General features: G+C 31.2%; 7 protein-coding genes and 1 non-coding gene across 15 annotated transcripts; 3 read left to right on the forward strand and 5 right to left on the reverse strand.

Moving 5' to 3' along the window:
• Nucleotides 1–718: 718 nt before the first annotated feature.
• On the reverse strand, nt 719–4,427 carry LOC123218326. Its single transcript, XM_044639745.1, has 4 exons — nt 4,270–4,427; nt 3,950–4,052; nt 2,250–2,433; nt 719–1,281 (listed from the first exon to the last, which is right to left on the reverse strand). The coding sequence occupies exons 1-4, from the start codon at nt 4,354–4,356 to the stop codon at nt 1,233–1,235; spliced, it is 423 nt and encodes a 140-aa protein (XP_044495680.1). The 5' UTR covers nt 4,357–4,427; the 3' UTR covers nt 719–1,232.
• Nucleotides 4,428–6,387: 1,960 nt separating this feature from the next.
• Nucleotides 6,388–12,398, reverse strand: LOC123219716 (probable phospholipid-transporting ATPase 5). Its single transcript, XM_044641704.1, has 13 exons — nt 12,201–12,398; nt 12,034–12,100; nt 10,977–11,383; nt 9,435–10,888; nt 9,230–9,340; nt 8,861–9,137; nt 8,608–8,696; nt 8,386–8,470; nt 8,075–8,284; nt 7,898–7,963; nt 7,479–7,577; nt 7,206–7,397; nt 6,388–7,089 (listed from the first exon to the last, which is right to left on the reverse strand). The coding sequence occupies exons 1-13, from the start codon at nt 12,396–12,398 to the stop codon at nt 6,388–6,390; spliced, it is 3,957 nt and encodes a 1,318-aa protein (XP_044497639.1).
• LOC123218282 lies at nt 12,174–16,028 on the reverse strand. 5 transcript variants are annotated; one of them, XM_044639629.1, is made up of 7 exons: nt 15,736–16,028; nt 14,851–14,993; nt 13,913–14,023; nt 13,691–13,841; nt 13,213–13,484; nt 12,861–13,135; nt 12,174–12,481 (listed from the first exon to the last, which is right to left on the reverse strand). In XM_044639629.1, the coding sequence occupies exons 1-6, from the start codon at nt 15,997–15,999 to the stop codon at nt 12,895–12,897; spliced, it is 1,182 nt and encodes a 393-aa protein (XP_044495564.1). In that variant the 5' UTR covers nt 16,000–16,028; the 3' UTR covers nt 12,174–12,481; nt 12,861–12,894. The 5 variants fall into 5 exon arrangements, with proteins under 5 accessions (XP_044495564.1, XP_044495567.1, XP_044495566.1 ...); XM_044639632.1 differs by lacking the exon at nt 12,174–12,481 and having other exon boundaries at nt 12,586–13,135; nt 14,851–14,970; XM_044639631.1 differs by lacking the exon at nt 12,174–12,481 and having other exon boundaries at nt 12,586–13,126.
• A 3,152-nt stretch (nt 16,029–19,180) lies between these two features.
• On the reverse strand, nt 19,181–21,253 carry LOC123219718 (transcription factor JUNGBRUNNEN 1-like). Its single transcript, XM_044641705.1, has 3 exons — nt 21,037–21,253; nt 19,650–19,984; nt 19,181–19,558 (listed from the first exon to the last, which is right to left on the reverse strand). The coding sequence occupies exons 1-3, from the start codon at nt 21,248–21,250 to the stop codon at nt 19,181–19,183; spliced, it is 927 nt and encodes a 308-aa protein (XP_044497640.1). The 5' UTR covers nt 21,251–21,253.
• A 4,830-nt stretch (nt 21,254–26,083) lies between these two features.
• TRNAK-UUU lies at nt 26,084–26,155 on the forward strand. Its single transcript has one exon. It is a non-coding gene; the product is annotated as a tRNA-Lys (tRNA).
• Nucleotides 26,156–28,169: 2,014 nt separating this feature from the next.
• On the forward strand, nt 28,170–31,472 carry LOC123218295 (peptidyl-prolyl cis-trans isomerase FKBP17-1, chloroplastic). 4 transcript variants are annotated; one of them, XM_044639668.1, is made up of 5 exons: nt 28,170–28,550; nt 29,077–29,199; nt 30,256–30,294; nt 30,624–30,805; nt 30,890–31,152. In XM_044639668.1, exons 1-4 carry the CDS (start codon nt 28,233–28,235, stop codon nt 30,741–30,743), a joined length of 600 nt encoding a protein of 199 aa, XP_044495603.1. In that variant the 5' UTR covers nt 28,170–28,232; the 3' UTR covers nt 30,744–30,805; nt 30,890–31,152. The 4 variants fall into 4 exon arrangements, with proteins under 4 accessions (XP_044495603.1, XP_044495602.1, XP_044495601.1 ...); XM_044639667.1 differs by lacking the exon at nt 30,890–31,152 and adding an exon at nt 31,159–31,472 and having other exon boundaries at nt 28,184–28,550; nt 30,256–30,372; XM_044639666.1 differs by lacking the exon at nt 30,890–31,152 and adding an exon at nt 31,241–31,472 and having other exon boundaries at nt 28,184–28,550; nt 30,256–30,372.
• A 1,143-nt stretch (nt 31,473–32,615) lies between these two features.
• Nucleotides 32,616–38,382, forward strand: LOC123219234 (vesicle-associated membrane protein 722-like). The gene is made up of 6 exons (XM_044641063.1): nt 32,616–32,743; nt 32,848–33,118; nt 36,942–37,083; nt 37,169–37,289; nt 37,717–37,779; nt 38,034–38,382. Exons 2-6 carry the CDS (start codon nt 32,929–32,931, stop codon nt 38,181–38,183), a joined length of 666 nt encoding a protein of 221 aa, XP_044496998.1. The 5' UTR covers nt 32,616–32,743; nt 32,848–32,928; the 3' UTR covers nt 38,184–38,382.
• An 831-nt stretch (nt 38,383–39,213) lies between these two features.
• Nucleotides 39,214–39,993, reverse strand: LOC123219719 (transcription initiation factor TFIID subunit 8-like). The gene has a single exon (XM_044641706.1). The coding sequence runs from the start codon at nt 39,991–39,993 to the stop codon at nt 39,214–39,216; it is 780 nt and encodes a 259-aa protein (XP_044497641.1).
• Nucleotides 39,994–71,546: the final 31,553 nt, after the last annotated feature.

Consider the following 71,546-nt stretch of genomic DNA (forward strand, 5'->3'; position numbering starts at 1 on the left):
TTCCACAGCTAACTTTTGAGGTATAATTCTCTCAGAGTTTACTATCACATCTTTCAGTAGCAATCATACAACATAGATGATGACGTTGACATTATAATGTTCAACTGACACTAACAGAGAGCTAACATACAACTAGTTTACGTGAGTGTCAAGGCTACAAAGCACGGTGATATATTATAATTCCAAATACAAGGTATGAAACTTAAATTTCACGTTCCCAAATGTAATCATGCAATGTGGGCATTGCACCATTCGTCCAAGACTAGCAAACATTTCATGACTAGCACATGCATCTGACTAGAACAAAACTCACCATGTGGAAAGCAGCCTAACCACGCATGAAATAAGCTTTTAAGCGTGCGCCCAGCAGGCGGCGCAGCAACTGCAGTGTGCGCCCATAATTTTCATATGAACATAAAGATGGTGCAAGCACATTACAACGTGAAGAACCTGGAAGGGTGCAACCTTTTGACATTCGGCCTGCTTTCACATGCGAAAAGAAAAGAAAAAATATACACGACATATATGCTAATTTCAAGCTGCCAAATGTGTTTGAATGTACTTATCATGTTAAAATAAACACAACATATGACTTCCAAATCGTTGAGATAGGGATGTGACTAATGCACTTGCACTTGCTTTAAGCTCGCTGGCTTTGAACGAGGAGCATCTTCTGAGATCATGAACAAAATCCAACAATTTATCATAAATTACCATATACCTCCAAAGGTATCTATAAAATCAATGGCATCCAAATAACATAGGAAAAATATTTTTAGCTTTGAAGCTTTCAAATTCAAGGTTCAAGAAACATTATCATCCTTCGATACTAGCCAATGCAATGAAGAAAAATTTTATCATATGGTAAAAAAAGGCAATATTGCCTCCTGGGAAGAATAAACTTTGCTTCTCATACTTGACATTAGCCGACATCAATTCAAATGTCTTTGTTTCAATAGAATCTACAACCCCAGCAAAGAATTTATATTCACAAAAGTTGCAAATTGCCACAGGGGAACCAAAATTTTTTTGTGGAACAAGTGTTTGTGCATCCGTCAAATCACAATGTGCCACAATAGCACGACATTACATCCCACAGAAGATTCTCTTGGGGAAAACAACCTGGCAAGGCAAAGAAGTGGTGAACTATCCATCTAAGTGAGATTAATGACCTTTGACATTTTACTTGACATGCTGGTTCTAGTTTTCCATTCCTCGGTCATGATCTTCTTTCAGCTTTTCTGTTTCTTCCGGTTGAGAGCAGCAGCCTCTTCATGCAGTCTTTACAGTTAAAAAAAAAAAAGAAAAACATAAGGATAATTGTAAAATATTCTTGAGCATATATAAAATCATCAAATTATATAAAAAAAATATAAAGTCACCAAATCATACAAAAATAAAGCAAAATAAAATAAAATAACCAGCTCACAACAAGAAATTACTGCTTCTTTCTAGTCAGATGATGCCCACAGGTGGTTTGACCCACAAGAAACTATCACATAATCTTGTTGACTTATACACATAAAATTGGATTCAAAGTGTACCTTAAATAAGGATTTAGGGCCTTATGGGTTCCCAAAATGAAGAACATCAACTTTCTATTAAAATATTTCTTTTATACTGTCAAATTAAGCAATTTAGGTCATGACTTATTTTATAAATCATGATTTTACCTTATTTGGAATCAAATTTATTATAAAATTATAATTAAAAATTCAATATTATTTTACATCTTTTTTTCATGATTTGTTTTAACAGTTTTTGTAGTAGACTTATTAAATTTTGAATATATATAACTTTTATATTAGCAAGTTAAAATTATTATTTATCATTTTGATTATTTTATTTTAATAAGTAGTTAGTATATGGCGTTAGGTTTAATTTTATATATATATAGTGGGTCAAATGGGGTAACCCAAGTTTTTCCACTAAAAACATACCCAACTCAAGTGCCATCCATTTTTACAAATGGGAAATGGGGTGGACTTGGGTTTTCATAAAGGAGATCAGCATGGACATAGAGTTCTTAGTATCCAACCCAACTTGCCCTATTGACATCCCTACCAATGAGCCATATGATGAGCAAAAAATGCTTAAAATTTAAGAATTCAATGGAAAATAACAAAGGGACTGTGTTCAAGATTTTAAAATTTTGAAAAAAATATATAAAAAGTCTAACTATCCAACAATAATCAAACCACAAACAAAAGAAAAGTACTAATCAAGTGAGCCTTGCAGCTTCAATGTACCTTTTTGGTGGTCTCCTTCTTGAATCGATGTTAATACATGAAGCTAGCTCTTCAATGCTCATAATATCAGAGTGATTTAATTTCAATAAATTGCAACCATCGATATATGATGAAGGCTCAGCTGAGCCTGGAATAAGTGACAAATTCTTAAACTTCCGCTTAGAATATTCCATCAAAATGAGCCCTACGTGAAATTTGAAAAAAGAGATTAACAATCAGAGATATTGCAAACTGATAGTCAAACTCAACCATCCAAGAAATTAGAGAAGTTTTCGGCAACAGAACTAATAGCAGCTATGTGATTTCTGAATCATAAACTTGATCAAATTAACTGGTGTTCAGATATATGAACTATCAACAAATTCACAATTGAGTTCTTCATTCAGTCAAAAGTATAATTATACTTTGGTTTTATATAAAGAGACTCGTGGGAGTACAGGATGAGCCAGACTTAGAGCTAGGATCTAATAGAGAAGGATAGTGAGGCTGTAGAACACCAACGTCTACATACTGTAGGTGATAGGGCAAAATAACCTTTCAACAGAGCGAAAATGAATTTTCACATTCGATGCAATTTATTGCTTAGAATGGCTATTTGTACTATGGTTCAGCTAGTAATTTTTTTTTATGGTTCCATAAGAGAAGTATAAAAACTAGAAATATGAGGACAATAGACTCTTTCTAATGCTTTACCAAAATGGTCACAAGCTTCTTTGGAACAAGTCTGGAAAGTAACAAGCACCTCTAAAACTGCTTTAGTCCTCAGGAGGTTTGGAAATCCTTCTCAGGGAATTGCTAGATTACTCCTATAGAAATATCAAGGCAGCTCTAAAAACTTCAAAAAAAAGGACTAAAAAAAGGTGAAGGGGTATATTCAAGATTTTCTGCATAAACTCTTCATCCACTAAACGCCACTTGACCATAAGAAGGCATATAAAGCCTGCAAAATGACCTAAACCGTCCTTATATACACAATAGGGAACCCAGAGAAATCAGTTTTCACTCACCTATACTTCTCTAAGAGAGAGCTTACTCCCCAAATACATTGTATTCTTCTTTTATTGTGATGAAGAAGAACAAGATATATCAACTAGAATTTACTTAAAATGTATTTAAACACCATTCCCATGGTTGCATTCCACATTATGTTTTTATTGAAAGTTGGTCCACCTGTTTCCTCTCCTCTTGACATCTAGTGGATTATGCCAAAGACAGTGATATAACAACTGGCATGTTGGAGAAGTGAGGTTTTACAGAAAGGAGAATACATACATTACAGATCTTTCTTTTATTTTGAACGTGGGTCAAGCCCCCTCTACTATTATTGAGTGAGTCATACATCTGAAGTTCAAGCACTAAAAATGATCATAAGAGAAACAAGATGACTAGTAATTTGGAGTTTTCCTATCAACGCAGTCAACATGTATCTTTTCTACACAATGATATGTGGAACAAATAATGGACACCAAAAACACATTAAAAAAAAATTCAAATCACATATAATAAATGCATAACTTGTGAAAAAATAATAATACACTATTAATTAGCACAACCAGTAAACCCTAAAAAGCAACAGTAGCATAAAATCAGTGCATAACTTATAAAAAGTAATTACTCAATTAATTTGCAGAACCATAAAACCCTAAAAAGCAAAAAAAAAAAAAAAAAAAAAAAGCAACATACGAGAAGGGTAAACTTACCGAGAGCCCGAAGCATCTTCAAATCAAATTTCTCAGCCAATTCTTCATGGCCAATTATTTTCGCCCGTTGCAAAACCAACAGTTTCAAGCTAATTAACATATCCTGTCAAAACACGTTAACAAGTTTCACGAAACTTACGCAAGTTTGCAGAAGAATCAGAAAATAACCAGATAGAAATTACAATAATATTCCAGTATGGGGCTCTAAACGAAACATTCACCATCTTATATAAATCATATGACCATTAAAGGCGTAAGGAAGACCCTTTTGAATATTTAAAAAAATAAAAGAAGAAACTGAAAGTTATTTAAGAACTTACAAGCTCAGATTCAGAGAGGGAACAAAGCCAAGAGACATCTTCGATCCTATTCTTACTCAAAACTTCCTTTATCTCGTTCAAGTCCATTCCTCTTCTGTGCCTTGGCTGCGCGCGCTCTGGCGTTTGAGTTACAAATTTAGGTTACGGTGTTTACTCTCAGAAAACCCCTCTAATAGATACTGTAGTTAATACATCCTAAACTTTTAAAATTTTAAAGACCCCCCTCCCAAGGGTTCTTTTGTAATTTTATAAGGAAACTTTATACAAATAATTTTCTGCATAGAATTTTCAAATTTATAGGGGTTTTCTCAGTTACCAAAAATATTTATTTATTTATTTATTAAAGGCCAAAGGACTATTTCCCACCTAAAGTATCCTCTAATGTCAAGTTTCTACTCTTTAACTTTGAAAATCTCATTTACCCACTTAATTCCTTAAAATTTTATTTCTTTTTCCCCCTAAACCCTTAAAATTAACAATTTTTCCCATAATCCAAGTTTTAAAAAATAACATTTTCCCCATAGGGTTTGGTTTTCAAAATTCGACACCATCTCTGATGCTTTTCCAATGACATCTCTTTTATCTTTCACTAATAGTTGCTCCCTCACCATCTTCCCCTTCAGTCCAAGGTCTTAATCCTAGCAGGAGACTCCCCTACGAAGATGATAAATCTCATCTTCATTGAAACTTGTCTTTGTCTTCCCCAACGAATACGAGACTCTCATCTTCATCAAGGAAAATGAAGTCAACTTCGTCTTCTTGACGAAGCTGAGTTATTTCCAATGTCAATCGACACCGTCCAAACTTTCAAATGAGAGAAGTTTGGTTGTCCGAGGGAAATGAGGCATCGGGAGATATTCGTCACTATAACGACATCAAATTTTACGTTAAAGATCTAGAAAACTAAACCTTAAGAGGGAACTATTATTTTTTAAAATTTAGATTAGAGAAAAACTTTTAGTTTTTAAAGTTTAAAAAAGAAAAAAGAGATTAAATTTTAGTTTATTTTTAATATTACTGATAAAATAATGATTTTATCTTTAAAACTATTAATTTTAACTACTCATATTAAAACTATTAATTTTAACTACTCATGAGTAAGTATTTAAAATTTTTAAAATTAATTGATAAAAACTTGATATAAGAGGATACTATGGGTAGAAAATAGTTCTTTGGCCTTTGTTAAATAAAGATAACTATATCGAATCCCCATAAAAGAATGTCATAAGTAACAACTTAAATTTAAATCCAATACTATTGCTAATAAGATTTCCATTTTTTCTTGTTGTAATCTAGAAATCCTGTAACTAATACCAGTTGTCTCAATGTCAATATAGTAATGTTTTAAGTCACAGTTTTCATATCCAAACTAGATGTTTAGCTAGTAAAGAGGCCAAATCCGAGCATCGATTAATAAATAATCAGACTAATAAACTATTTAAATAAATATTAAAAATAATATTTAAAATTATTTTAAGTATTTAATTATTAAATATAAAATGTGGATTACATTTACATAAAAAAAAAATTGATCTAAAGCCCCAATCGAGCTTTAAACACTGTTAAAATAAAGTAGGTCTTAATTATCGATCAAACTAATTAATTCTGTTTCTAAGCTCTTATAATTCAAGGAAGGATAAAAAGATCGGAGAACAAGACAAAAAAAAAATTACCATATTTAATTATTTATCTTTACAAACTAATATGTTTTAACGTGACTAGATAATTTTAAATTAGAGATGATATAAACAATTTGATCACTTAGAAATGATTTGAAAGTAAGAAAACTCTTGGTTCACAGAGATTATATTGTTTTATTAAAGATTGATGGATTCCAGAGAGCTCAACTCTGCATATGAAAAATGAATTAAAGATTAAGAAATATTATACGTATTCGTTTTTGAATATACAAATGAGTATATATATGATGTGTCATCATCATGTGATTAGGTGTTATTTTATCTTTAATTCAAAATCACTTAATTATCTGATAACACATATCAAATATGCACATATCTTTGTATTTTAATTGAGTACGTATAGTTTTATTGTTAAAACATATTGAAGCTAAACAACAAACTGTTGTCCTCAAGAAAAGCAAAAACATGTAAAACACTTTCAAAACAAGCTTCTATTTGCTAGTGATCTATATATGGGGCTGTTTGTAACAGATTTTTGTATCAATAATTTTCTTTGAATCAACTGTTCTCTGAATGCTTGAACTCTTGCATCTACTCTTGCAGAAAACCCAATTTGAGTCATTTTTTTAGCATTGTGTTGTTCCCTTAACCACATTTGGTTTTCGGTCACATCTTTCCGGTAATATTTCATTTCTTGTATGATGTGATCATCCATAGGAAAAAACACTCGTTGAATGGTGATGTGCAGGAAGTAAGGCAGTAGCGAAAGGATCACTACAAGCAGTGTGACCGTCCAATATAGAGGTGCAGGTCCAATGGCCTCCACGAGGAGCTGAAATGCACGGTGGGAGTGGTCGAGTGGGAGTGTGCCATAGACGAAGAGGAAAACGTACCACAACAAGATGCTACCCCAGATTAAAAGATGTTGAATCCAGGTGAAGTGAGCGATGACAAGGGCAATTTGGCAGTTGACAGTCCAGATTATGCAGGTATATGTGATTGCACCAAGATGTGCAACATCAGCAACCTGCCCATTGTCCTGGAATGCAGTGGGGGAAAGAATGTATATATTGAATAGGAAGATCACCAGAGAAGCAAACGCGCCATTCAATATCCAGCCAATGATCCGGCTCCAGCTGAAGCATAAATTCTTTTGGCCTTGTCGGTAAAGGGCTGCAAACTGTTGCATTGTAGAATGATATAAAATTGCAGTAAGAAGATAGAGTTATCATGATCTTGCGAATTGTGTCCAGAAAATTGGAGTGTGTGTGCGTGCAGATCATCAAATTTAGTTACCTGGAGGCATACATCGGAGGAAGCATCCTGCTCAAAAACTCCTAATGATATAACTGGTAAGGATGTTAGCATTACATTGAACATTACCATATACCAATCATCATATAAGTTCTCGCCACGGAAACTTGTGTATAATTCATAGTAGAATAAGGTGAGGCCAAATGCAATATTCTTGTACACAAAATAGAGAACCTACATCGAGAGGCAAGTGATCAAATTGTGAAGTCAAGTTCCAAGATTGTTCTTATGCATATCAGGTATGTAAAAATTTACCATCTTGGAGATTCTCTTGTAACACCAATGTCCATGAACTATAAGTAGTCTTTCTAAAAATCGGAACTGTGGTAATGAGAAGTCGCTAGCCATGACTGCCTGCAAGTAATATTCCACAAAAGCTATAACACCAGCATTCTTAGGTCAAGAAAGCTATCAAATGAAAGCTAAAAGTGGTCTTCTATGTATTGGTTGAGGCTCAAATTTTGCTGCAGAAGTACCCAAAGGGCTTAGCCCTTTGGCACCTTTTGTGCAAAGAGTTGAAGCATTTTTCATGAATTTTGTTTTCCTTTTCAGCTTAAAGGAAATCAAAAAGGACTTTCAAAGACGAAGTTAGAAGCCAATTACTATGAGGTTACCTGCATTCCCTCCATGCCACTGATCCCAACTCCAATATCAGCTTCTTGAATCATGCCAACATCATTTGCTCCATCTCCTATTGCCAAAGTTGTTTTGCCAGTATATTCCTTCACCAATCGCGTGATCTGAAAGTATTGATTTGGTGTGACTAAATCATACTTGAAAAATGATAAAAGAGTTTTATACTTGAAAGCCAACCAGACGAAATCATCTTGTTCTTCCAAAGAAGTGATTACCAGAGCTTTCTGTTTAGGGGACACACGGCAGCATATGACAGAAACACAATTAACAGCCAACTGAAAGAACTGGTCCTTCACATCACTTCTCAAAGCAATTTCAAGAGCTTTTCCTTCTATCACCAAGGCAAAAGGTGCATTTTTATTGCTTTCTTCACACATCAGCTGGTAAGAGCTTCCAATTTTTTCTAAAACTTCTGCTTTCATATCCTGAAAAAAAAAAGGAGAAAAAGTCAATTGTTTAGCCAAAATGAAACAAAAACATCCTAAAAAGGCTTAAGTTATCATAGCTTCTTAAAGTTGGTTTTCACCTGCAACTGCTTGTTAGACTCCACTTCTTTGCTCATACTTATGTCAAATTGTTTCATATCCTGCTGAAGCAAGCTGCACGCGAATCTGCCAAATCCAAAAAAAATATATAAGAGAAACTGATACAGGTTTTCAGTTAAAGATCATAGTCTATCCTAACTTTCTCCCATTTGATTATCTCAATAGAACTATAAGCATAAACTTCAAAGACTTATAAGCCTCACCCAATATTTATCGCAGTTTCCCTCTTGTCACCAGTGAGCAGCCATATTTTCAACCCAGCTTGAGCAAGCTTATCAATGCACTCTGGAACCTGATACATATTTCAAGGAAGCCCCATCAAATGTAGGAAACATATCCTTCTGATTATGAAATTGATTAGAATGTGAATTTATATGTTGGTTTATCAGCCTATGAACTAAATGTGAGGATACATGAATTCACACAGAGAGAAGAGAGAGATATATCTATACAAACCCCTTTCTGTAACTTGTCTTCAACAGCAGCTACTCCTAGCAAAATTAGATCCTTTTCAATCATTTCTGATGCTTTTTCTAGTAACTCCTCTCTTTCAGGACCTATTGTAGTTTTAGCCTTTGTGATTATCAAGTTCCAATTTTGGTACTCTCCCACCTCAAGTTTTCGATAGGCGAAAGCTAGAGTTCGTAAACCATCTTCTGCATAACTCGAAAGGTGAGAAGTTGTTTCCTGCTGGTATGATCTGCCATGTTCTCCAAGCCTGCTAAAGATAATGCTGTAAAACGATTGGAAGGTAAACAAAAATGAGATTAGGAAATCAGAAAGAGCACAAGCTTGACAACTAGGAATATGGTTTGGATGACATACCTATCAGCTCCTTTGCAAAGGAGAAAGATCTGTCCATCTTCATCACTTACTATTACTGACATCCTTTTCCGAGAACTACTGAACTCTAACAGATTCAAAAGCTTGTATTCCTGTAATGTCCATGATATTGTCAAACAGAACAAGCGGCTCTAATTAAAGAAGAAACAAATACCCAAAAGGAAGAAAAAGCCATTGGATGATTTACCTCTCTATTTCCTTTCCGGATGAAGGATCAACCTCCATAAGAACCATTGTGGATTGAGCTCTACGACAAAATTGGAACCCAAACTCTTGTGAAGCAATCAAGAAAGCAACTTCTTCTGGAGATTCTGCTTCATATTTTAGCTTATCAGTATGATCATCTTCCACAGGTATGCCTGTGTGACATAGAGCCATGACTCTGAAGAACATTGTCATATCATTTGCATTTGACTTGTGAATCCAGTTCTTGTTCAGTAACCTGTCATCCCTGAAGTTGAAACCCTTGATACATTTGTCTTTTGTCATACTAGAAATCCTGGAGTTTTCAGGAATTTGAATATTTATGTCTTCATGGCCCCCTTGAGCAGCCATTTCAGCATTAACATCAGCCACTGAGAACTCAAACATCTCATAGCTTTGGCTTGTTGTATCAGAATCATCGACACTAAATTGATAAGCCTCCACATCAGCATTCATTCTTCTTGATGCTGCAAGATCAACTTCATTTATGTCACCGCCATAAGAAATTCCTGCAATTGAACATTTCCTGAATTCCATCTGGTTGCATGTCAAGGTCCCCGTTTTATCTGATAAAATCATTTCTACCTGGCCTAGTTCTTCATTCAAATTCGAAGTTCGAGCTTTGACAGACTGACATGTCACATCATCATACATTTCTACGTCCTTGTTAATAATCATAGCTTGTAAGACTTTAACAACTTCTATGGAAACATACAGAGAAATGGGGATCAAGTAGCCATACAATATAAGGGCCCTCACAAACTGCAGGATTGCTGACACTACAGGATTTGATGGATTGAAATCTTTGTCATCATTTTGCAGGCTAAGATACCACCATTTAACCATATCATATTTCAAAACAAGAGCAGAACCAATAGAGCTAATTAATGAAATTAGTACTAATATTGAGAAAAGAAGGTAGATAATATGATCCATCTTTCTTTCAATTCTACTACGCTTAGATGGTGATCTTGTAGAGTTCCTTACTGCTTTTGTATCATGTCCACTAAAAATTACTACTCCATAAATGTAATCTGTGTTTCGAAGTTTCGAATCTCTCAGAAGAAGTTGAACAGGACACAGAGGAAATGATTTATTTTCAAACTCTAGATTCCCCACAAAGGTGTAAAGATTTGGATTCGGGTCCTCACAACGAGTACTGGCTTTGAATCTGCTGAATTCCTTGTCCTCATTCACACCAAGTGTGGCTTCTAAGCATCTCTTAATCTTCAAATTTGTTTCTCCATCAAGGTTCATGGTCTCCACATAACAAACACCATCCTCATAGCTTGAGGATAGAAGAAGAAGATCACTTGGAAAATATTCATCCTTACTAACTCTAACAACATCTCCTACACAAAGCTCTTTCCATAATTTATCCACAAATATCCCATTTCCTACATGAGTCTTTACACTTCTGTTATTCACACTCAAATCCTGCAACAAATGATCCAATACCAGGTTTAACAAACAAAAATAATAATAATAATAAACAAAATAAACAGGGGAAATGCTTCATATTTACCTGAAGGAACCTTTGCCAATCCTCCACAGCCTCTTTGAGCATGCTAATTCCAACAACAAACACCAAGGGGGCAATCAAACTTGAGGGGGAATAAGGAGCCAAATTAACAACAGACAAGCATGCTGCCAGAAGAAAATAAAGATTGGCAACTCTGCGGAACTGCTCAAAAAGTGCTATGGGAAGAAAAGTTACGACATTATACTTAGTTGTAGACACATTATTTTTGATGTACTTGAAGGGTTTGGCCTTGTGCTGTTGAGGTTCATTGCAGAAAACTACCCTGGAAAATCCAGGCTGACCAATAAGCTCCTGCAAATCGCCTGTGCTTGCTCGAAAACAGGCAAACGAATACAATTTGCTCCATCTTAGCTTCCCCTTTGTTCTTCCAGAAGACTCCACCATTTCAACTGATTTTCCAAAATGTTAGATGAAAGAAACTGTGATTCCAGTGATATTTGGCATCGCAAGTTCAAGTCATCACCTGGGATCCTGCATTAATCACTCAGAATGAACTGCAGTCCACATAATGCCTGCATTTTCAAGCAAAGGAAGTCAATTCAGTTTGCTGCAAGAACCAAAATTTTTTGCAGATTCAAACAGCATGGCTTGGCTCCTGCATCATTAATGATCCATCGTGGCATTTTGCCTCTAGATTCGAGAATTCGAAATCATTTTTTAAGGACTGAAAATAAAATAAATATTCATACAAGTCAACAAACCCACCATGCTCTTTAAACTAAGTTATTACTTTCACTATTCCAGTATCAATCCATGCAGGGTCCCTTTACTTTTGTTAAAAGAAATTTTTATTGGAAACTTTTTAATTATTTTATTAAAGACAATGTACTAAGAAATTTATTTCTTTTTACAATACCTTAGATCATTCATTCCTGTTTTCTTAATTATTTTATATTTAAAAAATTAATTAACAAATTTCACACACGAGGAATAAAAGAGGATTATCGTAATATATTTGTGATAATTTACTAAGTTTTACAATAATATTATTTATGGATAAATGTTTTTATTTTATATTTATTTATTTTGTTAACAAGACCCCTGATAAAAATTTCTGGGTCAGTATCCCATGGAACCCTCCATGGAATCCATCGAGAATCAGCTTTCTTTGAAAACAATGAAAATGCAATCAATATGGACAAAAAAGGACAAAACTTGACTGTGCGTTAGAAAAAAAAAATTAAAACAGTTTTCATTGAATCTTGCCGGCAAGGCTCTTCGAAGTACAGATTGTACAACTGTGATTGCAAAAGACAAAACCGGTTGGACATTGAATATCTTCTTGTTTTCGTAAGGTTCACAGAGAATGGCCAATTTGGATAATGTATTGAAGGAGCCAATGGTGGGTTGACTTTCTGCCGGCTCTGCAGTTTGCCCATGAGCTTTTCTTTGAGGTTTCCGCATTGCAGGGAAAAAAAAAAAAAAGACCTTGGAATCATCAACATAAGTTTATCCAGACGCTGTCAAATTGCCAGCCTTGTGCTGTCCTGCCATACAAAACATTTCTATCGAAAATTCTGGGATGAAGACCTGAGATATCGATATGAACTATACAAATTTGCAGAACTTTGAAAGTTTCAAATGAATTATTGAGCGAGGACGAACGAAAAGTAATTGATAAAAGTACTCTGTCTTTCGCTGCAATACAATGTCAGGATTGTAGAACAAATATAACCGAACATATTATCCATCAGCAAATCATTGCCGAAAAAATTTATACACTGGGAAACCAGCTGAAAATGACACTAGTGTAATATGGTTATTCATGTACATCATTTTAACAAACAATACTAACACTACTTTGCTTGGAAGAATTTCCACCAATAAAGGATAATTGATGCATTCTATTTAAAATTTTATCCCCACCTCCAATTTCTGAAATCAGTATGCTGGTGAAGTTTTAGTCACGGACAATTCGATCTGATGTTGCGGGAAGGTGCACTGTCCAGAGATTGCCATAACCTGGTTCTGTGGTGGCACTATCACCAGACTCAGAGCAGACAGTCTTAGGCCCATCATAACGAGTAACAAAACTCTCGTTGAATACCAATGACGTCGAGTCTCTGACCAACCATGAACTAGAGAGCTTGAGGTATCCGTTGTAGAGTGCCAGTGAAATGGCAGGATTTCTTCTGCTGCTCCTGCAATGAATCAATAAGTACATTTTATCACAATAAAATCATAGTTCGTAATGCAGAAAAATAATAAAGCTACAAACCTTTCACTCCAATTTAGAACTTTAGACCACCATAGAAAAGCCTCTAAAAAATCTTTTTCCAACTTCCTTGAATCAATCAAAACCAAGCTTAAGTCTGGCATACAAGAATTTGTTGCATAAGGTGTCTCAGATACCCAAGGCTTTGATGCTGATCTCTGGATAGCGTCAAGTATATCAGAATTAACATAGGTATCTAAGCTTTTGGAGCAGTCCTCAGCAGCTGCAATAGCATAATAACTCAAGTCAACTCCAGTTAGTTCTTCAACATTCCCCTGAAACAAAACTAAAATGTAATCAGTGTACAAAGTCTAACATGAACTCAATGTACTGGCATTGGAAAAAAAAAATAATAAACAAGAAAAAACAACATAAATAAGAATATAGAGAGACAGAAAATTTCGAAGGCTGATCAGCTAAGTGTCAAACAATAACTTTGACTATTACAAAGCACATAATCTAAAGGACAAAGAGGACTAACCTTCACAATTACATTTGGTGAGATGTATATGAATTTACTCAAGAAGCGGTGAACACTAGGTATAACGAAAGGTACTATATCTTCATACTTAGATATAGGATGTTTCATGCCAGACATGGCAGTTCGAATCACTTCTTTCACTTCCTCCTGCCTATAGTTTCACAATATTAGAATAAGAGATGGACTTTGCTAGTGAACATATTAGAAGAAGCAACGGCTTACCCATGAATTTCAAGGTTTGAATGTGGGAACAACACCTTCAACTTATAAAAGGACACCTTGTCTTCATTCCCTTTTGGGATGAAGAAGTGAAAGTGTAGCAGATGCGGATATCTGAACATCAAACAAGAAAGAAAGAAGTAAAAAGGGTAGAAAACTAACCTCTGAAAACATTCAGCAATTGTAATAAGATTGGCCTAATCACAGCCAAATGACTCAAAACTAAACACAACCAACTATAACTATAAATATATTCATCATCAAATTTGCCATGGCGCGCCGAATTTTAGCACACAGTGCAAGTATGAGCCAGAACTAGATCGTGCACAAGATCACCGTTCTATCTGAACAAGATCATGTACTCTGTCTTTCACTACAGACTTAATCCAAGATAAACCACAACAAAATAGCCTTTGCCACTAGAGCTGTCTAATAAATTTTGCAATTAAATGATTCCCAATAAATCGGTTTGCTCTGGAATGACACGAACTTCCATATCCATTGAATTAAGTCACAAAATATTTGTTAACGCTAAAACATATGTGTTTATATGGCAAGTTTATTACAAAGGTTTGGTGCAATGAAGAGCAGCATCGAGTGATGGACCAAATTCTGATGAATGCATGCTAAACACATAAGTTTTTCCACAAGTACCATCACTACTGCAGTCTAATAGGATACGATACACAGAATGTTTTCAATCATGCTCTAGCCTGTCAACTGCTCAACAATCGTTTATTCGAAGGGAAATTGATATACTAAACTTTTAAGACATTCATTATAACTTTTAATCTCTCTGAAATCTGAACTTCCATAAATTTATCAAACACTTAGCATGCAGAACCAGTCAAGTTTGCAAGGCAAAAACATACAGGAAGCACATTTATTAGCCATAAGAGTAGTCATTCATAAGCTTAACATCCAAATAAATTTGATCAAACCTTGAGCCTGACAGAGTTGAGTTTGCAAGAACTGCAAGCACTCGAAGGTCCAAACACTCCATCCATGACACAATGTGCACAATTCCAGGCTCTTCCCCGTTGACACCAGACTCCCTATCACTAAAATTCCTCAAATTATTGCCCTAAAAACACAAGACATTTCAGCAAAATGCAAAAAATTAACCTATTAACGTTACAGCAAAATAACATTTCTCTACATCACCGTATGTAGCCCAAAAAAATAGTTCAAGAGGGGCAATTTTATACTAAAAAATAAATCATAAAATCCAAAAATAAATAAATAAATTAGTAATTTAAATGAACTAGAGAGTCTATGGAAACAAAGAAGCAAACACTCACACTTAAACCAATATAAACCGTAATCCTGATTCACCCAAAACAGGGTTACATCCGACCCAAAACATGGGTATATCCAACAAAATCAATATTATATCATACGACTGGACAGTGTGCGTTGCACCTTGTATAAGTGGTTGTCAATTCTAACAGTAATATCTTATAATGTTCTATTAAGCACAATCAATGTAGCTTTAGATGCATATATAAAATATGTCAATTTAACAAATTATATAGATGAATCACATATGTTGACACATTCGAATTGAAAAAAATTTTAATATTACTGAGAGTGTATGACATTACTATATTTCTTTTAAAAAGCTTTTACGAGAAAATGAAAACTTAAATAATGAGAATTTTTTTGGTATTTTAAATAATTTTTTTGAAGAACTTATTCTATTTTCTCTAATATTTTTCATAAAATTTTAGAATTAAGGAGGGGCAATTGCCCCACCTTGCCCCCTCGTCCCTCCATCTCCCATAAACGTTGCCCCAGATCTTAAAGAAAATGGAGAAGAAATTTACGGAATCAATGGAGCTGAAGGGAACCCAGTTTCTGTAAGGATCCGAGGGGTCTCGAAAATGGGTTGCGGGGAGAAACTGAAGGAGGCCGAGGAAGACGATGAACACCAAGGCGAACAACTGAAAGAGGGGCCTGGGAGTCGGAGCCTGATCAATGAGAGGATGTCGGTGCCCGGAATCATCCGGGTTCGGGTTGTCTGAAGGCTGAAGTGGCCTTCTTTGAGTTGCAGAAGACCAGTATGGAACGTACAAGGAAGAAGAAGACATTGACTTTTTTCAGAATCTTACTGTTTATGTGTGGGTGTATGGTCTTTGTATTACCGAATTTTATTTATGGGAAAAGAACAATTCCGTCCCCTAAATTTTAGCCTACTCTCAAAATTATACCCACGACAAATAAAAAATTCAAACACCCACCTATAAACTAACTTTCGTTCAAATTTTCAGTTAGAAATAAGATAAAATCATTATTTTATCTATAAGTCCTAAAACTTAAAAAATTTATATCATTTCTTCCCTTAGTTTAGAAAACTCACATTTACCCCCATGATTAAACTTTAAAAAATTCATTTTTTCTCTCTTTTCAGGTTTTATCTCGGTGACTTAAAAAACCAACAGACAATCGAAAAGAAATGAAGGTCTTCTCCAATGAAAGATGACCTTTCATTATCCAGATCTAGATGATGAAACGTCATCCAGATCAAGAAGACTTTACAAAGGACGATGTTTGACCGTCCAAACTCAATGATGAAGAGTTGTCCTTTATTGTCATGTCTGGACGACTATCATTCATCTTTTTTCATAGCCAGATTTGGAAGATAATTAGAAAACATCGGTTGTCGATCAGAAAGCAAACTTTAAGGATGAAATATAAATTTTTCAAACTTTGAGAATGAGTTGAGTATTAGTTTTTAAAACCCGGGGGCAAATGATATAAATTTTAAAATTTTAAGATTTATAAGTAAAATAACAATTTTACCCCTACCCTAACTAAAAATTTGGACTACAATTACTCCAGAGAGGGTGTTTGAGTTTTTTCAACTATCATAATATGATTTTGAGATTATGATAAAATTTGGGTGGGAAATAGTTCTTTTCCCTTATTTATTTACCATTAATAGTAATTGTTTGTTTGGCCATACCATACTAATACTAATAAATAAAATTATGTATATCTATTTTTAGTATACAAATAAATACATATTTGATAATTATCATTATGTAATTAGATTAATTTGAATTAAGAGTAAAGTAATATACATTCATATGATAAAATATATAATATACTTATTTGTATATTCAAAATAGATATATAAAACATTACTTAGCACTAATAGTCTTACTTAATACTAATAGTCAAATTGAATTCGAAGAGAATCCAACCATACTAATACTCAAATCTCGACAATCCGAACTCGAAATTCGATTATTTTATCAAATTCATGATGATTTTATGATTTTTCTAATCTTCATAATATTTTGAAAATGCAACACAACATAATTACTTAACAAGTTCATTGTAAAAGAAGATTTCAATTGCCCTTAAGGATTGTTTGGATAATAAAAAAAAGATTTTATGTATAAGAAAATATGGATTTGAGTTTCTTCTACTAATATTTTAAAATTAAACTTCTAATTTTTCTGGTATAATAATTATGACACAATTATTGAATCTAGAGTTTTACTTGATCAGTGTTGTTAGTTCGGTCTCTAAAAGCTGGTTCAACTCTGATGGGATTCCTAAAAAAGATTTAAATTATTATTTATGGTAAAACAGAAATATATATACAAAAGTTTTTGCTTGCTAGGAGTTGTGAGGAGGGAGAAAAAATTTAGGTTATATACTTGAGGAATTTCTTAGTAACAATCTTAGGACTGTGATGTGTGGCATTATTTAATAATCTATTTAAGTAATCTTTTATTAAAAGGAGATTACTAAAAAAATTATAAAGTATAAACTATTATTATATTTAATAAAATTTTGTAAAATTTAGTGAATATAAATAATTATTATGTTTGATTAAAGGTAAAATTTGGTAAGTATAAATTATTATTAAAATATTATTTTATTTAAATACCTTTGAATTTAATTATTCTAAAATATTTTTCATGTTACTTGTTATATTAATTGAAAATGAAGTTATTTTTATCTAAAAAAATAATAAGTAAAAATATAATTATAACAAAATTAATATTATCCTGGTAATATTATATTATTTAAGGTGAATGTAATACTCAAATTATCTATTATATTATTTGTTACATTATCATTAGTAATAAAAAATTATTAAAAAAATTTATTACCTAATAAGCTAAACAAAATAATATCAATTATAAAATATAGATTACCAAAATTTTTTTTAATACATAAAGCAAACTCCTCTTAAAGATAAAAGAATTTTCTTAAGGGGCGTTTGGTTTGGATAATATTTTATTACCAAAATAGAAAAATTACCTTGAAGATTGATTACTTAAAAGATTACTGGATATAAATGATTACTATGTTTGATAAAATTTGATATGTATAAATAATTATTGTGTTTGATTAAAGGTATATTACTAGTAAATTATTTTACTTAAATGTCCTTGAATATAATTATTTTAAAATATTTTTTATATTATTTGTCATATTAATTAAAAATAAATTTATTTTTGTCTCAAAAAATTAATATATAATAATATAATTATAATAAAATCAAGATTACCTTGGTAATCTTTAAATACCTAAGGTGAATGGTGATAATCATATTACCTATCACACCAGCATTGGTAATAGAAAATTACTGTAATATTTTATTACTGACAAATCAAATAAGAAAATAAAAGATAAATTATTAAGATAATCTTAAAAAACTCAAACCAAACGCCCCCTTAGGATCATTCTCTTCCCCTTTCTTCTTTCTTTTCTTTCAGCTTAGCTTATATACTTGGAGTGAAAGAGTGTTGGCATCATCCAGGAGCACATTGTGTCTAGAGATTTTGCTATGTCTACATGTCCATCCGATTGAGGGAGTATATACACCGTTTGAACAAGGTCGAGTGTACCGTCACAACTTTTTATTAAGTGGGAAATGTATTATCTGATTGGTTCAATTACTTTGCATTTATTGTGTTGACGAGACAATACCACTCTTTTACATTAAATATGGTTTAATTAGCTTGGCAAATAAAATGATAATTACATGGTATTAGATATTCTGATGATTTGAAGCCATGTTTGGAAGTGGACATGTGGTCATGATTGTATTATAAGAGCATTCTTATCCTCTTGGCATAAGTGCACACCTGTGACAAACTATTTAGTCACTTGTTTACTAGAGTACTCATTTGGTTTCCCTCAAAACCAAGGACATTAACATACCAATAGTAAGTTCACAAGTACAAATCTCAATAAGTCAATAGTATGTGATTATAACAAGTAATTACTCTTAATAACATCTAAAATTTTTCAATAATTAGGAACCATTGGCCTCAGCTCATCCCAATTCTCTTCTCTGAAGTATTCATCATCCCCTTTCTGCAAGCTTAAATGTGAAGCCATAACTGGATGTTGAACATCATTTGTTAAGCTCATCAGATGGCCGGCAAAGGACGAGTTATAATTCCTTGATCCGATTCCAGAGCTATATTCAATATCAGACAACGGCGCCTTTATCAACTTTTCACTGCTCACAGCAATTGAAGTTAACACTTCATAGCTCGCCATCTTCTTCGTCTTAGTATAATTATCTTCATTGACACTTGTCTTCTGCCTGCACTCTGATGCACTCCTCTTGTAATTAGAAGAAGCTTCCCGTTTAAAGATTCTGCATAATGTCCATACTTCCTGCATGCCACCATGCACACATTCAAAAAATATATATATATATCTATAAAAGAATAATATTAATTAATACATTCCAGGAATCTGATCTTACAGCTTCTTCTTGATCATTAGTGGTAAAGATCTGGCCATTGAAGGAGACATTTACGGTAGTTTTGGCGATGGCCGGAAGGCGAAATTCGTGCATCATCCAATCAGTTTTGGTTCCTTTACCTGCATTTCCTATGTAATAAACCAAGGATTTCTTGAGGCCAGCAATACAGTCATGGCGAGGAAACCCTAAAATGGAGTGAATAGGCTTGTCAATGCCAGTGGCTTTCCAGAATCCTGAACCTGTGGCTGTAACCCTATTCGGTCTCACACTATTCCTATATTTTCTCCCTCTTTTACAGAAATAATACCACTCCTTCTCTCCACCATTTCCACCTCCTGTGTACAAATAGATTCACGGAGTCTAATTATAAGAAAGTATTTATTAAATAAATCATATAATACCATCGAAAATCATATTTGATATCATATTTCAAGTTTGTTTAAGTACATTTTTTTCTTTATGATTAATTACATTAGTGGCTGTTGAATTATATATTTATACGATGACATACGCTAACCTTATATAGGCTGGCTTGTCCTATTCCTTTGTCACTTGTCCACAACTGAGGTTGCAAACAAGACAAATCAAACTCAAGTTTGAATAGCTTGGTTTGGCTTTTAGACTGAGTTTAAACTTAATATTGACTAATTTGATAAGTTCATCAGCTCATATTTTAATTTAAATAAAATATTCATAAATTTTTAAAAAATTATAATCTTATATTTATATCTTTAAAATCTTATTTAATCTTTTGAATATATGGGTAATTAATAAAATATAAGTTATTAATGTTTAAATGTAATTTAAATTAAGGGGTTTAATTTGTTTTGACCTCAAGCTCAAAATCTATATATGGAATCTAACAAAACTCTAGTCCAGTATTACTTGGTTCAGCTCGTTTGCACTCTTATCCATGACAATACAAATATATTGCACCTGTTTTGTTCGATTAGACTAACAATTTACTCAAGTCTATTTGAAAAGACTCATACTATTGGAGCAATACCCCCACAACCCGTATGAGATTAGTAGTGGGTTACAAGATTAGGCAAATCGGCCTATTCTCTCCACTATCACCACAAATCTCTTTAAAAATTTATTTTTGAATTTGTATATTCTAAATTTGGATAACTCTTTACAGAATAATTCAGATTACCACAATACAACAATTAATATGTTCAAAAAAATTTTACTTGGAGATTGAAAGTAATTATCTCTCAGTAACTTATAACAGTAAATTCAGTAGCTAGAAGCTCACTTTTGATATTTGTATATGCTTATAATTCCAGACTTCCAGTACAGTTTTCAATTAAATTTCATAATTTTTTCACCATAAAAGTCATCATGTATAAATACAACATTTAATGAAATTAAAGTAAGAACTTACTTGGAAGATCCCATGGATGATATTTATAGATATCAATCTGTTTGATCAGATGATCAATAAAAATAGCTTTCTTCTCCACTTTTCTTTTGAGATAAAACCCTACAAGTTCTTCATCTGTCGGATGAAATCGAAACCCTGGAAGCTCCACTTCTTCTTCTTCTCCGACGCCTCTTTTACGACTATCCAAACCATTAACCATTTTTTCCACCTCCATTGTTTTCTCCTCCTCCCCTCAAACGTATTCCATCCTTGATGGATAATCAAATTTATAGACAAAGTAAACATGAAGACAGAGACATTAATTATTTTTTATTTTTCTATTTGTTCCTAATTGGTCAATAGATTTGACTGTCTTTATATGATTTCAAGTAATAATTAATCAGGTTTTAATCAAAGACTTAGCTCGTACGGAGGAGAGCATGGAAGATTAATTTTGTTTGTACATTTTGACCAAGTAAATTTAGAAATTAAACAATTCAGTTAATTATGAATTGTGACATATAGATTTGAATATAGATTAACTTGCCTTAAAAGTCATTTGAAGGAAAAATGTTCTTTGACTAAAATGGATTTCCATTTTCTTCCATGGACTTAACTGTAGCATTTACCATGCAGAAAAATTAACTTTGTTTTTTTTAAATGTTCCGTATGACTAATAATAAAATCAATTTTATAAGCGAACGAGAGAGACTCGTGAAACTACATTATCTTTTCCACAAAATTTGTAAGGATATAATTCGTTAGACTGATTCTCCATCATTTGGAGTGCCTAAAGATGGTATTCTCTAACTTGTAGAATATTTCTTTAACAACCATCTCTTCAAGAAAATTTGTTCGAACAACTACGACTAGTGAGCAGTCGCAAGACTAACAACCAAAGGTTGTTTCCTATTTGCCTAAAGATGAGAGACGTGGGTAGATTTTTAGTATGAGGTAACAAGAAAACCTCTGATTAGTAGAGAATCACCTCAAAATATTTGACAATGACATCCCTACAATCTTCTATGATAAGGGGAAAATAATCTTCTCCTCCTCAATTAGGAAACATATTATATGTTCTCTTTTAGTTTAAAAATATGAATGAATCATTTGAATTATGTTTAAATAAGAAATCTCATGATTATCATAATTTAAACGTAATTTTCTCTCTCAAGTCTTACAAATATAAAAAGCTATTATGAGGGAGAGAGGGTAAGCATATACACACACACACACTCAGTCCACTTTGTGTATTAATCTTCTCCAAGTTATAACTTTCATGTAAGCATTAGATAATAGTTTCAATATTGTAAACGTAGACATTTTGATCATTAAACCGAATCACGTTAAAAGTTTTGTATCTTATTATCTTATTTTACTTATATCTCTTTATAGTAAATATCATGTTCTTATCATATCCTTATCACTGCAATCGTAGTATAATTAACTTGTGCAATACTTCAAATTACGTAATTCAATTAATAATGAAAAAACTCATCAACAATAATTATCTTAATTTTGAAAAATATTTTAATTATAAGATATAATACAGGATTAGAGATGTATTTAAGTCTAGTTCAGCCTAAACAGGATCTATTTAAGCTTAAATCCAAAATGTCTAACTTGAACTAGTGATAAGTTTGTTACAAAAAGCCGTTAAAAAGCTTTGGAGAAAAGTATAAAGTGTCATCAAAGATGAAGAAAAAAAGAATTATCAAAGAAAAAAGAAAATCGTTAAATAAGATGAATCTACTAATGATTCACTCGAGTCGAGCTGAGACTATCCCAACTTGAGTTCAACTCGTAAGAGTTGGTCCAATTATAAATGCGTTATTAACATAAAACTCAAGTAGACTACAACATATGAGAAGTAATTAATATGCCTAACTATAAATTTCTCATTTCATATACAACTAAAATTATATATTTGTATCTATAACTAATGCATACTCACAATCAAATTTGTTAAGGCCAAAAACAAGTTGTTCACCAAAAAATAAAACAAGCTTTTATTCTATATTTATTTTTCAATAAAAATATATGCATATACTTTTAAATATACAATTAGATATACAAATGATGTGTTATCATACGATTAGATAATTTTGAATTAAGATAAAGTTACTCTCAATCACATAATAATATATCATCTATATATTTAATTATATATTAAAAAATATGTATATATAACATTATTCTTCATTTTTTAATAAAACTATATCATAGTTTGACAGAGTTGTACGTTAAACTTTAAAATATCTATAATTAAAATATTTCGCTTTCAATTTGGCATGGTCAGTTAGACTCCAAGTTTATTTGATTTTGTTATTTAATCTTCATATTATATATTTATTTCCATATTAGAAAGCGTTTAAAAGGTAAAAAAAGGAAGAGAGTGCAAAATAAAGAAAACGTAGAAATATAAATGGTTTTCGGAACAAGGGAACTAAGCAAAAACTAGGGCTATCCACCGAAAAAGATTGTTCTTATTCCCTTTATTTTCAAAAATAAATTATATTAAATAAATTTCATTTATTAATAAATGTACATCTTTTCAAAATTGTGTTGGAAAAATACATTTGCACCTTTTAATACATGATAAAATCATACGAATATATTTTTAATAAATAATTTAGGTATATAGACAATGTATTGTAATATTATTAGATTATTTTGAATTAAAGATTAAATAACACTTAATGACATAATACCACATTATTTGTGTTGTATATCAAAAGTGTGAATACACATGTTAATGGATCATTAGACAAATCTTCCTAGAGCTTACCAAGTTAGTAGTCGAGCTCCGTCCCAAAAGGGTCAAGGTCATAGCCAAGTATTTTAGTTCGTGAGGTAAATTAAAATTTAAGCTTATATTTTTAAAACATTATATAATATCATTTTTCATTTTTATATATATTTTACACATTAATCTTTGAGTGAGATCACACGATTCACAATAGATTTTTTCATCAGATAACTTTTAATATCATAAATTATATGACAGGGGGCCAAAGATAAATAATTAGTAGATACAATTGTCAATTAAAATAAAATATTAATTTTTTTTATATATTCTAAAATTTTAGTTAGGGCAAGTTACTTTAATGGTTGCATTACAACCATGCCATGGAAAGGAGTGGTTAAACTCTATCGAGTAGGGTTTTTGTCGTAAAAAAATTTTATTTGATAACTTAAAAAACGTGTTTGTGTATCTATAGAACTATGATTTATCATTTTTCTTTCATATTATTTTGTCATCAATATGATAAATATCTCTTGTATGCATGCACAAACATAGACTAAATTTGAAAGTCAAAAATAGGTTAAACATTGAAAAATAAATTTCAAACTTTACAGAATCAAGAAGAAGAAAATATAATGGTAGTTGTTATATATCTAGCAACTTGCATAGACTTAGGCACTCTTTTAATGATTTAAAATTGTATAAAAAAATGTGACAAACTGTTTGTTCTTGTGAAGAACAAGGTACATGCATGCATGAATTTCAAGTATGGTAAGTTTTTGTCTAATCATTCACTTTCTAGAGTGTGAAGAATTAGAAGCAACCTTGCATGCAATTCAAAGTCTAATATTTATTGGTAAGGAAAATAAATATTTTATTATATATAGAGTTATATTTGATTGATTATTTATGTGATGTTATGGGTGGGTGAATTTTTTTTTTTTTTTACCATATACTAATACTATTTTGTAGAAACGGTGAGTATTAAAAAATATAAATAAATTGATTAATTATTGTGATATTAGGTTATTTAAGGCCAAAGGACTTATACCCACCCAAAGATTAGTGTTTTCTAACTTTTTACTTATTAATTTTGAAAATTTCAAATACTCATGAATCTATTAATTTTTGTAGTTAAGGTCAAGGGTAAAATCATCATTTAATAAAAATATTTTAAAAAACTAAAAATTTATCGTATTTCTCCCCTTAAGTTTTAAAATCTAACAATTCCCCCCTCCCCCAACCCAAGCTTTGAAAAATCACTATTTTTCCCTAAGGTTTTGATCTTCTTTCTCTAGTGACAATTCCTTCTATTTTTATCTCTAGCAAATAGAGATAATAATCATGCTAATATTATCTCTCATTTCATCAAAATGATGTTATCGATAAATTCTTATTAAATAATTAAATTTGATTTAATATGATTTATGACATATTTTTCCTCAATTAACCCAACTTATCGGTCGTATAAATAAAGGATTTTACACAAATAATGAAAATCCCTTTTTTTCAACTCCTCCAAGAACTAATTTATAACTTTATACCATTATTTTGTTAAACTTTGAAAAATAAATAAATAAAATAGTAAATTTGGGCTTTCAAGCAATGAATCAAACTATTTTATAAATATTTTTTATTTTCCCAATTACTCACACAAGATTATACTATCAATTCTTTTTTTTTTTTTAATCTTTATGTATAAGTCGACACCACAAATCTTATATACTTTTTGTTAGTGCAAATTTATGATCATCCACAAAATAAAAGATTACACTATAAGGAGGTGTTTCGTTCGGAAATTTTTTTATTATTAAAATTGAAAAATTATCTTATAGATAAACTACCTAAAAAATTATTAGATATAAATTATTATCATATTTGATCAAATTTAGTAAAAATATATAGATATAAATAATTATTATGTTTGATTAGAAGTAATAAAAGAATATTAATATATTGTTTTACTTGAATACCCTAGAGTATAATTATTCTAAAATATTTTTATGTTATTTGTTATATTAATTAAAAATAAGATTATTTTTACCTAAAAAAATTAATAAATAAAAAATAATTATAATAAAATCAATATTGTCTTAATAATATTTTAATATCAAAGGTAGAGACGGTATTCAGAGTATCTTTTATATTATTTGTCATATCATATTAGTAATAAAAAATTATTAAAATTTTTTATTATTTATAAATCAAATAAAATAATATAAGTAATAAAAGATAAATTATCAAAATAATTTTTATTACTCGTTAAGTTTTATGATTAAATATGAATACGCTAGAAGAATAAAAAAAAAGAAGATTTCCAAAGCCGTCTTAGCTCAGCGGTAGAGCGCGTGGCTTTTAACCACGTGGTCGTGGGTTCGATCCCCACAGACGGCGGTCTATCGTTACTTTTGGGTTTAAATTGTTCATTTGCTCTAGCAAATCTAACAACTCTCATGTACCCCCCTAGCTTCTGATGGCCCCTGTGACTTTGGAAAAGTATAAAGAGGCCCTTCTCGTTTATCTTATTCTTAAATTAAAGAAGTTAATATCCGGTAATCTAATTTTTTATATCATATTATATAATATATTTTTAAAAAATTAAATAATACAAAAATTTTAATTAATTATTATTTTAAAAAAATCACAGGCACCTTTAAATTTTTAAAAATTTACATATATATTCTTATTACATTATTATTTTCTCTAAAAAGATTTATTGATTCGTATTAATGTAATATATTGTATCATAAAATATATATCATATTATATGATATATTTTATAATACATATTATTTTTTATTTATATCATATCATATTACAAGATAAATATCATATGTTTTAAAATATTTATAACAACAGTTAATATCTCTTTTTAAACTTTTAATTTTCTACAAAGTTTTCTTTTTATTTGTTGACTCTCTTTTCATTTTCTACTAATACAATATTTTCTTCAACATACCAATTGAGCACGAAATCAAAATTTGTAAAAAATGTAATTTTTTTATCGTGTATTATATATCATATCGTATAATATCTGTTTTAAAAAATTAAATAATAAAAATTTTTAATTAATCATCATTTTGAAAAATTTTCAAACACCCACATATCTCCTACTATATTACCATTTTCTCTAAAAAGAATATTGTTTTGTATTGATATTATAAATTATATTATAACATATGTTCATTTTATCATATTAATTCAATATATCTTATGATACATATAATTTTCTATTTATGATAAGTATTATATATCATAAAATATTTATAATATCTCTTTTACTTGTTTTTCTTCAATTTTATACAAAGTCTTTGTTTCACTTGTTGACTCTCCCTTTCATTTCCCAACAATAAAATCATTTTCTTCAACGTACCAATGGAGCACGAAATCAAAATAATTTTCTACAAACTCACAATGAAAGCAAATCCTTATACAAATCAAACTGTAATTCTATAGGGCAGAAATCAGCATCGAAAATGAAAATCGGAACACAAGTCAACCACGAATCAAAGATAACCTAGAGTTTGAATCCATAAAGAAACTTCATAGTAAATGTTAAAAAAAATTACCACAACGCTCTTTTACTGGGTACAACATGGCCATTCTTGTGCTGTCGTTTATGGGGCACGAACTGTAAATTTATGTTTGGGAGCATAGTGTAAAATTTAACAAATAAAATATACAAGATGAAAAATTTATTTAGGAAATTGCATTTATATTTGAAAAAGGAATAAAACTTTAATAAATTAATAATAATCTATGCACATACAAATCGGTATTAACAGATAGAAATAAATTAATATATTAATATATAATTTAATAATTTTGAATTAGTAATAATAATTCGATCATTCAATTATATGATAATACATTAGTTCGTTTATAAACATCAATTTCCACGGTGTGTGTGTATATATTATACGTATATATAAAATCTTTTTAAAGTTTGGGAACCTATACAAATCATGAGTATGTATAATTCAATTCAAATTGTAAAGTTCAATCGAACTATTTAAAAATTATTATTTAGTTTGGTTTAATTTGTAAAATGGTTTAATTTAGATTAATAAATTTAAAAAAAATAAATTTTAATTTAGATGAATTTCAAATCATAGACCATTAAATATTTATATATAACTATATTTGACATAATTTACTGTTTAAATTTTTTATATTTATTCTATCATTTTCTTTACAAGCATATTATATATATTTCATATTTATTTTATGTTTATATATACTTATAAATAAATAATTTTAATAGATTTAAATAATAACATAAATTAAACCAACCATAATTTTTTAATTTAATTTCAAATTTAAAATAATTTTGTATCAACTCTCAGACTGTAACTCTAAATGGCCCACAAAACAGCTCAGACTATGGGCTCGACACTTGGAACCGCGACCGGGACCCTTTTTCTCAGGTTTAGTCTGCTTAATCTCTAATTTTTTTTTTCGAGAAAACAAGATGATCCAGTGTTTTGCATCACTACCACCACTCCATGCTTCTCACCATCACACCCTTCATTTTCTTCCATCTAGAATCACCGCCACTTTGCCATCTTCTTCTTCATCTCCATTCTTATCAACAACAACATCCAGAAGAGCAGCTCTATCTCTGTCAATTATCACCACCACTTTGAGCACATTAACTTTACCGTTCTCCTCTCCTATTTCTTCAACCGCAGCGGACGCCGCCGAGCTGTCGGAGCTCCCGAACTCCGGCGGCGTCAAGTCGTTGGACCTCCGCACAGGGTCGGGTCCAATTCCACTGAACGGTGACCAAGTTACGATCCTTAAAATATTCATTCAACTTAGTAGTGTTTCAATTTCTGGTTTATTTATTATTAAAAATTAAAAATATTAATTATTGTTTGTGTTCTACTTATGTTCAGTTAAATTTAATTTAATTTATTGCATATTTGATATAGAATTTAAAATGTTTTTTGTTTTTGAATGTAGGGATTCAAAGAAATTTCTTATTGAAGTATTATTGACAGAGTTATTTTGAATTAGAGATGAAATGAAAGTAAACAATTAAATGAAATAATCATGTGATGAGGTATCAGTTTGTCATTACCTGATAATAGTTGTTGTTCGTACATATAGTATTACGCTTTTTGAAACATGTTTTCAGATACAATCTAATGTAAAATCAGAACACGAACAAACAGTGAACAAATGTTGGATGCAGCTGAGAGTTTTGATTTTTATTAAAGCTTTTGAAAATTATCTTTGGAAATTGAACAAGGCATTAATTAGTGTTACAAAATCAGTTGCTTAATTGGGTGTTTATGAATGTGTTTGAAAAGGTTGCAATACATTACTATGGAAGGTTGGCAGCGAAGCAAGGGTGGCGGTTTGATTCAACGTATGACCACAAAGATGGAAGTGGTGAACCGGTTCCTTTTGTTTTCACGCTCGGATCCGGCAAAGTAAGTTGTATTACTATCCTGCATTGAAATATGGCTATGGTACCTTTGCTGAACATTTTATTGTCAATGCAAAATGTTCTAGTAGCCTAACTTATTGTGTTTGTTATTGAAAATTGAAATATTATTGTAGGTTACTAAATTATTAGTCTGTGTGCCTCAATATTGTTACATGATTGTCGGAATTGTTGCCATTGTGGTTATTGTGCTTTCACCTCCCACCTCTTGTTTATTCATTTTTGTATTTGCGATAGTATTAGTATTTGATAGATGGATGAATGGTTACTTTTGAGGCATATTTCATCAAACTGATTTCACCTTTTAGTTTGAAAAATAGCCCAACTTCTGTGAAGTTTTGAAAGTAGTTGTAAATCTCCTTACAAATTTATTTGAGGTTGATATCTGTCTATAGTTAATCTCAGCCTTATGAGACTTGGATGAATCATACAAATATATTCACTATTTTTGTAGTGCCTTTTTTGGCAAGGTTTATTATTTAATGAAAAGGTGAATTTATCTTGCTTTGATTGAGGTACGAATATGGCAATTATCAAATATTTGAATAGAGGTTGCTGCCCATCTTTTAAACTAAAGGGTCTGCCTATATCTTAGTTAAATATTGAGGGATCGGTGAGTAAAACTTCCTTCAACGAAAACATGAATTCTTGTGAAATCATACCAACCTTTTTGTTCGCTGAAATGGGAGAAGAAGATTCTTCTGAATGATCAGTGATCTATTTTCAATGGCGTGTAGTTAACGCCGATAGTAGTTTTTGGGTGAAAGGGAAGAACTAACACGTTGCCTATCAGGGAACTGCATAACTTTCCTGCCTTTTTTGGCACAGAGACCTTGGCAGTTTCTGCACATAGGACCTTTTACACATGAACAAAAACCAGTTTGAAAAAGGGTCATAAATGAACTCTGATATATTATTATTTTGCATATCTTAATCTCTTATTATGTGAGATTCATTGCCTGCGCACTCATAAATGTATTTAATATATAAGTTAATAGTTGAACTTTTATGATATTGTAGTGTATATCAAAACTTTGAGCAGGTAATTCCGGGGATTGAAGCGGCTGTGAGGTCAATGAAGGTGGGTGGTATTCGTCGAGTTGTCATCCCTCCATCTCAAGGATATCAAAACACTTCGCAAGAACCACTACCACCTAATGTATTTTTTTTCTCTCAACACAATTTAATGTAACTTCATGCATTTTCTTTGTGTGCTGTCAAACTTGTCACTGTTGTGTTCCCTAATTGGTATATACACATCTATTTTTCTTCTATTTAAAAATCTCAAATCCCCATCCTAAAGTATTTTTCTATTTTTAGACATTCACTGGTCATTCTAGGCCTTAATTTTGTGGATTTGACTTTGTTTTCGTCATTGCTTATTGAGTCTCATTTTCTATTGTTCAATAGTTCTTTGACCGGCAGAGGCTGTTTACTACGATCTTCAATCCAACCCGTCTTGCCAATGGGGAAGGCTCGACATTGGGAACTTTGATTTTTGATATTGAGCTAGTCAGCCTGAGGCATTAGCGAGATCAACTTTCATGATTCTGAAAAATTGCTTCTAATGGTGCAGCAATGCCTGATACAAGGTAAGCAATACGCAACACTTTAATTCATATTTGAAAGCCAAGATTATAGCATCCTCGTGTATTTATAGTATGCTTTGTTTTCAGATTATGCTTGATGATTGTGAAATTCCTATGCAGAAATGAGAGTTGGCAAACAAGTATACTCATAAAAACTATACTTTTTTCTGAAAAAAAAAAAAAAGCAGTTTCAGAGCTCTTTATCGAATACGAAAGAAACAATTCGATAATTTTGATTGAGTACTTTGTTGATGATATGTTGAAATTTATGTAATATGCCTCACACTAGAACCTTATTGAATGATTTGTATAGCTAAATATTCATTTATCATTTGTATTTTACTGAAAAATTACAGGCATGGCTAGTCTGTTTTCAAGTTGCATTAATTTTTTATGGATGAATATAATAAACAATGTTTTCATACCCGAATTGGGCTGGGCTTCATCCTGTGAAGGGGCCGGTTCAGGGCAAGTGGTGACCGGACTGGTGTGCATGTAAGCGTATGAGATATGACATGTCAAGGTTGGAGAGGTGTATATACGTCCATCTATAATAGAATTTACTATAAATTAAAAAAAATGTATTAACTCGAACGGGTGTAACCCTAACTTTAATTTGAATAAACTGACTCAAATCTAATAAATCGTTGGAAAAATTTTGACGGATTCATTTTTTTTGATTATTTTTTAAATTTTTTTGACAATTTTTTTCATCTTCAACAATTTCATTGCCAATTTAAGTGAGCATAAACTAAAACTTAAGTTGAATTTTTAGTATTCAAGCTAAACTTAGTTGTGATCTAGAGTTGATTTGATTCAAATCCATCCGTGATTTCAGTTTATTCGACTTTACCTCAAACCAAATCCGGCACCACTAAAGTATAACCCAGATAAAACAACAGCAATTGCTTACTCCCATGTTGTGTTCATTGGGATTTTCTATCTAGAAATCAATTACCGACAAAAAAAGGAAGCAAAAAATTAGTGTTGGCTTTGGTTCTTGTGATTTTGAAGACAACGTAAAGGGTGGGGTAAAGTGACACCAATCTCCATATCTTTCTATGTGACCCAAAATTTGTCACATTCTTTGTATCATTTTTTCACCTTTTTACTTTACCAAACTTACAAACACACCCACTTCGTTGTTTTTACTAATTAATTAAGGGGAATATCTAAGTATTTTCTCAAAATTAAAAAAAAAGGGAAAATTGCCATTCTCATTCTTTTGAATAGGGTTAGATTTGATTTGGCCTAGACTAAATAAAATCTAGTTTTAGAATAGCTCTTATTCAATAAATTTGTCCGAAATTAAGTAGTTTAGATTTGAAAATAATTTAATTTTGAATTTAATTTGAGTAAACTTAAATTTGATTCATTTATGAAAATAAATTCAATTCTTAATTCCAACTAAAATTATTCAATCTAAACTCAAATTCGAATTTGAACAATTTTGATCAAACCCTAATTATAAGATCAAAATATTAATACTTAAATATTAGAAAATTAAAACAACTTCTTAAGAATGTTACAAAATATTGATCCCAAAATAATAGAAAATCAAAATTTTTTTTTGAAAACATTATAAATGATTAGTATACATGATCATGTACTTCTCTTATCCTTTGTATTTTGTGCTCCCCATCCTATTCCAAATCAGGTTTGTAATCATAAGTGAGCCCGTTCAAATGAAATGTTCTATACTTTCCATTTTAATTTTTTTAAATTTAAAAAATATAAAAATATTTAATTAAAAAAATATATATTAAGTTTAGAAAAAATTTTTTGAGTTGACTCGAATCCTCACTTTTGTTATCGAATTCAAGCAGATAATATCAAAACTTGTCAAATTTCAATTTAAATTAGTATCTATTCGAACTCAAAACATAAGGATGGAGAAGTAATTTAATGAATCCAAAATGGGAAATTTTGGTTTTTCTTAAGGTACACTCAATTGCACCGACCTTTTCTTTTTTCTTAATTCTATCTCTGCTTCTTCTTTAAACCTTACTAATCCTATACTCTTCTTTTTCTCCTTCTCTCCTTAGCACTCAAAACAGAGTGGGAGAGAGTAATTTTTTAACCAAAAACGAAAACCCAGGTGTTATTTCTTTCATTTTACTCCCAAAATGAGTCAGAAGCCCCTGATCTACGCCTTTGTCTCGCGGGGCACCGTGCTTCTTGCAGAGTACACTGAGTTCAGCGGCAACTTCAACTCCATTGCGTTTCAGTGCCTGCAGAAGCTTCCTGCTTCCAACAACAAGTTTACTTACAACTGCGATGGCCACACCTTTAATTATCTTGTTGATAATGGTTACAGTTAAGTTTCTCATTTTGATTTTGATTTGCTGTCATGGGTTTTATTTATTTATTTATTTTGATTGTTTGGTTTTATGAGGATGAAGATGTTTGAAATTGAATTGGGTTGTTTTAAATATTGCATCTTTATGGTCGTTTCGAAATTACATGGATATTTTTTAGAAGGTGAACATAAATTAGGGTTTGTAGTTGAAGATTAGGGTCAGATTATTGTGTCTTGAAATAGTAAAATTTGAGGGCTTAGAGATTTGACAATGGTTAATACTGGCTTTGGATAAGCTAACTGAGTTGATTGAATGAGTATATGCTTGTTCAAAGTACAAACTAAAACCTTTCATGAAGAAAGTTGGCTGAAAGAGGATGATGTTGTTGAAATTTTGTAAATGGTTGAGATGAGTCTGCAAAAATATTTTTTTGTTCCCTATTCTTTGTGTATAGATTTGAGGTCTGGATTTTGAAAATGAGGGGGTTTGAAGGAATGTGGATGTAGGGTTGGATTCAAACTCCATTGCTAGCTTGACTTAAGCGAGTTTGAAATGGGCAACTATAGCTCGAGCCATAGTTTTAAGATTTTTATCAAATTTGAGTCATGTTTTCATTTAAAAAAAACCTTAAAAAATTAGTTTAAAAAATATATTTGAAAATTTATGTAATCTAATGAAAGAAAACATTTAAAGTTGAATTATGATGAGAAAGGAAAAGAGTAAGTTTATTTATAAATGGTTAAGGGGAGTTGTTAGAATTCCTTTCACCTATGTATCTTATTTATAAAGTGTATCTTTTTAATGGTGGATTTTAGCAAATAGGTTTGCAAAAATACTAATTGGAAATATACACTTTAACAACTCACTTCACCTGTTATAAATAAAATCTTAACCCAATCCCAAAACTCCCCCATAGGTGTGAGGAATGTTAATAACTCACTTCACCTATTGTAAATAAGCTTGCATTTTTCCTTTCTCGTTATCATTGAACTTTCTTTCATGTTTATTTTATTAGAAAACAAATATTAAAAAATAATAATTAATAAGTTTAAAATTAATAATTAAATTTAAAAAATAGGACATTCTTGAGCTCAGCTCGAGCTTGGTTCATCATATGGAGCTCAAGTTCAGCTTTGTCAAAACTCATTAAGCTGAAACTTAGGCTCTATTTCTACTCCTTTGAGCCAAGCCGAGCTGAATTGGAGCAAACCCAAACTCGAGCTTAACTTGAATCGAATCCACCTCCTATGTGGATGTTAGCAAAGGAGGACTAGTGAGCAACAAGTATGAAGTCCAAAGCAACCAGCAAACCAGCAAGCAACAAGTGAAAGTCTAAAGCCTGCATTAGTAAGAGAGTGATTTTATAAACCAGTAATTAGTTAGGAGTATTTGATTGTCTATGTCAGCATAAGAGAAACCACAAAGCATTCTTGCTTCCAAATTCATTAGATATAAGATGGATGCTGGTGATACTCACTAGCTTTAATTGTTGTGACTCTGCTAGCTTCAATAGCTGTGACAGTTGTTGCATACCATCATGCCATGTGTGAAAAACCTTTTTCTCGCAGTTTTGTTGCCTTCTCACATAAGAGTAATGCATTTCTTCTTATTTAATTTGTCCATTTACTTTATTGGTTCTGTCAGCAAGTCAATCAGGGAAATTTTTTCTGTGGTTAGTGAAAGAAATATTTCTCTTCAGCAATCTCTATAAGCCTGCCTTCAAGCCTTTTGTGTTTAATGGTTTTTTAGAACACATTTTTCTCCTTAGCTATCCCTATAAGCCTGAGAAAGAAAATAGATTCTTCCATGTTTCGGAATAATGAAGCAAATTCTGAGTTTAGACATTATGTGTAAGTTCAAAAATATATTTAAAAAAATGAAATTACTTACACTTAATTCATCATGTTTTGGAGGAGCAACAGTAAGGAGGAAGGTGCCACCATGGCTAGGACGATACTATGTTTGGGGAGAAAAAATTAGGATTTTGGGGACATAATTTAAGAGCTTCAAAGCCATTTGTTGGTTGGTGAAGATGTTTCACTCTTTAATTGAAAAGAGATAATGTAAGTCATTGGTGTTTGTAGCAGAGAGATGTCAAAAAAAAAAAAAAAAAAAAGAAGTGGATGGTCTTTGTGTAATAAAATTAGAAATATGATTTTGTGTGATAAAGTAGCAAAATAAAAGCCGAAGATATGTAACATCAAATGGATCTAGTAATGTCTCAAGACTGAAATTCGTAATTCTCAGCACTATATCTCTTATATGTAAATACCCTCAATTTAGTATTTGTAACTAATCGATCATTGTGTTATAATACACCTTCTACATGTTGTGTTGGCTGTGAAATATTCTTAACCTGTTGTTGTTTACAAAACTACTCCTTTCTTATGAATATATTTTACTGCTGAAAAGGTCTTTTTTGTGTTTCTTTTTTTCATGTGTCAATAATGTGGTGTCATTTGGGGGGTATATCTCATCATAAGGTGAGCAGACATCACCCACTAAAGTAAGAATCTTATTACATGTTTTAATGGGTGATGTTACTCATCTTACATTGGGTGATAGTCCATTGTCATATCACATTATTACCATAATGCCTTAAAACCAATCACATGACATTGCACAGTTCTTGTGCTGCCTGTTGCTTTGCACAAGGTGGATGGTGGCGTTCACTACAACAATTTTATATTTCCATATATGCACATGATTAGTGTTTGGTCCTATTGCAACTTGGAGTGTGGAAAGAGTCACACTTTGGTGAATACATCAACTTGATAGTCCAAAGAATTCAAATGGTTTATTTAATTGTCTTGATAGTGTAAGATTTCGGGTCTAGGAAATAGAAGAAACAAGCCCAAAATAGTACTGCTTCCAAAAACAGCAATTGTAGCCCAATAACTTGAATAGAAAACTAATTAAATAGCTACGTGTAAGAGGATAGCCATGTCGAAAATCTTCTAAGTTGGCATGAAGCTCCAAAAGTGTAAATTGTAACATAAGGAGGAGCCAATTGAACATATTCTCCCCAAATTTGTTAAAAAGTATTCTTGGGAAAAGAAATAGAAGACGGAACTATTTTTCAAAATTTTGCAATCATTCTCTTTCTTTGTATTCTCTTGATGCACAAAAATGTTTCAATACTTTATTCTTCTGATCGAGATGGTATTCATATAAAATTAGGGGGAAATGATCTAAATGGTCTCCACTTTGTTTTAGAATTCACACTTGCTTTTGCTTGATGCTGACCAGAAATTTCATGTGGCCATCCTCTATCATGATTTGGTAATTAATTTTTTTAATTATGTGTTTAGACTTCAAATGCATTTCACTTAGTTAGTTTTTATACCTCTTGGGCCTAAATTCCTGTGTTTACACTAAAAACTATTTAAGTTATTTGTAAGTGTTTCACCTATTGTTATATATTTGTTTACTTGTGTATAATGTTGAAACTTTGAGGGAATTTCTAGGCATCACACCTTGGTATTTTTTTTCCGATATGACTGTTCTGTATTATGGTAGTTCATCTACTGTATACATTCTCCTTGGAAGTTTCATTAATGTCCCTTGATGTAGAGTTGAATTATAGGCTGACCTATCTGGTTTGAAGAATAGTTAAGACTTCTCAAGAGGAAATTTCTGATGGAATTTGTGAAACTGCATGGGTTATGTCTAAAAGTTTAGAGGGAGTTCTATTAAAAATTTTCATAATTGAAAGGAGATAGTAATTCTTAGGAGTCTGTCTTGTACTTGAACTTCAAGGGAGCTCAATGTAATTTTTCTTTCCTTATTTCTCTTTCTTTTATCATAATGATGGATTGGCTGACTTTTCCATATTACAGCATATTGTGTGGTTGCAGATGAATCAGTTGGAAGACAAATACCTATTGCTTTTTTGGAGCGTGTCAAGGATGACTTTGTTTCAAAATATGGTGGTGGAAAGGCTGCCACTGCTCAAGCCAACAGCCTTAACAAGGAATTTGGGTATTCTATTCTGGTTAAATATGAAAAACACATAATGGGAATGTTTCTTGTCATTGAAGTTGACATAATATAATATTCATTGCAGTCCAAAATTGAAAGCTCATATGCAGTACTGTGTTGATCATCCGGAAGAGATAAGCAAGCTTGCAAAGGTGAAAGCACAGGTTTCTGAAGTCAAAGGTGTTATGATGGAGAATATTGAAAAGGTAGTGATGCTTTGCTTGGTTGCAGTAGAAATTTTCCTGGGATTTGGTTGCCTGGAAATGTAGCTTTAATATTGTTTCCGATTACATTGAGATGCAGTGTCCGTGGAACACATGTATGCACATGCAAAAGGAGGAAAAACTTAGTCATCTAATTGGTTGGAAATGTAGAAAAAACACATACATGAGCAAATGAATGAATCTGTAATTCTGAATAAGACGATACTATGCAAGTGACTTATGTTTCTATTTGGGAAAAAATTGGTTGCTGCATACTTAATGCAGAGTGCAACATTCTTTTGTTAAATCTTTATAGCATGTTTTACCCTCTGAACTTTTCATAGGTTGCTCCCCATATTCCATTTTTATCTTGTAATTCATGAGAATTCCTTGGATAATCCTCACAGAAATTGTCTGTGGTTTGATGCAGGTTTTAGATAGAGGGGAAAAGATTGAGCTGCTCGTGGATAAGACTGATAACCTTCATCATCAGGTTAGTGTTAGTGTCTCTGTGCTTTGGCATGTATGTGTTTTATATGCTTTGTTTTCAAGCTTAGACTCTTCAAGAATGTTATCCGAACAACTTCTTTCCTGTTCAGTGTAAAGGGCAGGTTAATATTATATTTCTGGCCATTCTGTTGGTTTGATAGAGATAATTATGCATTCAGTCTTCTAGATATATTTCCCTTCATAACAAGTGGAACCCAACTCTGAACAATTTTGCTGGAAAAATTACTTCTCTTGCAGGCACAAGACTTTCGTAATTCTGGGACCCAAATCCGGAGGAAAATGTGGCTGCAAAACATGAAAATTAAGCTGATAGTACTTGGAATAGTGATTGCTTTGATCCTCATCATAATCCTCTCTGCTTGCCATGGTTTCAACTGCGGGAAATGAGTAACGTTCTTCAAGATGCTTGCTTTGTTTGTTACCAAAGCTTTTGTGATATAATATTGTGGGGTAAAAAACATATAAATACGGATATGAAAATATATGATCCTGAATTTGTAATAATAGTGAAAATTTAGAAATTTCCCAACATTTGTTACCAGAAGGACATATTTTGCTTGTGAATGAGACCTCAACTTCTGTTTTACTCTTGAGAATCCTTTTGGTAGAAATGAGCTTGTTGTTTGCATGAAGCTTTCTGGAAAGATGTTAATTGTTGTTGTCAATGTTACTTGTTTTCTTCATTAGCACTTTCAGTAAGAATTTGTCTGATGAGCCAAATGGGTGGTCTGTGATAAATACCTTTTAAATTCTCTAAACTTGTGGGAATTTTTTTTTCCGTATCTATAGCATGGTTCACACAATCAACCAATCAAAGAGAAAGTCATACTAGCTTATGTGATTTACACATGCCTAATAAAATTTGTCTCTGTATGTGTATTAAAAGAAGTTTACTTGGAATACAATCCACTAAGATGAAACTAGAGCCTAAGAAAACGTTCTGAATTGCAGATGAAACTCTAGTTCTAGAACAAAAAGAGTAAAACCTTTTGATACTGAATCATGTCGAAAACAATGCTTTTAAATTTTGATCGATGGTCAAGGTTTTGATGGGTCAAACTGACCAATTAGATTAGTGATATTAATATAACATTAACATTATTTTTAGATTTTGATCCATTATTAGGGTTTTGATTGATTCAATCGATTGATTAAATTGATAACATTAATATGGTATCAACAACATAAATAAAATTATATTATATCATATATATTTATTGAATAACTTCAAACATAAATGATTTTTGTAAGAAGACCCAAATTTGGGTTGCTTCGTTCCTAATTATGTTGGTTCGATCAATCAATCTGGTTTTAAAACAATGGTTGAGATTCGAAAATAGAATTCTCTTTAACCTATAATTTTCACCATTATCGTCCATTACACTAATCATTAATGATAAACTTATATAATTAAACACTAATATCTCTTTCTCTTTCTCATTCTCTTATCTTCTTCATCGTTCCCAGCACCTTTACATATTCCATTGCTCATCATATTTTCTTTCAACCCAATTTTAAACCTCACCTTCCTTCTCTCTCTAACCAAATCACCCCCCAAACTTTCCTTTCTTACACTCAACTCTCCACCTACTTCTCCCTTCCCCTCCACCGCCCCTGAATTCTCCCATAAACTTCTCTTCTTCTCACAAACACCTCCACTCAAATCCGGCAAAGCCGGCAACCATTTAGGAATATGCAAATTCTTCTTCTTCATCATCTCCTTTTCACTACAAGGCACCAACCCTTTACTCAAAAGTTTGGTTTTTTGGACTCTTGGAACAGGTTTAGCAAACGGGGTTTCATCGCTGTACTTAACAAAACCCGCAAGCTCTTTCAAAACCCTAGAACTCAACAAGCAATTGTTGCCTTCAATTTTTGAAGCACCCACAAAGCCCTCTAACAAATTGAAGTCATGTAGGGCGTTAATGACGTCAAAAGCGTTGGATTCAGTGCGACAGGATGAATGGGAATAGGATGAAGCCAACTGGGCAAGCTCTTGAAGGTACTTTGTTGTGATCAAAGTTAGGGTTTCAAGGGCTGAGCTTTGAGCGCCCTTGAAACCGAATGATTTGCAGATCTGAGAAACTGCGACTCTCGTTATGGCGAATGAGAACTCTTCTGGTGTGGTCGTAGTTTCTTCGTTTGGTTGATTTTGCTTCTGGGGTTTCGTAGTTTTGCGGGAATTTTTCGGTTTCATGGTTGGTTGGGTATGGAGATGGTGTGATCGCTGAAAACCCTAGCCCCTCTTGGTGAGTTTAAATGGGTTTTGATTGTTAAATATGGGGGGTTTTGGGGTCTCTTTTTATTTTTTAAAAATATTGATCAATTCAGGGGACCTAATTCATCTTGAGGTTTGGGGAAAGTCTGTTTAGTCCAGTAAAATTGGAACGTGACATTGTAGTACCTCAACTTTCGATAACTACCTATCTAGCTTTATTTAAATTTTTGTACGTATGTATAAAAAAACACATTAGTATTGTTAAAGAAATTAGTCAATTTTTAGAGCAGACACATTAAAAAGATAAAAATATGCTTAATAACTTTTAATATTAACATTTTACCCCACAAATTTTATTAAATACATTATCATCCTTATTTTTTTCAAAAATAATTTTTAAAAATTAAAATAGTCATTGATGACAATTGAAATTGCACTAGATAAGGTGATTAAGTCTAAATTGTTTTGTTGATGTTGATTAACATTGCATTAGAATGACGCAATTTTGACTCAATCATACTATTTTAGTGTGATTCTAATTAGAATTGCATTGATATGATGCGATTTACGATTAAATCGTGTCATTTAGATGTGATTCTACCTTTAATTTCATATGTAATTAGTGTGATTATAAATTTGGGATTGGTTCGAATCAGGGTTAGGGTTTTATTTTTTTTCCAATAAATGATGAGAGTTTAAGTGATAAATTTATAAGTTGGTGAGAGATAACAATTTTGTTCGTACTTTAGAGATTTAAATAATATTAATCTTATAATATTTATATATTATAAACTAACGAAAATACTTTTTCACTATTAAAAGTATTGTTTGAATTCTGATAAAAGGTGTAAAAATGTCCTTTTTTAACTTAAAGGATAAATCTATCGTTTTAAAATAGTATGGGTTGGAACTAGTTGCTCTTTCATTCTTGATTGGGAAATGTTGCTGTCAAGGGCAAAACCAAAAAATAAAACTTTGGGAGGTTAAGGAATAATAGTAAAATATAGAAGGGTAAAATAAAGATTAATAAACAGTTTAAACTCAAATATTTTATTTGCAAAATTTAGTATTTCACTGTTTTGTTAACTCTCGAATTCAATTTCTTATGGGTTTGAGAATATGATAGATACACCCTTGCCCACAAGTATTTTTTTTGAGTAAAATAGAATTGATTCACACTTGATACAAATGAATGACGAAGATTTTCATTAAAAAAAGGTATCTTTTTCTTTTAATTATCTGTTTTTAATAATCAAAATCATGTTTAGACTCATATTTTCAATATTGTTTATTAAAAAATCCTTAAAATTATTTTGTAAACATTATTGATTTTAAAAAATTCAACCATAGTCAATGACCATTATCGTGTCTCTAGCCACTATAGTAAGAATAAATCTACTATCATCAATACTTGCATAATCTAACATATAGATCTAGACACAATAGTAGATTGTGCTAGCTTCGACAAGACTCACTAGGATTATAGGTTGTCCGAAGCCTTAGACGTAAGACCCGCACAATAGTAAGCCTTTGTGCCTGGTTGGCCTGTAAAAATTACTAAGCCTATAGCATGAACCTATATATATATGTATAGGGTCATGCTGAGCCCTCAAAGGGGTTTTACCAAGTTAGCCCGTTATTTTTAATAAAAAATAACTGTTTTGTTAAAGAATTTATTAAAATTTTATTTTCTAATAAAAAACATGTTTAAAAACTGAATTGTGATTAGAAAGAAAACAAACTTATTTATTCAATGTGAGATCCAATATTTGAGTTTGGTTGAAGGGAGTGGTAATTGTATTATTTTAAATATGAGACACTTTTACACTTTGCATTCTCGCAAAAGTGTTCTATATCTAAAAAAATATAATTACTCACTTCTTTGACTTATTATAAATAAAAGTTCAATATCATGCTCTAACCAAATTTAAATTTTGGTTATCTCATATACATGAGATTGATTCAAAGAACTTAACTCATTTTTTTAAATCTAAAATTTTTATATTATAATTATAATTTTATTTATTTTTAATTTTAATTTTTTTAAAATATTAGATATATAGTATTGTATTGGGTTGGGTCAGCTTGCAACACAACCCAACTAGCACATGGATTTGGCATGACCTGCTACTTGGGTTGGGCTATAAAATAAAGAGGCTCAAGCCGATCTGACCTTTTTGTTGTGTTTATGTAGACTTATCTAACAATCTATCTTTCATGAGGTTAATTAGATTATTCTTCTCTATTTGAAGATACTTCATGTTGATCAAAAAAATCTTAAACACAAAATTTTCATTGTGGGATGGTGTAGCATTAACCACAAGATTTAACCAAAACATGAATCAATTTGATGAAAAAAAAAAAAGAATGAAATAAATGTGCAATGAGAAAGAGGATGTGCTTAGTATAATTTGAATGGATAGAGAGAATGACATGTTAATATTAGATTAATGAGATTAATTATTCCTTCATTACTGTACCTTTTCTTCTTTACTTTACGAAGAGATTTTGAGTATATACATATATAATTTACTCAGTGAAGATTAGGTTTAGTTTAGCTCTATATTTATAGAATGATGTGAAATGCTTTGGTTTAATTACCTACAAGCGACACCTTTTATGTGTTTAAAAGTTTCTAGCCTAATTAGACCTAGGGCCAAAAGATGTTGTTCAAGCCCAAGCCTAAGATCAAGCCAAAAATGGTTTTGAATAGAAGTTTTGTTGAGGCTCGCTTAGTACTCAAGTCCCCTAGCACGGTTTGTGGCCTTGAAACGACCTGTTACAATAGTAGATCATGCTAAAAAAAGGTGTCTAGGTCTTGCTACAGGCTGACGCAACCCTTTTAACATGTCTACTCCAAATACATATATAAAGAAAGCACAAATGATGAATATGCCCCTCAAATGCTCACATCAGTTGACCTCACACATTACAAATGTCACTCTCTTCTATCATCTACAAAATAGACACGAGAAATATGAGTGATAAACACTTAGTAAGTAGGAATATAATGTAATTATTTTGTAATTTATATTTTGCTCTTTGACTCGGTTCACCATAACTTGTTCATAGAGAGTATTCTATATACTCTCACTTTGATAGCATGAACCATTTTATCACTTAATTGTAAATAGGGAACTACTTGGTCCCTTAAAGCTACCTTAGAATTGTTGATACTTCATGACAACCATGCAATGATCCCTTGAGATCCTAACTATGATGACTTTCTAATTTTGGAACACACAGTGAAAGCTTACTTGCTAGAATTGAATTGAATTATAATTGACTTGTTAATCAGACTAAGTCGATACAGGGATTAAACACCTTAGCCATGTGAGTATGTTTACTATGTAATCCTCTCCCTCTATCCACTATTGAACTATGTCTATAATTAGGGCTTATTGTGGCCCACTACATCCTATTGTGGATGATCAGTACCTACTATAAACCATTATGTCCTATTATGAGTTGTGTCATACTACGAGCGACATAAAGAGTATCTCACCAGTGCCCTTTCATAACGACCCTAATAACCCACTCTACTAACTATGATATGGTCATGCTATGCATGCATGCAATCTCAAGTTATCTAACTATGTGCTAATAACAACTTCCACCTTAGTTTAAAACTTTATCCTTTCATAACTTAGACTTTCGAGATAGTGTTCTATAGCTATATAGTTCTATTTAATTAGGTAACCTGACTTTTTAGGATTTATAAACTTGTCTTCTTCCTTACTATTCTTAACCTTTAATTTTCTATTATGCACAATCATACACTATTGGGTGTATGATTGTGCCTTAGCCTTGCATGCATGGTTATGACTTACAAGTGTACATGTTTATTTTATAGATGTATGAGGTACACGGTCAAACGTTCATATGTACATCTCCCTTGGTGCATAACCACCGTTCTCCTTCATGGACGTATGTGAAACTTAGAGGTAAATTGGTTATTTTGGTCTATGTACAATTGTGTATCTTGGTACATGAGCGTACACCACATCCTAACTAAAAGGTGACAATGGGCGTGTGTGTCCTTTGTATGCCCTTTTGATGATCGTCGAAGAAAATAATATAGACCATATACAAGTGTACCTTATCACATGTACAAACGTACATGTCATACGGAAACGTGATTTCCACGCATGTCATGACTGTGCACCAACTTGGTACAGTCATGCATGACGTTTTGAAAACCTATTCTACATTGTTTTTAGACTTGTATTCAATCCTATCCACCATCTATTGATTAAACATCCATCCTAACATGTTTCTAACATTTGAAAACAATAAAGTAAGGCTATAACGTAATAATTATATCACGAATCAAAATCAATAGACGAAGAACCGATTATATATTTCTAATCATTGACAATTCCATTAAAAAAGCATCCCCATATCAGAAATGCCTTAAAATCCATTGCTCATCACATATGAAAATCAAGCCATAGATGTATCTAGAGGTCGCCTGTTCTGCTACTATTAACAATCATCAACATACTCAATATTTCACAATATCACATATGATACATTATTAACATAGCCTATATACATTACGCATCATCAAAACAACCAACACCATACTAAAACATCCTACACAACACATCACAGATTATATATGTGAGCTAGAGGAAAAGATTTCCTACTTACCTGGTTTCCAAAGAGGATGAATTCGCTGTCGAGTTGCATTCTCTCTCTTAATTTTTCCCCTTTGAACATGGCAGAAAACGTTGCCTGTAGACAGAAGTCAGTCTATCAAACCTCCTCTCTCTGTTCTCTCTCTTTACAGATAAAATATGCACACTGATTTTATGGGACAAACTCCCCAAATCGTGCGGCAATGTATCACATTTAAAGACAAAATTCCATGACTGTATGCAAGGTCGTACATCTTCATGTACGACTGTGTGTTTCTTTTGAAATTTGCCTACTTGCCTCTTATCCAGTTTGCTGACGTGAAAAACCAGATACTGGTGTGCATACTCTTTATTAAATTTAGACTCTCTGTCAAACCCTAAGCTAACGAGCTCATCAATCTAATCAATAACAAGCTATAGCTCAACTTTAGAGTTGAATTTGAATTACGAACAATTTGTGGGCAACTCTACTCATTTAATGTCTCACTCAATTGCATAATAATAGGTCAATTTGTTTGTACTTTTTATTACCCATCTTTTACCCTATTTGGGGAGCAAGACTTGGAGAGCGGATAAATTGTCTAAGATTATCATATTGGCCTCAATATTAAAGGGTTATAATTGTAATTGAATAAACGCAATAGGAAATTTTTTGTTTAAAGAAATTACGTAAATAAATTTTACGTAAAACAGGAAAACAATTACAATTTAATGCACATTATTCAACTTTTTGAAAATCACTGAAGTCCAAAATTTATGTACATAAAAGAAATCTCTCGGCACTTGCTAGGAAAACAATTATAAGTGAAGTGGAAAAATTTCTGAGTGAGGAAAAAATTGATGAGTCAAGAGGAAAGTTCTACAAGTGGAGTTAAATATGTTGTTTGATCGGCTTGGTGAGGTCGTGAGTTTACGGCTCGGTTTGAGTTAGGTATTAATAAATCCCTAAAAATTTTAAATGTTTCATTTACACTCTTAAAGTTTTATCCCTTTGATTTTAATATAAGACGAATTAATAAATATATTAATTATAAGTTTAAATATAATTTTTTAAAGTTATAAGGTTTAAATATTATTTTTCAAGCTAATTTTGAGGTTATTGTTGGTTTGCTTGGTGAGCTCAAGAGTTTTTGAGTCAAATAACAATAAATCTTTAAAAGAATTAAAATTTTTCACTTCCACCTATAAAATCTTATCCTTTGAACTTTGAATATGGGGCTAACAGAATTATATATAAGTTATAACGTTTAAATATAATTTTGAAAGTTACAAGATTTAAATAAATTTTTTAAGCCAAGTTTGAGCTTGCTATTGGTTTTCTCGGTGAGCTCAAAAACTCATGACTCAGTTCGAGTAAACTATTAATAAATAAAAGTTTTAAATCCTTCACTTACACCTGAAAATCTTTACACCTTGACTTTGAACAAAGGGTAATTCATAACTGTATATGTTTGGAGATTTAATTGTAATTTTTTTTTTTGGAAATTAGGATTTTTAAATATAATTTCAAGTGGAGCTCAAGTTGGTTGTTCTTGTCTCAAGCTTAAAACAAACACTACTCAACTCGTTTATACCCCTATTTTCAATTGATCAATTCAAATATGAGTACGATAAAACTATTATTTTAATAATGACGAGTTTTCCCTAATTCATGGAGATATTTTGAGTATATACAAATTTATTTTACCCACAAGCCATTGGTGAAGGTTAGATTTTGCTTCAGCATATATTTACAGCATGAAGTGGGCTGCTTTGGTTAAATTACCTTCAAGTATCGTCTTTTGGGTTTTTTCAAATTTTGGACCCAATGGGATTTTGTGTTAAAACAGGTTGTTCAAACTCGAGCCCAAAATAGTTATTAAACCAAATCTATTAGGGCTTGCCTAGTACAAAAATTTGCCTAGTCCGAAACTTTTTTTTTTTGGGCCTATCAGTAAGGCCTTGGGCATACCATTTCTATTGAAATGTCTAATTAAATATAAGAAATTAATGTATTGGTATATTTCCATATTTGTTACTTTTGCAAGTTTCAACCCTAAATAATACCCTATATATTTGCCCAATAGTCACTACAAAAATTTGCTAAGAAAATACAAAAAATAAAGTTTCAACAAAAAAATATCATGAGGAATTTTAGGGTGCTTAGCATATTTTTCTTCATTCCGGTATTTAGCTCACCTTACACTTCTGAAGGTATTTACTCAATTTCATTTTTAATTTTGTTAGCATTACCTTAATATTGAATTATTAAGATTACTTGTTTGATAGAACCCCTTAAGTCAAAAATTGGATATGCATAAGAAATTACTCAAATGGTTTTTTAACAATTAATATTATTAAATAAATCGTGAAATTTTCCTATTTAGTGAGAGATTAAATGTCTACATCAACTAATAATTCTTGATCATCGATTTGTTTTGTTGTTAAATACGTATACACATACATTAATTATTTTTCTTTGAAATGATTTTGTAAACAAAGTTATTTTCGTTAATTTTGCAAGAGTTCCTAGAACTGATAGCGAAGTTGAATTTAAAAAGTTGGATATTTGTGGAAGGGATGGAGTTGATAAATGCTCGCAAGAGGCATTAGAAAGGTACGGGTAAGGTTCTAATCCACAGGAATGTGCATCTACATCTTTTCGAACCTATGACGTTTCCAAGTGCACTATTATTCGAACTTCACATAAACCACTTGAAGTTTAAAACCAGTTATAAATAACTAATTGCTTGGTCATTAAGCATGTAATAAATTTCACCAATGTAATAATAAATTCAAATTTTTATCTAGGCATAAATTTATCTTATCATTACTATTATTTTTTTCTAATATCACAATAACCTATATAGTTTAACCTTCTTGAAAAGAACTGCAAAACTTTCAAACGGGAAAGTTAACCCTACAAATTAAAGAAAAAAAATATAAAACTATATCGTGAGAATTTTACGGTATTACTCATCAACGATTTTAATTTTGATGCCATTATGATGATTTTGAGTTGATAATATTACCCCTAGGATTAAATCGTATGTTACATTAGTTCCAATAATTCTTAATATTTGTTGATACAAAAGTCCGCACATCATCGAGAAACCAAATAAATAATAACTAGTCGGTGTTAATGGGATGTTGCAAGAAATCACGGGAACAATGAAAACAAAAAAGAAGAAAAATTGCATATCAAAGTGTTTTTAACGTTGTTCAGTTTGTTGCTTGAGAGCCTACGTTTACATATGACTATATTATTTGTGTCTTTGAAAATTGTAATAGACTAACAACAATGATTACAAAAAAGCCCTATAACTTTTTGCCTTTATACAATTATTTTTTTTTAGGATTAGAGGAAATGTTAGGTAAGCAGTATTACATAAAATACGGGATTAGATCTTTATACATATCTAAAATGAAATATCTTGATTACCATGCATCACTCTGGAATGAAAGATGATGATGTTATGAGCATTGTCTGAATTATGAATTAAAAAATTGAATGCAAATAGTTGTTTGTCATTAATATAAAAAATATGTATATAAAAATACTTATATACATGAGTGTGAAAAGTGTAAAAACATTCTCATGCTCATGTCTTATGATATAAATATTTTTATATATATGAATACGAGAAGTACGAGAATGTTTTTTATTATATAAATATATTTATAATTTATATATGTATTTACTATATATATAATAAATATATATTTATAATATATTATATAAATATATTTATATACATTTTATTTTTTGTTTACTCTGAAACGTTTATATTTATTTTTTTAGGCCTAACAATCAGACCATGGATTTGCCCACTTCAATTGACAAGCTTAATTATTATAAGTAGGAAATCCTGCTTTATGGTAAAAAATAATAATAGAAAATTAATAACCTTAAATATTAATTAATTATGAAGCAAGTAATTAATGTATTGATATATTTCTATGTATGTCACCTTTTTAGATTTCAACCCTAAATAATACTCTATATATTTGCTCAATAGTTGCTAAATAGGCACTACATAATTTTGCTAAGAAAAATATAGAAAAGCAAGAGACAACAAAAATATCATGAAGAATTTTGTTAGCATATTTTTTCTCATTCTGCTGCTCAACTCACTCTACTCCTCTGAAGGTATTTACTCATTTTCATTTTTAATTTTGTTGGCATTACTATGATACCAAGTTGATAATATTGCTCATTTGATAGAATCCTTAAGTCGGAAATTGAATATTCATATGGAATCGATCTAAGGGTTCGCAACAATTTATTATATTATGGATTTTGTGGAATATACAAAGTTACTTTTATTAATTTTTTCAGGAATAGCTACTCCTCCCACTTTTCGAGCTCTATTCGCGGGCAAAGGTAAATGTGGAAGTGATGGACCAGCTAAGTGCAGGGATGAGGCACTTAAAAAATATGGGGTTAATTCTAATCCACATGATTGTGTTTGTTTTCCCAATGATCAAGAACACCTTTGCCAGTGCGATATCGTACGTGCTAGAATTAAAGTTTAAAGCCAATTATAAATAATTAATTGGTTTATTATTAGGCATGTAATAAAGTTCAACCATGTTACAATAAAGTCTAAATTTTACAAAATGTCTAAATTATTAAAATATCATAATAAATCATATACTTGGAACCCTCTCTAAAAGAATCACAAAGCTTTCAAAAGGTGAAAGTTACATCTACAAATTCAAGGGAAAAAAAAGTATAAAACTAAGGGACCACAAAAAAAATATTTAAGAATTTTATGCTATTAGTCATTTTCAGTTTTAATTATGATGTCATTACGATGATATTGAATTGATAATACTACCCCTTGGATTGAACTGTATGTTACATCAAAAACTAAATATCCATTCTAATGATTCTTAGCAATTGTTGATGCGAAAATTTGCACACCAACGAGAAATCAAAGAAATAATAACTAATTGAAATTAATGGGATGATCGCAAGAAATCAATTAAACAATGAGGATAAAAAAAATAATGTATATCAAAGCGTTATTAATGTGGTTTGGCTCATTGTTTGAGAGTATATGTTCGTGATTATGTTATTTTTGTCTTTAAAAATTGTCATACAGTGACAATAAAGATTATGAAAATGTCTTCTATCCCTTTGTCTTTGTACAATCTTTCATTTATGGGGCTAGAGGAAACATTAGCTAAGTATAATTATATAAGATACATGTTTATATCTTTAAACATATCTAAAATGGAAGTTTTGTTTTGAGAATTGCTTTGCAAATATTGTATTTAATTTTTGTTTATCCATTTGTTTATTGAACGATATCATCAATGTAGATGATATCAAAAGTCCATCAACATTTGTTGTGTGTCAGGTGGCATCAAAGGATAAGTTCACTATGCTTGTCCTGTGTCATTTGATTTCCAATTTCTTTTCACTTGGATTAATTTCATAACACTATTCCATATATATTTCCACATAATTGTGTGTAACTTAATTTCTTTTTTTTTATAAATTTTTTAACCTTCAAAGAAAATGATTAAATGAAACTGGTAGGTTTGGATATAATTTGGATCGAACATGAATAAAGCCCACTTCAATTCTAAAAAATCAATTCGAAATCAACTCAAAGTTGATGAGTTGAGAAAACAACTTAATTTCAAAAAGAATTTTTAACACAATATAAAAATAAAAGAAATAAATAAATTAAAGGTATAGCATTTGGACAAGTATAATAATATAGCTTATGTGTGAGCATGTGCCGGCATTTGAAGGCTTTTGTAAGCAAAACGAATTGCATAAGTTGTCTTGACTCTTGATACAAGACAGATTTGCTGAGGTTTCTAAGCGCATTTATAAATTTTGTTCTCTTTTTTTATTTTATTCTTAGAAGTGGAACTCCAATAATTGAATAGTGAAATCAATTCCCTCAATCATGTATCTCACCGTCCTAACTATATCCTATATAAATTATCGATAATATTTGGGACATAAATAACAATACAAACATAGATATAAATATTAATATATCATTATTGATTGACTAATTATTAATTATTAATAAAATAACACTTAATTATATGATAACATATTATTTATATTCATTATTATTACATATAGTATTAATCATAAATAATATATAATATATTAATATATGTTTTGGATAACTTCTATGATCTATAATTGTTCTTTGCTTCTTCTTCTTCTTGATGTTTTATATTGTTAGTTACGATCTTTCGGTTCTTATTAATTACTCTATTAAGATATTCAATTCATGATCTTTACTTACTTTACAAAATTTGTCTGTAAATTCGATCTGAGGTTAAGTTATCTATAAATTTGGCTCGATTTAGATAAGATCATATCTACTCCTAGATGGAAGCTAAAGGGTGAAGAAAGGTGGCTTTGAGAATCAATCCATCTGTCTACATTAAGTGTGCTTTTTCGTATTTGTTTTTTTAACTTTTGGGAGAATTTATATAATAAAAACCATGTAAAACAAGTAAGGGGGCATGGTTATGGTGGGGTGAACCTTACATTTCCATTAAATTTTGGTCAATTCAACCAATGATAATGGTTGGAAGATATGCCCATTAATTCTAATTCATTATGGGGACCAAATTAATTTGATTGTCTATGAACTCTCTCTCTCTCTCCCTCTATATATATATATATATATATGTCCCATATGTTCTTTACTATGATAATATGTTGTAACATCCGTAGGTAATCTCAAGGACATTTTAATCATTTCTTTTGTTTTAATTAAATTTGATGATGAGGTGTAATAAGGTAAGAAGTTATTTCGCATTGAGAGCTATTAAACTGACTAATTATAGAAGCAGACACGTTTGTGTGTGCTAAGGTGCATGGTCGTCCCTTGTCAGTGATTTTTGCATTTTTAGATAAGATCAGTCATGCAGTGATTTAGAGGGATTTTCAAGTTAGTGCAACGTTGTGCACGCCCATGCAGGGGGAAAGCATCACCATGCATGGCATTTGGTAGGCTTTATAAAAAAGGACGCTCGCGTTATGTTCTTCAATATTCTTCTAACCCTAAAGTCTTCCTAGCCACAAACAAAGAGTAAAGGAACGGAAAGGAAATTGAAAATCCCAATCGCCAAAGAGTGGACTCTTGATCATCAAAATCGTCTAGTCACGCCAAAAATAACAAGGAGTACATAATCCAAGTAAGTATGGTGGTTTCTCTTGTTTATGTTGAAATTGTCTAGCCAAGGGTATGAATTTTGATGATGATATTTCGATACTAGGAGTGTATTTTGATGAGTATGATTATTTATATGTGATTGGTATGCCAAAAATGAATGAAAACATGATGTAAAATCGTTAAGTGGGTGATGGTGATAAAATTAGGAAACTATGAAGACATGAGCATGATCTAATAACCTAGGTGAATTTACATGCTTTCAGTTGTGAGTAAGTTGTTTGGGCTGTGTAGAAATATACTTTGAATGATTGTATAAGTTGACGTTGCCAGAACTTAGTTGAAACTTTTATAAATCAATAGGTTGAAGGAAACCTAGCACGACAAAGTTTTCATGTTAAGAAAACATTTGCACAGTTCAAATTTATATTTAGGCTTGCCAAATACTCAAATTTTGATTACCCTGAAACGTTTTTATTTATTTTTTTAGGCCTAACAATCAGGCCATGGACTTGCCCACTTCAATTGACAAGCTTAATTATTATAAGTAAGAAATCCTGCTTTATGGTAAAACATAATAATAGAAAATCAATAACCTTAAATATTAGTTAATTATGAAGCAAGTAATTAATGTATTGATATATTTCTATCTATGTTACTTTTGAAGATTTCAACCCTAAATAATACTCTATCTATTTGCTCAATAGTTGCTCAATAGGCACTACATAATTTTGCTAAGAAAAATATAGAAAAGCAAGGGACAAACAAAAATATCATGAAGAATTTTGTTAGCATATTTTTTCTCGTTCTGCTACTCAACTCACTCTACTCCTCTGAAGGTATTTACTCATTTCTAATTTTAATTTTGTTGGCATTACTATGATACCAAGTTGATAATATTACTCATTTGATAGAATCTTTTAAGTCGGAAATTGAATATTCATATGGAATCGATCTAAGGGTTTGCAACAATTTATTATATTATGGATTTGTTGTACTATACAAAGTTATTATTATTAATCTTTCAGGAATAGCTATTCCTACTTTTCGACCTCTATTCCCGGGCAAAGGTAAATGTGGAAGTGATGGACCCGCTAATTGGAGGGATGAGGCACTTAAAAAATATGGGGTTGATTCTAATCCACATGATTGCGTTTGTTTTCCCAATGATCAAGAACACCTTTGCGAGTGCGATATCTTACGTGTTAGAATTATAGTTTAAAACCAATTATAAATAATTAATTGGTTTATTATTAGGCATGTAATAAAGTTCAACCATGTTACAATAAAGTCTAAATTTTACAAAATGTCCCTTATGTTATAAATTTAATTCAATAAATATGAAATAAAAGAAAGCAAGGGAGAATTGTAGTAAAACAGATTGAGAATAATTAAAGAGAGGAAGGATTGAGAGAGAGTTTTATATATGAACCAGATGAAGAGAAGAGAAGAGAAAATTATGTGTAAAATGATAGAGAAAGCGGGGTTTATATAGCAGTTTGCCACCTCCCTTTTTACCTAATACATTGACTAACACCCCTTTTCTTTGCTTCTCCTGCGTCAGCCTCAACATTTTCTTCTTGCTATAATAAATGAATTCCCACCGCCTTTTTTGATTTGCTTTGGTGGAAAGCCACCTAGATCTGTAACACTCCCTCTTAGATTTTCACCACTTATAGACAATTATATTAACCTTGTTAAGAAAAAACCCAGTGGGATAAAAACCAAAGCAAAGGAACATAACTATTAAATGTTCTATAAGATGGTGTTGGACGTACTTATACTGCCTCATTAAAAACCTCACTAGGAAAACCTAGTGGAACAAAACCTAGTAAAGGAAAAAAGAGTACAGGGCACCTTTTGTCCAATATTGGATAAACTTCCAAATTTTGCCTAATGAATGCTCCCCCTTTTTGTAGTAGGATTAACTTGGTTGCTTGTTGAACCACTGCATACCGATGTTATACACTAACTTCTCAAATGTTGATGTCGGTAGTGTCTTAGTGAACAAATCTGTAATATTCTCATTGGATCTGATTTGCTTGACATCAATCTTTTTACTCTGTTGGAGCTCATGAGTGTAAAAGAACTTTGGTGAGATATGTTTAGTTCTGTCTCCTTTGATGTATCCACCTTTAATCTAGGTTATACATGCTGCATTATCTTCATATAATATGGAATGAGTGTCTGTTGTAGAAGAAAGATTACATGCATTTTGGATATGATAGATGACAGACCGTAACCATATATATTCTCGGTTGGCTTCATGGAGAGCTAAAATTTCTGAATGATTTGAAGAAGTTGCAACCAAGGTTTGCTTGGTGGAGTGCCATGATATAGCTGTCATTATAAGTAAAAACATATCCCATTTGTGAACGGGCCTTATGGGAGTCAGAAAGATAACCAGCATTTGCATATCCAACCAAACTAGAATTTTTAGAAGATTTAATAGAATAGAATAATCCTAAATCTCTAGTTCCACATAGGTAACGAAGTATATGTTTGATTCCGTTTCAGTGGCGATTGGTTGGTGCAGAGCTAAATCGGGCCAATAAATTAACTACGAAGGATATATCTAGTCTCGTGCATTGGGCCAAATATAATATAGCTCCAATGGCATTAAGATATGGTACTTCAGGACCAAGTATCTTTTCATCTTCTTTTTAAGGATGAAATGGGTCCTTTTTTAGATTAAGAGACTGAACAACCATTGGGGTGCTCAAAGGATAAGCCTTATCTATATTAAAGCGTTTTAATGATTTTTCAATATAAGCTGATTGATGGATAAATATTCCATTTGAATTGTGCTCAATCTGCAGGCCGAGACAATATTTTGTTTACTCCAAATCTTTCATTTCAAATTCTTTTTTCAGATATTCAGTAGTTTTTGAGAGCTCTTCAGGAGTCCCAATTAAATTCATATCATCAACATAAACTGCTATAATAGCAAATCTCGATTCTGACCTTTTAATAAAGACACATGGGCATATAGGGTCATTTACATAGCCCTCTTTTTTCAAATATTCACTGAGGTGATTGTACCACATACGTTCGAATTGTTTTAATCCGTACAATGATCGTTGTAATTTAATTGAGTACAAGCCTCTTGAATTGACCCTTTTTGCTTCAGGCAATTTGTATCCTTCAAGGAGTTTCATGTAAATTTCAGTGTCCAAATTTTCATACAAATAAGCAGTAACTATGTCTATTAGACGCATATCCAATCCTTTAGAGACTATTAAACTGATTAAATATCTGAATGTGATTATATCCATCACAAGTGCATATATTTCATCAAAGTCTATATCGGGCCTTTGGGAAAAGCCTTGGGCTACAAGCTTGACTTTATATCTAGCAATTTCATTTTTCTTATTTCCTTTTCTCACAAATACCCATTTATATCCAACGAGTTGTACGTCTTGAGGTGTTGAAACTACAGGCCCAAACACTTAACGTTTTGCTAGAGAAACTAATTCTGCTTGAATTGCTTTTTCCTATTTAGGTCAATCATGTCTTTGTTTACACTCAGCCACAGTATGTGATTCAAAATCATCATCATTCAGAATTTCAATAGCTACTGCAAATGAGAATATATCATTAATTATAATTGTTTCACAATTCCACATCTCTCGTGTATGAACATAATTTAAAGAAATTTCAATATTCTCATTTTCCTGTTCTTCAGGATTTTGTACCACTTCAGGGGTTTATGCCACTTCAGGGGCTTGAGTCTCTTCAGAGACCATAACCTCTTCTGGAGGAATATTAGAGAGTGTGGATTTTTCAATTATCTTAGGATCATCATGATTGATATTTGTTTGATTATTTGCCTTTCTTTTTTGAGGAATAGTGTCCTTCGATCTAAAAAGTTTACCATGCTTTTGGCGTGAGGTAGATTGATCAGTCACGACACGAATGGATTGTTCAGCAGTCATACTGATTCTTGCTGGTGCATTAGCAGCTGGAACATGTGATCTTGTCACTTTTTCCGTATCTACAAATGCATCAGACATTTGGTTGGCAATAATTTGTAGTCGCATTATCCTTTGTACTTCTGTCTCACTTTGGGATGTGCAAGGATCTAAATGAGACATGGTAGGTACATACCAAGTAAGTTCATGCCTAACTTCAGAAGACATTTTCTTTTCCCCTAAAGACGGGAAAGTTGTCTTATCAAAGTGACAATCTGTAAATCGTATAGTAAAAAGATCACCTATTAATGGTTTCAGGTATCTGATAATGGATGGTGAATTATATCCAACATATATTCCCAAACAACATTAGGGTTCCATTTTTGTGCTTTGAGGAGATGTAATAGAGATATATACAACACAACCATATATTCTCAAATGAGATACATTAGGTTGGTGACCAAAGATAAATTGTAAGGGAGAATACTGATGATAAGAAGAAGGTCGCAAGCGAATTAACGCTGCAGCATATAATATAACATGTCCCCACATAGAAGTAGGTAATTGACTTTTTAATAATAATGTGCGTGTAATTACCTAGAGTCATTTGATAAAAGACTCAACTAATCCATTCTATGTGTGGACATGTGGGACTGGATGTTCAACCTCAATCCCCATAGACATGCAATAATCATCAAATGTTTTGGATATAAATTCACTAGCATTATCTAGTCGTATTGACTTGATTGAATAATCTGTGAAATATGCCTTTAATTTGATAATTTGTGCTAACAATTTAGTAAATGTAACATTTCGGGTAGGCAATAAACAAACATGAGACCATCATGTAGATGCATCAATTAAGACCATAAAATAATGAAATGACCCACTTGGTGGATGAATGGGTCCACATATATCCCCTTGAATCCTTTGCAGGAATGATGGGGATTCACCTCCAATTTTAAAGGGAGATGATCTTATTACTAATTTTCTTTGAGAACAAGCGGTGTAGAATTGTTCACTGGACAATAAAATTTTATGATTCTATAATGTATTTCCATGTGAATTTTCAATAATCCTACGCATCATTGTAAATCCTGGGTGGCCTAAATGATCATGCCAAAACATAAATGCTTTTGGATCAACAAACTTCTGGTTTGATACTGTGTAGGTTTCAATTACCTTTATGATTGTACAATACAATCCATATGATAAAGTAGGCAATTTTTCTAGTATAAGTCTTCTTCCGAAGGCATTACTAGTTATATAAATGAATTCTACACCATTTTCACTCATAGTTTCAAGATGATAACATTTTTTCTTATATCTTCAAAACTCAATAGATTTCTTCTGGATTTACTTGAATATAATGCATCATTGATGCTTAATTTGGTCCCATTGTTTAATATAATTGTGGCTCTTCTGGAGCCTTCTATTAGATCAATTGATCCTGATATGGTATTTACTTTAGCTTCGATTAATGTTAAAGTTAAGAAAAATTTCTTTTCCTTGAGAATTGTGTGCGTTGTTGCACTATCCACCAAACACATATCTCCCACATTAGCTTTTGAAGTCAACGCTTCAATTTTGGAGTCCATTTCCTTTCATTTAAAAATTACGTTAGTTATAACATATACAAAATATTGAAAGGAAGAGAACATGATACTGAAAGAAAAAATAATATTTATAACTCCAAAATAAATATATATGATGGACTCATAAAAATATTGGGCATCCTTGTCACTATTCAAGTGACCTATATTGTTATTCTTTAAAAGAGGATTTGAAACATCAAGAATTATTAGATCGATAGGATCTAACTTATCAAAAATTTAATTCTTATGGGTGTTTAATATAAATCCACCCAATGTTTGTGTGTACTACAGGTACACCACCAATGACATTTATGACCACACTTATTATTTTGTGGTTTACTCTACATTCTAATTTACTTTGTCTCAATCTTGGTCCACTTCTGATGGTATGACTGATATTTCTATTATTTCTTACATCAATGATAACTACTTCTGGTATTTGCATTCACTTCAGGGAACGATGTAATACTTATGGAGTATTATTGACTCTGATATTCAAATCTGTCTTTCAAATTTCTCCACAAATTTAATGAATTTATCATTATATCCATATTTTGGCTTGCAATACTTCAGAGATATGATACCGAAAAATAATAGCCTTATATTTGTCCTTCTGGGATATTTTATTTAGTTAGTTTTTCAAGGCTCATAAATTCTAGGTTGAGACTCATGCAAAACGCCCATTTAATATTATCCATCCAATTTTAGGAACTTCAGGTTCAATTATTGTCATATTTACAAAACTTCTGGTTCTGTAATTAGTATTCAAAATATTATAATACGTATTCTGATTATATTTTGGACTTCAAGTCCATATTTTTCACACTTTATACAAACTTTAGGTTGCAAAGGTGATATCATTATATAGACTTTGATGAAACTTGGGACTTCCAGCCCATATATATGTATTCTCATGATTTTACAAACTTCAAGTTGCAAATCATAAAACTTGGGACTTCGGGCCTATATATATATATTATCACGATTTTATAAGCTTTAGGTTGTAAATCGGATATAAATATCATAATAAAATTAAAGATTCAGATGAATAAAGATACAAGTAAATAAATTTTCAAATAAATGGAATACAATAAAAATAAATATTTAAATAATATCAGGACTTCTAGTTCAGATTCTTGGTTTTTGTAAACTTCAAGTTACAAATGATATTTATGACTTCAGGTCTAAATTTATGATTTCGTAAACTTAGGGTTACGAATGATATTCAGGATTTCAGATCTAGATTCATGATATTTATAACTGTAGGTCTAGATTTATAATTTTGTAAACTTCAAGTTACAAATAAGATTCAGAACTTCAGGTTTAGATTTATAATATTCCAGACTTCAGGTCTAGATTCAAGAGTTTTAGAACTTCAGGTCCAGATTTATAATTTTGCAAACTTCGAGTTTGCAAATATTGTACAATTATAATGGAAAAATTAAATAGAAGCATAACATAAATTAAAAGAGACTTGGGATATCACAATTGGGATATCCATATTTATAATATATAAGCAACATAACGACATAATGGAAAGATATAATATACTTGAACTGATCGTGCTGATAACGTGTTATAAATTTAATTCAATAAATATGAAATAAAAGAAAGCAAGGGAGAATTGTAGTAAAGTAGATTGAGAATAATTAAAGAGAGGAAGGATTGAGAGAGAGTTTTATATATGAACCGGATGAACAAAAGAGAAGAGAAAATTATGTGTAAAATGATAGAGAAAGGGGGGGTTTATATAGCAGTTTGTCGCCTCCTTTTTTACCTAATACATTGACTAACACCCATTTTCTTTGCTTCTCCTGCGTCAGCCTCAACATTTTCTTCTTGCTATAATAAATGAATTCCCCCCACTGCCTCTTTTGACTTGCTTTGGTGGAAAGCCACCTGGATCTGTAACACCTTAATCATTATAATATCATAATAACTCATATACTTTGAACCTTCTTGAAAAGAATCTCAAAGCTTTCAAAAGGTGAAAGTCACATCTACAAATTCAAGATTTAAAAAAAAAAAAAAACTAAGGGACAACAAAAAATATTGAAGAATTTTATGCTATTACTCATTTTCAATTTTAATTATGATGTCATTACAATGATATTGAATTGATAATACTACCCGTTCGATTGAACTATACATTACAATAAAAACAAATATCCATTCTAATGATTCTTAGCAATTGTTGATGCAAAAATTTGCACACCATCGAGAAATCAAAGAAATAATAACTAATTGAAATTAATGGAATGATCGCAAGAAATCAAGGAAACAGTGAGGATAAAAAAATAATGCATATCAAAACATTATTAATGTAGTTTGGCTTGTTGTTTGAGGGTATACGTCTATGATTATGTTATTTTTGTTTTTAGAAATTGTTGTAGAGTGACAATAACGATTACTAAAATGTCTTCTATCCCTTTGCTTTTGTGCAACTTTCATTTATGGGGCTAGAGGAAACATTAGTTAAGTATAATTATATAAGACACATGTTTATATCTTTAAACATATCTAAAATGAAAGTTTTGTTTTGAGAATTGCTTTGCAAATATTGTATTTAATTTTTGTTTATCCATTTGTTTATTGAATGACACCAACCCTTTTGCAGCCTTATAGATGATATCAAAAGTCCATCAACATTTGTCGTGTCTCAAGTGGCATCAAAGGATAAGTCCACTACGCTTGTCCTGTGTCATTTGATTTCCAACTTCTTTTCACTTGGATTTGTTTCATAACATTGTTCTATATATTTTTCGTATAATTGTGTGTAACTTAATTTTTTTTTTTTTTATGAATTTTTTAACCTTCAAAGAAAATGATTAAATGAAACTGGTAGGTTTGGATTTAATTTGGAGCAAACATGAATAAAGCCCAATTCAAATATAAAAAAGTCAATTCAAAATCAACTCAAAGTTGATGAGTTGAGAAAACAACTTAATTTCAAAAAGAGTTTTTAACACAATATAAAAATAAAAGAAATAAATAAAGAAAAGGTATAGCATTTGGACAGGTATCATAATATAGCTTATGTGTGAGCATGTGCTCACATTTGAAAGCTTTTGTAAGCAAAATGAATTGCATAAGTTGTCTTGACTCTTGATACAAGACAGATTTGCTGAAGTTTCCAAGCACATTCACAAATTTTGTTCTCTTTTTTTATTTTATTCTTAGAAGTGGAACTCCAATAATTGAATAGTGAAATCAATTCCCTCCATCATGTTTCTCACCATCCTAACTATATCCTATATAAATTATTGATAATATTTGGACCATAAATAACAACACAAACACAAGTATAAACATTAAAATATCATTATTGATTGACTAATTATTAATTATTAATAAAGTAACACTTAATCACATGATAACATATAATTTGTATTCGTTATTAGTACATATAGTATATAGTATTAATCATAAATAATATACAATATATTAATATATGTTTTGGATAACTTTTATGATCTATACTTGTTCTTTGCTTCTTCTTATTTTTCTTCTTGATGTTTTATATTGTTAGTTACGATCTCTCGGTTCTTATTAATTACTCTATTAAGATATTCAATTCATGATCTTTACTTATTTTACTAAATCTGTTTGTAGATTTGATCTAAGGTTAAGTTAATCCTAAATTTAGCTTGATTTAGATTAGATCATATCTACTCCTAGATGAAGCTAAAGGGTGAAGGAAGGTGGCTTTGAGAATCAATCCATCTATATACATTAAGTTTGCTTTTTCACATTTGCTTTTTGCACTTTTGGGAGAATTTATATAATAAAAACCATGTAAAACATGTAAGGGGGCATAGTTATGGTGGGGTGAACCTTACATTTCCATTAAATTTGGGTCAATTCAACTAATGATAATGGTTGGAAGATATGCCCATTAATTCAAATTTATTATGGGGACTAAATTAATTTGATTGTCTATGAACTCTCTCTCTCTCCCCCATATATATATATGTACACACACACACACAAAAAGAAAATATATATGTCCCATATTTTCTTTACTTTGATAATATGTTGTAACACCTACAGGTAATCCCAAAGACATTTTAATCATTTCCTTTGTTTTATTTAAATTTGATGATGAGGTGCAATAAGGTAAAAAGTTATTTCACATTGAGAGCTATTAAACTGACTGATTATAGAAGCAAACACATTTGTGTGTGCTGAGGTGCATGATCGTGCCTTGTTAGTGATTTTTGCATTTTCAGATAAGATCAATCATGTAGTGATTTAGAGGGATTTCCAAGTTAGTGCAACATTGTGCACGCCTATATAGGGGGAAGGCATAACCATGCATGGCATTTGGTAAGCTTTATAAAAAGGATGCTCACGTTATGTTTTTCAATATTCTTCTAACCTTAAAATCTTCTTAGCCACAAACAAAGAGTAAAGGAAAGGAAAGGAAATTGAAAATCCCAATCACTAAATAGTGGACTCTTGATCATTAGATCCTCTAGCTATGCCAAAAATAACAAGGACTACATAATCCAAGTAATTATGACGATTTCTCTTCTTTATGTTGAAATTGTCTAGCCAAGGATATGAATTTTGATGATGATATTTTGGTACTAGGAGTATATTTTGATGAGTATGATGATTTATATGTGATTGGTATGCCTTAGATAAATGAAAACATGATGTAAAATCATTAAGTGGGTGATGGTGATAAAATTATGAAACTCTAAAGATATGAGCATGATCTGATAACCTATGTGAATTTACATGCTTTTAGTTGTAAATAAGTTGTTTAGGATTTGTAGAAATAAACTTTGAATGATTGTATAAGTTGACATTGCCAAAACTTAGTTGAAACTTATAGAAATCAATAGGTTGAAGGAAACCTAGCATGACAAAGTTTTCATGTTGAGAAAATATTTGCACAATCGTGTAGTATGAGATACACACCCATGCTAGGCTTCTCTAATAGAGTATGAACATGCTCCACAAAAGGACACCCATGCTTGAATTTTATGAGAAAAACAAGGAACTCAAGCCAACACCTCAGTCTTGCTTGTGTGAAAGTAAGGTGCATAATAGTGCCAACCTAAAGTATGTTCGTGCAAGTACCAATATAAGTAGGAATACCTTTTTACCTTTACAAATGTAAACAAGAGATTAAAATGACTATTTTACCTTTAGGCTAAGTGTGAGGAAGAGGTAGGAGAAAGAAAGAAATTAAAAACAATTAGCAAGATGAAATATTATGATCAAAGGTAGAAGATGTCCAACTATATGGATGATGACATAAACTCTGACTAAGTTGAATTTGGGTCAAAATTTAGAAAAGTTGAATGAAGCGGTACTCATCTAGATAACCATTAGCTATGTGCATAAATGATGAGACATGTGAAAGTAATAGGGCTTGATATCCATAAGATGTATCATGCATTTGGTGCGAAGACACATTAACTACTCAGTTCAGTTCAGTTTAGTTGTACATGGTAAGAAATTATAACTTTTCAAATAATTTTTCATGTGGTCAACGAGATACATCACATACATACATGTGGTAAAGGTCATCCCAAGATAAGTTTTAGATAGTAGTTTCATAGCTAACGTATATGGTAAGGAAGGACTATGACTAGATTTTCTTATGTGAATAGGGTATCATAGTTAACTAGCCAAATTAGCCATTTGACATGTGTGTAAGACACGATTTTAGTAAACACGCAAGATGTCATATGCTTTTACTAAGGCATCAGATATGCCAAGTTTAGTTTATGCCTTAGTTACCTATGTAATGGCCTATGTCAGGGCACTAGGGTGTCAAGTTGTGACCATTCTAAGATGTACCAATAGAACGCCAAATTATTAGTTTTATGCATTTAGGACTGGATTCGAGCCAAGTTGAGCTCGAGCTCGACTCGGTTTATATATAGCACAACTCGAGTTCGAGCTTAAGCTTGTCGAGCTCATAGAAGTCAAGCTCGAACTTGGCTTGAATTCAACTTGGCTTATTTCAAGCTCGAGTTTTTAATCATTTTGTTATTAAAATGACGTTGTTTTAATATATATTGGTCAAAACAATGTCATTTTGTATTAAAATTTTTAATTAAAAAATTTTATAAGTAGCTCAAGCTCGACCGAGCTTTTATAGGGCTGACTCGTTTTAGGCTTGTTCGAGCCGGGCTCGAACGGGCTTTGTTCAAGTCCAGCCCTATATGCATTATTTACAATACCAAAAAGTCTCTAACTTACTAAGTGTTTTCACTCACGTGTTCATTTTTTTGTTTTGTAAGTAGAGGTGAGTAACAGGACATATACGGGAGCTAGTGGTCCATAAGTATCTACATGAAGGTAAAGGGCAATATCATCTTTTGTAGGATATGTTTTATTTATGCATTTTGTCATTAGTTATTTTAGTTGCAGTTTTTTATGGATAGTATGCACAATAATAATTTGAATTGAGTTTTCAAACATTGTAATTCATTAAGTCTAATAAATTAGGTATTTCAGTTGATTTTTTCAAGGTTGCACCTTTTTGCATGCATTTAAGAGTAAATATTAAATGTCATGCTATTTTTTGTCGTTTCTAAATCTAATCAAGTTGTGCACGTATTTTTGGATCATATTTTGTGTAAAGGTATGTATTTAAAGAAGGGTATTACATATGTTCCCACCTTCATATTAAAAAATGACACTTTCCCACTTTCTATCAAGTCTTACTAGTGAAATTCACTAATTTTTAAGATAAAATTACTAAAAAGATATAACACCTTTTATTACTTTCAGTGCTTACTAAACCTAAAGAACTCTTTATCTTCAAAACTTTAATAAATATATTTTTCATCTTTAGTTTAAATTAATTTTAGGATTAATAAGTTTAAAATATTGGAACAATTGTTAATGCTAAATCGCATTGTGATGGTGCAATTCCAGTTAACTTACACCATATTGATGTGATTTTAACCATCATCAGTGACATTAACCATCAACAACTGTTTAATTTTTAAATTTTATTTGTTAAAATTTTTATTTATTTTTTTATGAAAATAGAGGTTTACATGATAAATATTTAAGTTGATAAAAGGAAAATATATTTTCTTTGTATTTTTCCATTATTTAGAATAAAATAGTTGCATCCAAAGGGATAAAAATTTGCAATATTAAGCTTTTTTCAATTTGAATAACTAATAAGGAGTTTTTCTTAAGGATAAGCCTAATTATGACTTTATTTATAATGTAGTATGATGTATTATGCTTATCAACATGGTCTTGGTCATTTCTCTATTGTTCTATTTTGTTGAGGAGTCCAAGGTGTGAAAATGTTATGCTCAGTGTCATGCTCATTATAATATGATTCAAAATTTAAATTTTTAAACTTTTTTCCATAATCACTTCTAATGCTTGTAATTGTACCTACTTGGTTTTGTAATTTTTGAATGAATGGAACAGATGTTTGAAAAGCATCATTTTATGTGGAAGTAGTAAAATCCATGTAAACATTAAAAAATCATCAATGATCACAAAAAAAATAATGCTTTCCACCTATACTTATGGTTTTAGATGGTCCACACAAATCTGTAGTCTAAAGGTTTTAAAGGTCTAAAAGTAGAAACATGATTTTTAGGTTTAAAAAAAATTCTACTTTGTTTTCCTTTAATACATACATCACAAACATGATCCTTCTTGAAAACTAATTTTGGTAAGCCTTTAACTAAATTTCTCTTGGAAAGCTTTTTTAAAATATCAATGCTTGCATGTTCTAATATTCTATACCATAGTTGTATGTATTCTTCTTGAGTTGACGTGAGACATAAATCTATAGATGCAATGTCATGCAAATCTATAATGTTTACATTTGAATGCCTATGTCCTATAAAAACAATGACATTTGTGCTAGCATCAATGATCTCATAACAAAAAAATAAAATCTAATTTAGAAGCCCTTATCACATAATTGACTTATACTAAGTAAATTATGATTAAAACCTTACATTAACAAAACATCATTTTTAGAAAAAGAAGAGTCACCACTATGATGATTCCAATTATCTTTCATTTGGAGTTGTCTTTGAAATTGACGTTTCCTCCATCTTTGGCTTTTAAAAAGGAGAATAAGCTCCTATCCCTGGTCCTGTGCCTTGAAAATTCACTGTCCAAGTACCATTTGCTTAAGGATTTCTTCTTAGAATTAATGCAAACCTATAAGATAAATTCAATTAAGAATGTTTTGGTACCAAATTTGTTTTGGATCTAAACAAGTTACATGTAACACCCATAGGTCATCTCGATGGCAAAATAGTCTTTATGCATGAATATGATTGTAATATAAGTGGTTTAACATGAATTTAATGTAAAATTATGGTTTTTGGGGGACGTACACTTATGTGTGTGATGGGCATACCCATGTGTCACTATCATGTCAGTTGGATAAGGAGATTTTGTGTAAAACTGAAATTGAGTGGTACAAGTCCATGTATGCTAGATACACGTTTGTGTATGACCATATGCGGATTTAGTTTAAATAAGGCATGTTCGCTGTGTTTTAGGAATATTATTCTCAGTGTTAAATGCACGCATTTTCTAAAAAGAAAAGAAAGAAGTGAAGCTTGACTAAACAACTTTATGTTGGTAGTTTTTAATGGTGTTTTCTAGTTACGTGGTAAAAGATAAGAAGTAAGAAGGAGACTTGTTTATGTAGATTCACTACTACAAAATAGAGTTAAGTAGACTTAACCTCTTCTATTCTTTGACGAATTGCAATGCAAATAAATATGAACCTTTTTTATTTGATAATGATTATGGTTTTGTAATAATGTTGGATGATCAGATACTAATATAACATGAATTTCTTTAAGATATTGTTAAAAGTATATTGTGATTATGCTTAATGATTATCATATGGAGTTGTTGTTAATTTTGCATTTGTAATTGAGAGTCTATGGTGACGTTTAATGATGCTTATAGTTTAGAAGAACCCTTTGCAATTAATTATGTTGAAGTGGTATGTTGAAAATGGAAAACTTGAGAGTTTAGGCTTCTTTGCCATGTATTTTGATGTTAAATTGTGATTATTTGATTTACAGTGCATTAAACATAAATCATAAAGGTGTATTTAGGTTTTTGATTGCATTATTATCATAAGATATGGTATAGGCCAAATTTGATTCGAAATTAGGGTAACTCGTTTGCTTTCTAGGTACAATACACGATCGAATACTATGGGACACACGACTGTGTGCATGAATTCCAAATTTTAGATGGGATTCTCTAATATTTCGACAATTGTTAGACATCATTAATCGATGAATGGTCAACTAGAGCATATGAATTATCGTGTATAGTTTTAGTATGATCGTGTAAGGGTGAAATGACCAAAATATCCCTAAAAAGTGGCATGATTGAGATAAGTTTTAAAAAGAAATGAGTATTAAAAATCTGAAGGTTACACACTTATGCAAGTAAAGCACACCCCATGTGTATAGGAAAAATCCCATACAGGGAAATACCACAAAGGGGATAGTCGTGTATGAGAAAATAGAGGGATACACCCTCATGTGTCAAGAACCACATGCTCATGTATATATGGTAGAAGAAAGAAAAGAAAAAGGGAACTAGAATATAGATTAATGGGTCGTCCTAAGAGACAACATAGACATTCTAGGTACATAGTAGTACCCGATATGTCTAAGAAATGAAATTTTAGGAAGACAAGAGGTATACTTAGGGTGAAAGTGAGAATAGGCCCAAGTTTAGTTAAGGCTCGAGATGCATGCATGTTAGTCATCATAAGATTATTATAAGGGGGCACTGTGAGTACAAATTCCTAACACTACTCATATTAGAGCACATCTACAGTAAGACATCGTATCCATAGTAAGGTACTTGTTCGTAGTAGAGCCCAACTAAAAATAAGTTTAGGTGTAATGGAACCAAGAGAGAGATAAAAATCAGATGACCAACGTGTCAAATTCTTATATTCGATTCGGTTTGATCAACCTTAGTATACAGTTTCAATTATAGCTTCTAGGTGGGGATGCTTTCACCGAGTAAAGTTATGATTATACTAGATAAGAATCTGAGGAATGATTCCTTAATTATTAAGTGACACATAATTCAATTCGAGAGTTAAGAGATGTAGCCTAGATATTCCTTAGAGTTTAGTTTGAGCACAAAGATGAAAGATATGACCCATTATCATTCGATGAAGCTTAATGCCGACTTCAGATGACAAATATCGCATGGGTTAAGACAAAGGTATTTTAGGGATTATGTAAAAACAAACAGTAGAGTCTCTTATTTATTGAGGTTTTTTGCCACTCACTCCCTTACTTTCATAAGTGCAAGTGTATGTGATTGTGACAGTTATAGGACGAGTGACGACCAATAAGTATAAAGAGATGATGGTAATTTTGTCATTTCAAATCTTTACCAGTTTCTTCTATGTTTTGTTGATTTTATGTATTTGGCTACACTTGTTATAATTTCCAATTTATGTTTTTTGATTGGACATCTTTTGCATTTTTTTGGTACTTTTTTAAATAAAGGCATTTCAATAATTTTTTGAGGATTTATAAAAAAAGTTTCTTTTAAAGATTTCATGCATTTTCTTATATTTTTTTTAAATAAATGGATGCTTAAATAGTCAAGTTAGTGATGACTTCCTCTGAAGGGTAATATTTCTAGAAAGAGAGTTACAAATATGTATCAGAGCATGAGTTTGGCACCTAAAAAATGTTCTAAGTATATATGTAGCCAAATAGAGTAGGAATATAAGTCTGTTATGCCACGTTGACTGTACTCACAGCCAGTAACTATAAGTAAAATTTTATTATACCTGTTAAGTTTATATGAAGACTCATAGTAGTGGGATTTTTAAGAAAAATAAGGCAAACCAGAGCCCACAATTGATATAGAGTAAGGAGGTAATACCTTAAGTTCTCGAAACACATGCAAGTTCTAATGATATCAGAAATTTGATTAGACAGGTGTTAATTGAGTAAAAAGGTGCTCTAATTCAAGTAAGTGAGTCAATTCAAGCACCACCAACATAAGTATAAGGCTTGATTAAGGTGACATCCATACCAACAGTAATACTGTCCAAGACTCTTTTGTGCTCTATCATTAGCCTGCCCAACATGTACCAACCTAAAAATTGTGATGGTGTGAAGGACTAATTATAGTTGAGGAATGGCTGGAGTCGATAAAAAATGTGATGACCTTATTTGATATGTCAGATCAGGACAGAGTCAAATATGCCACCTATTTCTTTAAGTTTAATGCTAGAATATGGTGGAACCTAATTTGGAAGACTAAGATAATATAAATGTCTTAGTCAAAGTTCAAAAGCGATTTAAGGTTGAATATAAAGGAGCAAGTGTGATATACATCTAAGCTAGGGAGTTTCTCACATTGACTTAGGCTACAGACTCCATGAAGGAATATTCCAACAAATTCAATCACCTAGCAAAGTATGCCTCTAAGATAGTCGATATTAAGATAAGGCAAATAGAGAAATTTATGTGTGGATTTAGTCTAATAGTAGTTTGAGATGTCCTAATTGGTACACAATCACTCTAGACTTACAATAGACCTTGGGCAAAACCTTAAAGGTTGAGATATTTTTCAAGAGGATATATGGCAACACTCATACCATATTTACCCTAGTAGTTGCACTAATGTTAGTGCCAACATTAATATAGTAACCAAACAATAGTAATACTCAAGTTCAAAAGGGTTTTCCTTTAGAAAGAAAGGGAAATAGGTCATTTCAGCCCAAAAAGAACAAGATGGGTTAGAAAAGTAGCAAAAAGAAAAAAGAACTAGAGATTCTAACTTGTCAGAAGTGTGGCATGCATTATAGGGGAGAGTGTCTAACTAGACAAATAGTTTGTTACATATTCTATTAGCCAAGGCATATAGCCGGATCTGATCATGGGGCTTTAGTTTGAGCTGAGTAGCTAGTGGGGGAAGCCATTGCTAGAGTTTTCACCATCACGCAGAGACTTGTTAAGGCTAACCCATCAACAGTCACTAGTTAGATTTCCTATCTTAGTACTTCTTTAGACATTTTAGTTGATTATGGTGTTATTCATTGTTTTGTAACCAAGAGCCTTGTTAAAAGGTTAAAAATACAACTAGTAGGAATGACTTAGAGGGTTAGGATAGAATTACCAGATGGTGGGTCAATAATAAGTTATGAAATGTTGTTAGGGTAGACTATAGAGATTCTGGGCAAATAACTTCTTATGTATTTAATAGTTTTTGAAATGCTAGATTTTGACATGATTTTGGCATGGATTTCCAATGGAGGAATAAAGCTAAGATTGACTATTGGTGCAAGAAAGTCTAATTTAGCTTAAAAATAGAGATTGATTTGAGTTTAGTAAGAGGCACATTGAAAGCATGATGATTAAGGTCATGAAGGCAAGGAAAATGTTGAGTAAAGGGTGTACAAGTTTCTTAGCCCATATGGTAAGTAAGGTTTTGTAACATCCGAATTCAGGTGTGTCAGTAAACTCCACTTCCAAAATTACCTCTAGAGTTGATTTTATAACTTGTTGTGTAAAAAAATTGCAAAAGAATTATAGAAAACTACTAAATGAGCAATATTTTTCAAAAGGGGTAAAATGGTCATTTTATAAAGAGTCAAGGGACAAAGTGGGAATTAAAATTGAAGGACGCACTTGAAATTATATGGTGGTGCTAAGGGTTTTTGGTAATTGGCTAAGGATAAAATAGTAATTTATGGAAAAGATTAAGGGCAAAATGGTCCAATAGGCTTATAAACTTATGCTTATTCATTTTCTCTCCCATTTTGCCGAGAACCTCCATGATTTTTGCTAAAGTTTTTTCCCTTAACCAAAATTTGCCAAAAAACCTAGCTAAACCACCTAATTTCCAGAGGCTCCAGTTATAAAAAGTGTAGATCTGTCAATTCTGGTCAATTCTAAGGTAAGAAATTTAATTTTTAAGATATGTCAAGTTTAGGATTTTGATAGATGATCATATTTTTGGTTGATTAAGGTTGCCAGAAAGAAGAAAAGAAGGTGAATAAGCTTAAATCATCTATTTAGCCAATAAAAGGTAAGAATTTCATACTTTACATACTTGAAGTAAATTTGAGTTAGGTTATTTAAATAACCTTTACTTATATAAGTGTGTAAGGTATTAGAATTAAGGTGATTTATGCTTAAAAGGATAAAGAAATTCATTAGGATTCAGGATATAATTTTTGGCCATAAGGGTAAAAAGGTAATTTTGGCCATAAGGGCAAAAATGTCATTTTATGTGATATAGGTTAATTTTGCTTAATTATATGCATAATATGTGTAATAACCCTTATATTAAGCCTACATTGTATATTTTGAAATTAATTAAATGTATGAGATATATAAATGCATGAGAGGAGAATATGATGTTTGATAAGGAATGAAAAGAATAAGAGAAAACAATGAATGAGCATATTTCATATTATGATTATATATGCATACATGAGAAATCATAACATATGCATGATTTAGAAAAAAAAATAAAGAAAGAGGAAAAATATTTTCTAAGTCATGCATGCTTTCAGAAAATGGAAAACAAGTGTTTTTGGTTTTATAATAACGCATATGATACAGGAAAGCAGAAAACATACTTAAAAATCCTTACACGCGAGCTGTACTGTGTGGACAACAAAGAAAATAATTGGTTGTACTGTGTGGACAGCAAATAAAAATATCAGCTGTACTGTATGGACAACAAATAAAAATATTAGCTGTATTGTGTGAACAGCAAAAGAAAAAATATCAGCTGTACTGTGTGGACAACCAAAGAAAAATATCAGCTGTACTATGTGGACAGCAAAGAAAGAAAAAAATATCAGTTGTACTGTGTGGACAACAAAGAAAAAAAAATATATGCGTGTAAGAGAGAATTATACTTTGTATGGTGACTGCAAGTATTGTCATATGTAGTCTAGACCGGTCAATGAGAAAGAGAGAGAAACAAATTAGTAAATATTTTATGAAAGTAAATTGCATTAGAATCATACATACAAGCCTATGTGACCGATAAAGAATTGAGAAAGATGTATGATCAGAAAATAGAATACTCATGACACTCATACATGCATAAATCATAACGAATGAATCATATTTGTATAGTAAGAAAATGAATATATTGGTAAAAGAAGAGAATTCTGATATGTGTTTAATGCGTGTCCGTGTCAATAATTTTATATATGAATAGCCCAGACACGTTGAATATGAAAGAGATTAATACTGGTATGAAATACTTTAA

This window comes from Mangifera indica, chromosome 6 (genome assembly GCF_011075055.1).
Source record: "Mangifera indica cultivar Alphonso chromosome 6, CATAS_Mindica_2.1, whole genome shotgun sequence".
Classification (NCBI taxonomy): domain Eukaryota; kingdom Viridiplantae; phylum Streptophyta; class Magnoliopsida; order Sapindales; family Anacardiaceae; genus Mangifera; species Mangifera indica.

What these genes read in the sequence shown, in the direction of transcription:
- LOC123218326 (XM_044639745.1), bottom strand. Translation starts at nt 4,356, where the DNA reads ATGGACTTGAACGAGATAAAGGAAGTTTTGAGTAAGAATAGGATCGAA. An exon ending in GAAGATGCTTCGGGCTCTCG is followed by an intron (nt 2,434 to 3,949) that starts GTAAGTTTACCC and finishes AATTTCACGTAG; the next exon opens with GGCTCATTTTGATGGAATAT. An exon ending in AGAAGGAGACCACCAAAAAG is followed by an intron (nt 1,282 to 2,249) that starts GTACATTGAAGC and finishes TTAACTGTAAAG; the next exon opens with ACTGCATGAAGAGGCTGCTG.
- LOC123219716 (XM_044641704.1), bottom strand. Translation starts at nt 12,398, where the DNA reads ATGCGGAAACCTCAAAGAAAAGCTCATGGGCAAACTGCAGAGCCGGCA. An exon ending in TCCGGAAAGGAAATAGAGAG is followed by an intron (nt 9,341 to 9,434) that starts GTAAATCATCCA and finishes ATGGACATTACA; the next exon opens with GGAATACAAGCTTTTGAATC. An exon ending in AGTCTAACAAGCAGTTGCAG is followed by an intron (nt 8,285 to 8,385) that starts GTGAAAACCAAC and finishes TTTTTTTTTCAG; the next exon opens with GATATGAAAGCAGAAGTTTT.
- LOC123218282 (XM_044639629.1), bottom strand. Translation starts at nt 15,999, where the DNA reads ATGTCTTCTTCTTCCTTGTACGTTCCATACTGGTCTTCTGCAACTCAA. An exon ending in CCTTCAGCTCCATTGATTCC is followed by an intron (nt 14,994 to 15,735) that starts GTAAATTTCTTC and finishes TTGTGTTTTTAG; the next exon opens with GGCAATAATTTGAGGAATTT. An exon ending in TCAAACCTTGAAATTCATGG is followed by an intron (nt 13,842 to 13,912) that starts GTAAGCCGTTGC and finishes GTGAAACTATAG; the next exon opens with GCAGGAGGAAGTGAAAGAAG.
- LOC123219718 (XM_044641705.1), bottom strand. Translation starts at nt 21,250, where the DNA reads ATGGAGGTGGAAAAAATGGTTAATGGTTTGGATAGTCGTAAAAGAGGC. An exon ending in TCATCCATGGGATCTTCCAA is followed by an intron (nt 19,985 to 21,036) that starts GTAAGTTCTTAC and finishes ATTTGTACACAG; the next exon opens with GAGGTGGAAATGGTGGAGAG. An exon ending in CTAATGATCAAGAAGAAGCT is followed by an intron (nt 19,559 to 19,649) that starts GTAAGATCAGAT and finishes GGTGGCATGCAG; the next exon opens with GAAGTATGGACATTATGCAG.
- LOC123218295 (XM_044639667.1), top strand. Translation starts at nt 28,233, where the DNA reads ATGATCCAGTGTTTTGCATCACTACCACCACTCCATGCTTCTCACCAT. An exon ending in TTCCACTGAACGGTGACCAA is followed by an intron (nt 28,551 to 29,076) that starts GTTACGATCCTT and finishes GTGTTTGAAAAG; the next exon opens with GTTGCAATACATTACTATGG. An exon ending in AAGAACCACTACCACCTAAT is followed by an intron (nt 30,373 to 30,623) that starts GTATTTTTTTTC and finishes ATTGTTCAATAG; the next exon opens with TTCTTTGACCGGCAGAGGCT.
- LOC123219234 (XM_044641063.1), top strand. Translation starts at nt 32,929, where the DNA reads ATGAGTCAGAAGCCCCTGATCTACGCCTTTGTCTCGCGGGGCACCGTG. An exon ending in AGCCTTAACAAGGAATTTGG is followed by an intron (nt 37,084 to 37,168) that starts GTATTCTATTCT and finishes TATTCATTGCAG; the next exon opens with TCCAAAATTGAAAGCTCATA. An exon ending in TGATGGAGAATATTGAAAAG is followed by an intron (nt 37,290 to 37,716) that starts GTAGTGATGCTT and finishes GGTTTGATGCAG; the next exon opens with GTTTTAGATAGAGGGGAAAA.
- LOC123219719 (XM_044641706.1), bottom strand. Translation starts at nt 39,993, where the DNA reads ATGAAACCGAAAAATTCCCGCAAAACTACGAAACCCCAGAAGCAAAAT.